General features: G+C 42.1%; 1 protein-coding gene across 2 annotated transcripts; it reads right to left on the bottom strand.

Annotated features, from left to right (window-relative positions):
- Positions 1-27,574: 27,574 nt before the first annotated feature.
- On the bottom strand, positions 27,575-60,394 carry LOC129708765 (E3 ubiquitin-protein ligase TRIM69-like). Of its 2 annotated transcripts, XM_055654721.1 has the most exons (17): positions 60,348-60,394; positions 59,272-59,307; positions 57,494-57,520; positions 56,699-56,734; positions 53,803-53,820; positions 49,179-50,142; positions 46,947-46,976; positions 46,445-46,480; positions 45,669-45,695; positions 44,376-44,402; positions 43,999-44,025; positions 41,209-41,244; positions 38,436-38,462; positions 37,702-37,728; positions 33,488-33,511; positions 32,832-32,858; positions 27,575-29,957 (listed from the first exon to the last, which is right to left on the bottom strand). In XM_055654721.1, exons 6-17 carry the CDS (start codon positions 49,255-49,257, stop codon positions 29,437-29,439), a joined length of 888 nt encoding a protein of 295 aa, XP_055510696.1. In that variant the 5' UTR covers positions 49,258-50,142; positions 53,803-53,820; positions 56,699-56,734; positions 57,494-57,520; positions 59,272-59,307; positions 60,348-60,394; the 3' UTR covers positions 27,575-29,436. The 2 variants fall into 2 exon arrangements, with proteins under 2 accessions (XP_055510696.1, XP_055510697.1); XM_055654722.1 differs by lacking the exons at positions 53,803-53,820; positions 56,699-56,734; positions 57,494-57,520; positions 59,272-59,307; positions 60,348-60,394 and having other exon boundaries at positions 49,179-50,217.
- Between the last annotated feature and the right edge of the window lie 11,695 nt (positions 60,395-72,089).

Below are 72,089 nucleotides of genomic sequence, written 5' to 3'. Positions count from 1 at the left end.
TTCAATTTCACATAAAAACATTCGTTAACTTGAATGATTGGAATGACATCAGACATAATTTTTAACCCATTATGAATATTTAATCGCAGTACGAGCTTCATTTTTCGTACTTTTTTGCCGCGCTATTCGATCACATTTAAAATACACCATTTCCATCCAGAAATAGCAAATCAAAAAAAGCGCTGCATTATGCCAGTGATGAAATTACTGAATATTCATCTTATTTCATGCATACGAGCAAAATTCAAACATTGGTTTGCCATTGAAAGCCACTGGATATTATTGATTGAATTTATCAACGTAGTTTAATCTACAGCTATAGGATATGAAGATGCCCAAAAATATATTGACGTTTGAATATCTTTACGTGTATTTAGTTTGAATATAGATATTTATATATGTTGGAAGCATAAAAAAACATTTTATTATGACCAAGTTCCTCGCTGCTATAATAAACTCCAATGCCAATTTTGTGCAATCAATTACACATTCACAATTTACTAATTTACTAATTTCACTGGGTTTTATTTTTGATTTAGAAAGCCAATGCTAATATTAAACTGCAGAAAGCATATTTGCTACAAGAATATTTGAACGAATCTATTCCAATAATATTGCATATATGCATCATATCACGGACATGTTTGTGTATCTCCCTAACTATCACTAGGTGGATCATTTATTCATGCACCGGATGTTTGCGCTAACCAAATGTATCATAACACCACGATCATTCAGTGGGTATATCTCATGGTCAATTAATCTACTAAATCGTATTATTTTGAACCTTATCAGAAGAAAGGCTGACCAATAAAGAAAAGGGTAAGTTGTAAACAAGATGGTGCCATAACTTATGGTTCTAATTTCCCAAGAAATGGTGAAATTTAAAGAAATCATATGAAAGAATCACTCCACCTACTATCATTCACCAATAGTCTTTTTGAAAAGGACAGACGGGATTGTTCCAGAACCACATTTGTCAGATAACCAGCAATGAGTCAGCGATGAAAAATCCTCCCGAAGGATATCGTACCAAACCGTCAACTATATTTTCTTCAAATGCTGCTTCAGAAGCTGAAGTATTACAACAATATGTGTTTTGCACCAGATGAGGCATTTGTTGTTAGTTCTGTCTCCGTTATATGATATCGATCGTGCTTGACAGAACATATTTGGCACAATCGACCCAATTAACCCTCCTCCAAACACTAGTCCATCGTACTTACTGCAGTGCAGCCCCTATAATCAGAGACATATGCCAACTTTCAAACTAAGGGGAAACGTTAATAAGGCACGTGTTCGCATACAAAGATTATATAACACACACAAATGCACGCGCACAGGCAAACCTGCAGACGGTCGTGAACGGACGCACATGGACGTGCACGTACTCTCTCTCGTCTCTCTCTCTCTCTCTCTCTCTCTCTCTCTATCTCTCTCTCTCTCTCTCTCTCTCTCTCTCTCTCTCTCTCTCTCTCTCTCCCCCCCCCCCCCCCCCCCCCCCCCCCCCCACACACACACACACACACTTTGATACAACCGCTTTCATATAAAGGCAGGTCAGATGAACTAGCATGACGGCAGTAATGTGGAATGGCCAAGGGTCAAAATCAAGAAGTCATTTGGAATCACATGGTTCATGTGAATCAGAAACAAATGAGCCAGTTATTACGTGCACTACGTCATAGCCGCTGCCTCGCAGTGCCAAACAACGGAGTTCGCATGTTGCACGCATGTTGTCCGTGTGCATTTCCTCTGGGTCATCAAGTTTCTCCCTTAATTTCAAAGTCGTGCAGGTTTGCAGGTTAAGTGGCCCCTGTAAAATTGCGTCGTCTTGTGCAGAGAGTGGATAAGAATGCGTGAAAACATAGAAGTAGTGCTCACGGGTGATCTGTGGTTAGCGTGGGCTAAGTAGCCCAAAGGGGATATTCACATGATATGTCTCTGAACTAAACTAAGCTAACATTAAATTAAAACAAATAAAATAAAGTAAAATATATAAAGTATAATAAATGAAAACAAAAACAATCAACTGTTAATTAACCGGTGTACTATTTGCATTTAATTAAATCTGAATTTGCCAAGGATCGTAAATTTCACTTCGTGGGATCAAACGTCCCTTTAAATAATAAAATAAAATGTGACGCCTTCATGGCTTGGTTGCCATCGAGCGTACTGGGAATGGCAAAATTATCTTAGAAACATTAATGGAACAAGAAAAAATACTGGAAAGTCCATCTGACATCAGGAAACATAGCAGAAGCGATGGCAACATATTTGGAATTGTATCATGCTTATTAAAGTTATCGCACTTCTACTTAAGGGTATTCGACATGAATAATGCTAGATGTCCTAAATTTCATTTCGCTCGCAATACGTAACACAATTTATACTCCACAAACACAGAATCCAAAAGCCGGAAAATAGCTGGTGAGTAAATTAATTGCTTTTGCAATGTGGAGGAAATTCACAATGGCATCACATACACCACACGAGTTAAAATAAAGAGGCAGTGGTTTGCGGGGTGGGGGCGTGAGGAAGGGGGGGGGGGGGGGCGTGTGTGGGGGTTGTGAGAATCGTGCGACCCGAGTAAACCAGAGTAGTTGATCAGCAATTTGGATGAAATGTATGAAGGTAGAGATCAGCATCGGTAAGGCACAGGGCGAGGTGAAAAGAATATTGTCACGCTGATGGGCTGACATGTGTTTCTTTCAAAACACCTTGGTATTCGCGATCTCTCGGTTGCCAAACATTTTACAACCCCACCTTTCCTATACCCATACTGACCTTTCATTCCTGGTCTTCGTCCACAGTCTGAGCGAGGTCACGCGCAAGTTGGAATAACAGAATCACATATTTCGCTTCGGCATCTAAACCCTAGCGATGTGAACTTTGATTTCTCTAATGAAAGCACACTGAATTTCTGAATGGAAAATGTGGAATGAATATCGATTAACATGATTGAAACGTTTGCTGGGTATCAGATAGAATGTGTGCTGTCACGATTGTATGAGAATAAGCTATTCATTGACAATTTAGCCGAATGACCAACTTCGAGGTTGTCATACCAAAGTCGTGTCAAATTATTTGTGTAACATATTCTCACACGCCCTCTGTATTTCATAGATGAACAGCTAAGACAAAAGAATATTGGTGAGAACCTCGCTTATTTATTTGCGGTGCTTTTCCAGGGATCACCTATTATTGATTATCCACCGTTTGATTGTGACATTGGTATTAATACGTGTACAGACATCAATTATTGTATTGGCAATTTTCCGATCCACCACTCTATCGTCATCTAATAGGCCATTTAATTATATAGCATTTCATAATTGTATCTGTAAAATATTCATGTCAATGTTAATTATCTTTGACTATGTCTGAATAGTATGTCAAATTATATTATATTCAGGCATGTACACCAGCGATGTAGTAACATGTGCAGGTATATAGCATCAAGGGGAAGATGATCAAATTCAATTTCGCTTATTGTGCTAAGCTGATTAATATTCCAAAGTATTGGACAGTTCTATACGAAGCACACACGCACTCGTAATTTAATAATTATATCCCAGTCGGTGCTGTACTTGTTTCACTTGGCTCTTCACTTCACCACAGCGTTAACCTGGTCGAGATGATGCGGGAATAATCGGCGATAGAACACGTAAAAGTTTGAAAAGCCAACGGATATCATTGCAGGTATAGAAACATAGAAACGTAGAAAGATAGATAATAGGTGCAGGAGTAGGCCTTTTGGTCCTTCAAGCCAGCACCTCCATTCAATATGATCATTACTGATCATCCAAAGCCGTTCCTGCTTTCCCCCCCATATTCCTTGATTCCGTTAGTCCTAAGAGATAAATCTAACCCTCTCTTTTGAAAACGTCCAGTGAATTGGCCTCCACTGCCTTTGGTGGCAGAGAATTCCACAGATTTACAACTCTCTGGGTGAAAAACGGGTTTCCTCATCTCAGTCAAAAATGGTCTACCCCTTATTCTAAAACTGTGACCCTTGGTTCTGGACTCCCCAACATAGAATCCATAAATCTAGCCTGTACGATCCCTTATTAATTGTAAATGTTCATAAAAAATCCCCTCATCCTTCTAAATTTCAAGCCGCAGTCGATCCATTCTTCATCATATGTCAGTCCCGCCATCCCTGGAAAATAACTTGGTGAACCCACGCTGCATTGCCTCAATAGCAAGAACATATTTCCTCAAACTGGCACACCAAACCTGCACACAATACTCTTAGTGCGGTTTCACCAGGGCTCTGTACAAATGCAGTAGGGCCTTTTTTCTGCGATACTCAAATCCTCCCGCTATGAAGGCCAATACGCCATTTGGTTTAATCACAGCCTGCTGTATTTGCATGCATACTTTCAGCGATCGATGAAAATGGACACCCACGTCTCGTTGCACCTCCCCTTCTCCTAATCAAGCACCATTCAGATAGGAAATCTGCTTTCTTTTCCTTGACATCAAAGTGGATAACCTCACACAGAAACATAAAACATAGGTGCAGGAGTAGGCCATTCGGCCCTTCGATCCCGCACTGCCATTCAATATGATCACTGCCGATTATCCAAAATCAGTACGCTGTTCCTGCATTTCCCCATATCCCTTGATTAAATCTACCTCTCTCTTTTGAAAATGTCCGGTAAATTGGCCTCTACCGCCTTCCGTGGCAGATAAATCCACAGATTTACAACTCTCTGGATGAAATCGTTTTCCTCATCTCAGTCCAAAATGACCTACCCTTATTCTAAAACTGGGACTTGGTTCCGTACTCCCCCAACATGGGGAACGTGTTCCCTGCATCTAGCCTGTTCAATCTCTTAAGAATGTTATATGTTTTTATAAGATACCCTTTCATCCTTCAAAACTCCAGTGAATACAAGCTCAGTGGACCCATCATTTAATTATACGTCAGTCCCACCATACCGGGATTAACCTGGTGAACCTACCTACGCTGCACTCCTTTAATAGCAAGACCAAAAGTGCACACAATACACCAGGTGCTGTCTCATCAGGGCCTGTACAAATGTAGTAGGACCTCCTTTTTCCTAAACTCAAATGTTCGCGCTGTGAAGGCCAGCATGTCATTAGTTTTATTCACAACCTGCTGAACCTGCATGCTTACTTTCGGTGACTGATGTACAAGGACATCGAGTTCAAATTGCACCTCCCCTTTTCCTAATTTGACACAATTAAAATAATAATCTGCCGTCCCGTTCTTGCCACCATAGTTGATACCCTCCCATTGCAAATACACCTGTTTCTAACTGTAAAGGACCTACATTTGTCTTTACTAATCTTTTGCTCTTCACAAATCTAAAGAAGCTTTTGCAGTCAGTGTTTTAATAAACCCCGCTAGTGGTGTGTGATGCTCTATTTGCCGCCTCTTAATTAAACGCTTTGTCCTCCTCTGATGAATTCTAAATTTCTCCCAGTCCTACGTTTCCCTGCTTCCTCTGGGCAATGTATATGTGTCTTCCTTGGATTTTACACTATCCTTAATATCCCTTGTTAGCCACGGTTGAGTCGTCTTCCCTGTTTTATTTTTTCGGCCAAACTGTGATGAACATTTTTTGTTTTTCATCAATGCGATTATTAAATCTTTGCAATCTCCACCGTCAAGCATTTGCCTGTCTATCCAAGCCAATTGCCGAGCCATTCCGTCAATGTCTCCTTAATTTAAGTACGGGAACCTGGTCTCAGAATTAACCGTGTCACTCTCCAAACTAATGCAGAATTCCACCACATCATGTTCACTGTTGCTGCAGCGGTTTGCACAACAGGATTGCCAACTAATCTTCCCTCAGGAAACGTTACCTCGTCCAGGATGTCCTACCCTCTCCGTTGGATCCATTACATATTATACGCATAGAAAATAGGTGCAGGAGGAGGCCATTTGACCCTTCGAGCCAATACCGCCATTCATTGTGATCATGGCTGATCTTTCCCCAATCAATAACCCGTGCCAGCCTCCTCCCCATATCCCTTGACTCCATTAGCCTCTAGAGCTCTTTCTAGCTCTCTCTTTACTGCTATCCATCCAGTGACTTGGCTTCCACTGCCCTCTGTGGCAGGGAATTCCACAAATGCGGCCCCAACACCGAGCCTTGCGGCACTACGTTCGCCACAGTCCGCCATTCCGAAAATGACCCGTTCACTCCTACTCTTTGCGTCGTGTCCACCGACCAAGTTTCTCTCCATTCAACACGCTACGAAAATACAATGTGCTCTAATTTTAGTAACCAGTCTCCCGTGCGGGACTTTATCAAAGGATTTCTGAAAGTCTAGATACATTACATCGACTGGCAGCACTTCATCCATTTTACTTGTCATATCCTGAAAAAAATCCAGAAGAATGATTCCCTTTCATAAATCCATGTTGACTTGGACTAATCATTTTACTGCTATCACAATGCTCCATTATTACCGCTTTAATAATTGACTCCAGCATCTTTCTCACAACAGAAGTCAGGGTAACTGGTCTGTAATTCCCTGTTCTCACCCTCGCTCGTTTCTTGAAAAGTGGGATAACGTTAGATATCCTCCAATCCACAAGCACTGATCCTGAATCTATTGAACATTGGAAAATAATCACCAATGCATCCACTATATTCTAGAGCCACCCCCCTGAGGACCCTGGGATGCAGATCATCAGGCCCAAATGTTTTATTATCCTCCAGTCCCATTAACCTACCCAATATTAATTCTCGCCGAATGAAAATGTCTTTCAGTTCCTCTACCCCCTTAGATCCTATGTCCTCCAGTACATCTGGGACATTGTTTGTGTCTTCCTTAGTGAAGACAGATCCGAAGTACCTGTTCAACTATTCTGCCCTTTCCTTGTTACCCATAATAATTTCACCCATGCCGGCCATCAAGGGAACCACATTTGACTTTGCTACTCTTTTTCCCCTAACATATCTAAAGAAGCTTTTAGTGTCGTTCTTTATATTCCTGACGAGCTTCCCTTCGTACTTCATCTTTTCAGCCCGTATTGCCCGTTTTGTTTCCTACTGTTGTCCTATGGACGTTGCCCAACCCTCTGGCTTACAGCTACTCTTTGCAGTGTTATACATCTTTTATTTTAGTTTTATTCTATCCATAACTTCTCTTGTAACCCACGATTGCCTCCTACTCCCCTTAGAATCGTTCTTCCTTTTTGGAATGAAATGATCATGCGTCTTCCGGATTATGCCCAGAAATTCCTACCATTGCTGTTCCGCCGTCATTCCCGCTCGGATCCCTTTCCAGTCTACCTTGGCCAGCTCCTCTCTCATGTCTTCATAGTCCCCTCTGTTCAACTGCATCACTGACATTTTCGAATTAACCTTCTCCTTCTCAAATTGCAGATTAAAACTAATCATATCAGGATGACTACCTCCTAGCGGTTCCTTTACCTCGAGTTTTGTTATCATATCTGGTCCATTGGCAACACTAAATCCAGAATGGCCTTTTCTCTGGTCAGTTCCATTACAAGCTGCTCTAAGAATCCTTCACAGAGGCACTCTACAAACTCTCTTTTTGGGGATCCTGAACTAACCAGATTTTCCTTGTCTAATTTCATATTGAAACCCTCCATCACCACAGTGGCATTCCTTTTGTTACATGCTAGTTTTAACTCCTGCTGCAACATACCCCTACATCCGGGCTACTATTTGGGGGGTCTGTAGATAACACCAATTGGGGTCTTCTTGCCGTTACAATTCCTCAGCTCAATCCACAGTGACTCCACCTCATCCGTCCTATGTCTTCCCTCGCAAGGGACTGAATTCCATCCCTCACCAGGAGAGCTACAACCCCCCATCTGCCCACCTGCCTGTCCTATCTATACCCTGAATATTAAGATCCCAGGCCCGATCCTCCTACAGCCTCGTCTCAGTAATCCCCGCAATGTCATATCTACCAACCTCTAACAGAGCCACAAGCTCATCCACCATACTTCTTACACTTCGCGCATTCATATAAAATACGTTTAATTCCTTTCGCATCTCACATATCACATCGATCCCTATTGCACTTGACCATACACTCCTATTCCTTGGTGGACTTTCTTCCCCGTTAATTCTGGTTTCATTAACTATCCCTTTACTCTATTTCCCTTTAACTCCGTCCTTGACCATCCCATTTGACCCCCCTCCCCCCATTCAGTTTAAAACTACCCGTATAGCAGGGCAAACCTTCCTGCCAGAATGCTGCCCCCCCCACATGTTAAGATGCAATCCGTCACTTTTGTACAGTTCCCCATTACTCCAAAACAGATCCCAGTGGTCTAAGGATCCGGATCCCTGCCCCCTGCATCAGTTCCTCAGCCACACTTTCACGTACTGTATCTCCCTGTTCATGCTCTTGCCAGCACGAGGAACTAGAAACAAACCGGAGATAACGATTCCGGGGATCCTGCTTTTCAGCATTATTTCGAGCTCTCTAAAGTCACACTTCAGAATATTCATCCCCTTCTTTCGGAAATCGTTTGTGCCGACATTCATTACCACTTCCGGCTGTTCACCTTCGCCCCTTGAAGATTTTCTGCACTTTGTCAGTGACATCCTGGATCCTGGCACTAGGGAGGCAGCGCACCATCCTCCATTCCCGTCTGTTGCCGCAGAAACCCCGGTCCGTACCTCTCACAATGGAGTTGCCAACTACCATGGCGTTGCCTGACATCGGCATCTTTGGTTTTGGCTCAACAGCCCTTTTTGCTTCGGAAGCCAGTTCGCTGCTCCCCGTCCTCACGGTTTCTAAGTGGGTGAACCTGTTCTCAAGAGTTACAACACCCGAGGACCTTTGCAATCCATGTTTCCCTCCCTTTTTCACAGTCACCTAACTTCTTTCTTCCAGTACCTCAGGTGTAACAATCTTACTGTAAGGCTTGTCGAGGAACGACTCAGATTCTCGGACGAACCCGAGGTCATCCACTTGCTTCTCCAGTTCTCCAACACGGTCCTCGAGGAGCTGTACCTGGATACACTCCTCACGTTTGTAGCAGCCAGAGGCACCAGCAGTGTACTCGACATCCCACATCCCGCAAGCATCACACTGAAACAGTTTGCTTGACATTTCCTTCTTTCGTCTCTCCCTCTCCAGTGTTTGGTGTGGCACCCTCCCTCAGCCTCCTCGCCGCAGACACGCAGCCAAAGACTAGCACGTTTCTCACAGGGCATTTCCCCCAACAGGGTCGCACCCTTTGAGCAAGTCTTGCTTATATCAGATGCTAAATTGCCTAATTGTCCAATTTACCAATTTTCCAATCTAATTGATCCGCCAATCCCCACACTCACTCCTAACCTTCCTTCCTCTGATGAGCGTGTAAGTATGTGCTTTGCCGACCTGCACTCAAAGACTGCTGAAGTGCTCTTTCTCCTCTTTTTTAAACTCATCGGTCGTTCTCACTGCTGCTTTGTCCGACCTGCTCTCAAAGATATCCTAATGGACCTGTGCAAATATGTCTCATCCCAACTCCTAACACGAAAATTAGTTGATGCATAGATGTTCCTCTTGTTAAGGAAGAAGTAGGATTTCTCGCTTTTAATTTCCCAATGGTAAGTATAATTTAAACTCAGCATTTCAAATGGTCCATGCAGCACGTCACAATATTTCGCAAAGAAAATAATACACAAGCATGGCTTGATAAATGGTAGGTCATTCAGTATCTCCTTCATACTATGCAATATCATCTATGCTTTCATCGACGAACTCACTCTTAATGTCCAATAGCATTCCATTTACCAGTCTCGCAAACTCCGCATACTTGGGTGGTCGATAATAAGCGGTCTACTCGAAGAGACATATATCGAACTTAACTACTAGAAAAGGTGAAACAATGAATCCGCCCCTTGCAAAAAAAAAGTACCATATACAGTTTCCGTATGTACGAGATGGATCTGTTTCGATATGTTCGGATAAGTTCGGATAGGTTCAGATAAGAACCAAATAAAACATCATGGGCCCCGAGGGACCAGATTCCGGAGAGCATCGGCCACTTGATTAGTTATGCCCCTTCATCTACTCAAGGACGGCGCATTATAGAGCCTATACAAAATGATCCATATCCCACTGGCGTCGGACAATTATATCGCCAAGGACTAATCCGCACCGAACAAATACACAATCTCAGAGTGTCAATGACAAGTTGGAACCATATCGATTTCCTCAAGTATCATTGAGGCTATTGCTTTGTTCCGTGTAAAATATGCCTCAGGCATTGTTCGAATTTGTCATTGTTTCCGTACTTTCAGATCAGCAAATCCTAAAAGAAATGGTGGAAGATACAGGTTGGTAAAGATGGAAAATACAAAATAAGTTAACCAATGGAACAGATCAGCAATTTGAAATGAATGACCCGAATCTGTGGTAGGAAAATATGCGTTCATCACTCTAATCAGCAACACATCTTTGTTTTCCCCTTGCTTTCCATTTATGTCTATTTTCCCATTCTGCCTCGTGCAGTGTTTGAAAATGGCTATGGCACTATCGATCTGGGTTTGATGTTGTTCTTGATTCTCTTTGGGTTCATCATTTCGTCAACATCGTACGCTCAAATTATGTGGATTCATATTATGATTACTTGCTTTTGGCATCGGTACGGTCAGGTAAGTGGTATCTTGGATGGGGAAGAATGCCGTTGCATTAAACGATGGCCAAATTGACAACAATATGAAACTAAAATAAATATCAAACCAAATATTACATTTTATGAGGAGCAGAATGAAGGTGTTTTGCACTTCACCAATAAAATAGTTGCTTATCGCAGCCCAATACACACAATAATGCCAGCAGCATGTTCCAACTGGACATTCATTGAACACGTTATGAAGTTCCCTGCTCATACATCACGAAGACTGAATTCAAGTTTTAGAGTGCATAACTGTGACCAATTTGTATTTGTCCTCGATTAAGTAGGGCTGCACGGTGGCACAGCGGTCGAGTTCTCTGAGGCACGTGTTCGCTCCCGACTACATGTGCTGTGTATACGAAATTTGTATGTTCCCCCTTGACCGCGTGGTTTTTCTCTGAGATCTACGATTTCCTCCCTAACGCCAAAGACCCAGAGATTTGTCAGTTATTGGCTTTGCATGAATGCAAACTGTCACTATTGTGTGCAGTGTAGTGTTAATGTGCGGGGATTGCTGATCGGTGCGCACTCGGCGGGTCAAAGGGTGTATTTCCGTGATGTTTCTCTGAACTAAACTATAGTGATTTATTCTGTGCTACTTACTTGTTAAGACAAATTATTATACATATTAAAACGTTGAAATAATATATACAGTAGGTGAGCTCGGGGCATAACACATTTTCAGCTAAAGTTGCTATAGAGGTTTTGCAATGAAACTTGATGCTACAGAGGCAGGGTAATGCAATATAGAAAAAAATAACAGCACTGTCATTAAAAAAATCCTATCCTGCCGGTTAACGAACACATCAAGGTTAGACGTCGAAAAGATTAGTCAATAAGAATTCCTGTACGTATGAATACGGCATTAGAATACGGCACTGTGCGATGAAAAATACCACGGATGCACGTAATGCGATTTATTATTAAGCACAACTTAGAATTTTAGCATGAGAACTTCATTGTAAATTCCAACTTCTTACAAATTACTTTCAAGGTTCCATCGGGCTTCAATAACGATTGAAGGGAAGTGACGAATCACGAAGCTCCATGCATTATCGCCAGATCATTACGACCTGTAATGTTATGCGGATTTGCATCTCAGTTGTTACGGCAACAAGCTAAACATGGAACATTTGAGGCTGAAGCAGGCCAATCGACTTTCGAACATTTTTTCACCATTGATGTGACGAAATTTAACTTTGTATTGCAAAAACACATTTCAACGGTCTACCCTTGCCTCTGTTCCGTAGATCGACATAATTCCACGACGCTGAATTTCACCTGCTTTAGCTGCATTTAGTTAAAAACATATATATATATCATTATTTTAACGTTAAAATGGTAAGTTACATCCGATGAGTGATTGTTTTCTTCAGACACCCCGACTGTAATATATATCCACAGGTATACAGCTCATTGAACCTTAACAGAAAATTAATTTATATGCTCCAACACATGGCCTTGTACTGCCACTGGTGATGGCGATTTATCCCCTGTGTCCCCGAATACGTTTTCCATATTTGATAGGTGCACGGTGAGAGATACTTGCGCATGAATGGAAACGGGCCATAAAACCCATATTTCTAAATTATAAATATCATGGCAGTCTTTTTGTGCGATATGACCTGTCCTGTTTCTTAATATTAGCAGTTGCCTCGGATATGATTTGTATGTAACGCATAAAATGTCGCCCATGTGATCGCTACTTTAATAACAACTGAATCATTCCATCAAATGTATATTTTTATTGGTGCTAAAATAATTGCGACAGGGTAATATCTGTTTAACATTAATTATAGATACGTTTTGTATATCTTGTACGTACGATATGAATGTATAGCAAATGACCTATTTGTATTCAACAAAAACATACATTCTTCTTTATTACAGAGCTCGCTATAGTCCGGCAAAAATACAGTAATATATTTACTTAAAAACATTATTATTATGCTTTGCCAACGGAGCCGTCATTACCCCCGCCCCCACCAATGCTTAGAGAATGCACAAATCATTTGCGCTTCTTTACAAAGGATATGTGGAGTGGTGATTGAAAATCGGAAGCCTAATCCTATGTACGTTTCCCAGCTGAAGACAGGAAGGAAAGAAATGTATGTTTGTGTATACAAGAGTGAACCAGGAATTTGGTCTGTGCGGCAATTTTGACGGTTGAAGATTCGTCACATGAATAATAGATCGGTGGCATCGTTGAACTGCCTGCCAGTTATATATTGTGCACTGTGCATCCAGAACACATTGGGGAAATGAAAGGTTTACCTAATAAACCAGACCAAATCTGAGCGAGGAAAATGAGCGATTACAATACTCAACGGGAATGTTGACACAAATTACATGATTTTCAAGGTTGTTTATTTTTCTACTCTCTCTATTCCGGCATTTTAAAAAAATGGTGTTGCATCGATAGCAGAGGTTACCAGTATTTCAATATTAGGGCCATTACAATGCTAATCGGTCATTGTGTAACATTCGCTTGTAAATGTTTTCGTCACCGCCATGGCAATCATAATTGCACAAATGTAATTGTGGGTATTATATACTATACAGCTGAATTTTCATCGGCTATGCACGCTTATTTATTTCTAATTGAGTATGTTAACAGTGACATTTTTGTCATCGTTGGCTTTGTTTCCTTTTGATTTCTGTCATACTAATAGACCTTGCGAACACAAAGGTTGTAGGTACGTTTTATGCAAATTCAGTAAAGAATATAATATACTATTAATTTCCTCCCACAAAAAAATTGCACCGTTTGTTAAGTAACATCGAAGCGTTCTTTGAACGTATTTAGCAATTTGAAAATAAACCTATCCAATTATTCTAATTCATCCAAATCATTGATGTATATTGTAAATAGTTGCGGTCCCAGCACCGAGCCTTGCGGTGCCCCTCTAGTCACTGCATGCCATTCTGAAAGGGATCCGTTAGTCCCCACTCTTTGTTTCCTGTCTACCAAACACTTCTCTATCCATGTCAGCACTCTACCCCAAAACCATGTGCCCTAATTTTGCCCACTAATCTCATATGTGGGCCATTATCAAATGCTTTCTGAAAGTCCAGGTACACTACATACACTGGCTCTCCGTCGTCCATTTTCCTAGTCACATCTTCAAGCAATTCCAGAAGATTAGTCAAGCATGATTTTCCCTTCGTAAATCCATGCTGACTCGGACCGATCCTGATACTGCTATCAAAATGTTCGGGTATCTCATCGTTTATAATTGACTCCAGCCTCTTCCCCACCACCGATGTCAGGCTAACTGGTCTATAATTCCCTTTAAACTGGCATACGTGCAAAAAAATACTCCGGTTTTATCATTTTCGTTTCTATTTCTCAATCGTGCATTCAGTGAAAGCCATGGCAGAAAAAAAACACAGATACAGTGCTCGCCTATCTATAGCAGGTTACAGATGAGCATGTTCCCACTGAGCAACATTTTAAATGTTTTTATTCCCGTGCCAAAGGGCACATTGTCGCTGGAATGCCTTCCATTCTAAGTAATGTATAGGTAAATAACATGCACGGTTCTGCTCATGACCATATTGTATTTTGTTGTCGCACGTTTTGAACATGACATCGAAAGTGGTCTGCTGACATCAAAATGTCGCTATATTTCTCTCTGACATATAAATTGTTGATGGTGCACATGTAAGTTGAACATGCGTTTGAATAGACTTGTAATTAAACGTTCAATCGCGCAACATAATGGTAAATATTCCGCCGCGACAGAACTCGAAAGAAAGCTACGAGATGCAGGTTAGCTCTCATATAATTAACACATATTCTTACCACGGATGAGAGAGAGGGGGTAGACATATATTTCTCACTTGCCGTGATTGCAAACATATATTCATAATTCATTTCATCCACATGATCAATATAGGTTGGACGCATAGGTAACAAATTATTGCCAGTCTTTCGTGGTTATCTGTGTGAAAATGAGTGTCGATCCAGTTCATTTCAACTATATCAACAGTGTATCTTTATTTTTCTTCAATTAAATGCATTGGGACTTATCTGTCAGATGTTTATGCTTTGACAAATATGTTGTGTTTGACTTATTGTAATGATAACTCTGACAACGAATAATTTAGATCTGTCGTTTAGATGCAGGGTTCCAGAGCATAATTATCTTTTGATTTTTCATGCAATTTCTGTACCAATCGCAACGCAGAGTTAGACACAAATTACACAGTGAATAGACAATATACAATATACAATATACAATAGGTGCATCAGAAGGCCATTCGGCCCTTCGAGCCAGCACCGCCATTCAATGCTCTCCCAGCACCGAGGCTTGCGGTACCCCACTAGACTGCCTCCCTACTCTTTGTTTCCTGTCTGCCAACCAATGTTATATCCATGTCAGCACTCTACCCCCAATAACATCTGCCCTAATTTTGCCCACTAATCTCCTATGTGGGACCTTATCAATTTTTTTCTGAAAGTCCAGGTACACTACATCCACTGGCTATCCCTTGTCCATTTTCCTAGTTGCATCCTCAAAACATTCCAGAAGGTTATTCAAGCATGATTTCCTCTTCGTAAATACATGCTGACTCGGACCGATCCTGTTACTGCTATCCAAATGTGCGGCTATTTCATCTTTTACAATTGACTCAAACATCATCCCCACCACCGATGTCAGGCTAACTGGTCTATAATTCCCTGTTTTCTCTATCCCGCTTTTTTAAAAAGTGGGATACCATTAATACTTTTTCAATGCAAACTTCCATGTCGAGCGTAGTTGAACTTTGACATCAGACTTTTATAAATGTTTCAAGCATAAAGGAAATGATTTAATTTATATAGACATATTCAAGTCGTCAAAGTTGTTTATTGTGATGTGTCCCAGGTAGGACAATGAAATTCCTGCTTGCCGCAGCACAACAGAATATTGTAGGCATAAATACAGAACAGATCAATGTGTCCATATACCATAGAATATATATATATGTATATATGTGTGGGTATATATATATATATATATATATATATATATATATATATATATATACATACACTGAACCTGGATGTTGCAGCCTCTGGTCGATAGTCATTGAGGCACGTCACCTTGCTCTTCTTGGGCACCGGTATTATTGATGCCATTCACAAACCATTATTATTCACAACCATTATCACCAATATACGTGAAACGTTTCCGATCAGTAAAAGCAAGTTCAACTGAAATAATCCTATTTTTCGAAGGGAAATATATTCAATACAAGCCCAAACTACACCGATGTTTTCAATATGGTTCCGTTAAATGAAGTGAATCCTAATCCAGCGAATCCAAAACTGACCTGCGTGTAACTGCACACTATTCTTGAGATATATTTTTTTATGGCCTGATCATGTTCTTCGTTCGGGTTCAAGGTGAAACATGCTGTTTAAAAATGAATCTATACCGACCTAACTCTATATAGGCTCTCGTAGTTTACAGGACCGGTATTGTTCTCCTGAATTGAGAGAACCTTAAAAATATTCCAATGTTTTCTCAAAATCACCCTCCTGGTGTGCCCAAATATATTACATCGATCATATTGTTGAGTCGATCTCAACAGACGACCACTTTAAATAGAATCACGACTAAACCGTAACATACGTGCAGTATGCTCAGCCACATATCACAATCACGTTTTTTTTATATCCAGGCGAAATACATGAGACACAACGTTCAGTTTATTTTCTACTCAATTTCCTGCGTGCAACGATATGCAATTCCATTTTAATATAACCATCGTATGTATGTGTGTGTGATTGTGTGTGTGTGTGTGTGTGTTTGTGTGTGCGTATGCACGTGTTTAAACGATGCTTCTATTCAAATATATATGTGTGTACGTAGGTGTGCGTGTGGGTGTTCTGTATGTGTATGCGTGTATGCGCGTGTGTGTGTGTGAATATATATCTCTACATGTGTGTGTTTAGCAATATTGATATAATAGAAGTATCACACAAATCAGAGTAAGTCAAACAAAATCATTGGCGACTATTCTCACTATGCTTTCTGTCTGCCATGTCTTTCAAATTTACTGAGGGAAGTGCGATATCTGGCTTTAAGAAATAATCATAAAGAAATATTTGTTTTAGTAAATGTCCATGTGGTATCAACATAAGTGGTACATCATTCGTTGTGTCTTTCCACAATAACGACCAGGCTGGCAAGCAATCAGGAAAAGTAAAGGTATAGTTTGAATATTAAACAGTTCATTGTTTGTAAACATACGCTAGTTTCATCCTACGTTTCTTGGTGTGACATGAATCGGGATGTGAGCGAACCACACTCGATTATTGGCCATACGTCTGGTGATAGGATATAATCAATTGGGGCATGCCACCATCTTCAGAGATATCTGCAGCCAAACCACCGATGATGAGAGCTGCGAAAGGACAGATGGGTATTGGGGGGGGGGGGGGGGGGGGGGGGGGGGGGGGTGGGCATCTTCCTCTGCGGTGAGTGTGTAACCCCCAGGACAACATTTTCCAACGTTACAGATCACTTTGTCGTTGAATGATGAGGTACATGACTGAGAGACAAAACTTAAAATAACACACATTTTTCAATAATTCAAATGGCAACCTTTCATAGGTCAGATTGTTTCTGCAGTTTAAGGCATTCATATTTATTCCAAATTGTCAACAATTTAAACAAATTATCAACACCTTTTATTACATTATCTCACGAACCGAAGAACATAAACAGCACTCAAAACTACATTTTTGCGAATGCCATCCCCTATATCGAATCAAACGCGCGTTTGCCAATCCATTACAAATTGACTAAATGATTAATCTACGGATCTTTGTTCGAAAGAAAGTGTTATGCATGTCGGCTGGACGTCATTAGAGCTCTAATTTTGTTAAATCTTATTTACAGTTCAAGTATTCTTTGACCCTGAAAAATCTGATACGCAATTCACTGTCTCAAGAAACAGGACGAGCAGTAAATGGGAAGATGTTATTCCAACTCTACATCAAAAGACGAAATATTCGGGTACCTACTCTATGTGGGCCAGTAATGGGATCGATTCTGGAAAGAACTATTGGGAAGTGATGGTAAGCCGTGGCACGGTGTGGAGCATAGGAGTATCCAATAGCCATTTATCGTTGAGTAGATGGAGTCGGCCTTCACCCAGCAGAGGCCAATGGACTCTCATGCTGTGGAACATCAAGGGTTCTGCTGAAAAGCTGAGGACACTGGGAACAACAATCCAGTGTGTTCAACTAAACAAGATAGGAATCTACCTAGATATCGATGACGGCCGTGTATCATTTTACAACCCATATGACGGTTCTCATCTGCACACATTCACAGCCAAATTCACGTCGAGATTATTTCCTGTATTCAAGTTCTGGCTCAGCACTTTGGGAAACGGCTCCATCACTATCATGTAATTAAGGCACTTGGGGAGCATATCGAGGCTGGATTTCCAATTCTCATTCACGTTAACTGGTTTCATATAATATATATATCTGCAGAACTGCAGAGGTCCTTCTGCAGTTGTACAGAGCCCTAGTGAGACCACGCCTGGAGTATTGTGTACAGTTTTGGTCCCCTAATTGGAGGAAGGACATTCTTGCTATTGAATGAGTGCAGCATAGGTTTGCAATGTTAATTCCCGGGATGTCATATGCTGAGAGAATGGAGCAGCTGGGCTTGTACACTCTCGAGTTTAGAAGGATTGGAGGGGATCTCATTGAAACATGTTGGATTTACAAGAGTTAAGACACGCTAGAGTAAACATGTTCCCGATGTTGGGGGAGTCCAGAACCAGGGGCCACAGTTTAAGCGTAATGAGTTAGTCATTTAGAACGGAGACGAGGAAGCACGTTTTCTCACAGAGAGTGGTGAGTTTGGAATTATCTGCCTCAGAGGGCGGTGGAGGCGGGATCTCTGGATGATTTCAAGAGAGTGTCAGATAGGGATCTTAAATAGAACGGAGTCAGGGGATATGGGGAGAAGGCAATAACTGGGTATTGATTGGGGATGATCAGCTATGATTACATTGAATCGCGGTGCTGGCACGAAGGGCCAAATGGCCTACTCCTGCAGCTATTGTCTATTGTCTAGTGTCTAGCACGCAAGTCACCACCCGGACCCGCCTCGCTCGTTCACGCACATGACGAGATTACTGTCATTGCATTTCTGCATAATTTGTTCAATCTATTTCGCATTGTATATGTGCCATGTATTACCTGTTACTGGAGATTTACATTTTCGCTAAAAATGAATGTTCAAAATGTTTTCTCAGTCGCAGGATATGTTTCTCTATTCCAGATAATCTTCTTTCATTTATTTCTTGTGAAACGATATATGCCAATATTGCTGCTGCTGCATATAATTTATTCTGCTGCTGCATATGCACCAACATATATTGTCAAAAATAATTTTAATTTCAATTTTCGTCTATCGACATTCCATTTTAAAATTGTTCCATCACAATTAGATTAGATTAGATTAGATTAGATTCGTTTATTGTCATTCAGACCTTTCGGTCTGAACGAAATTCTGTTTCCCTGCAGTCATACATATAATTTACAAAAACATGACAAAACACATAGTCAACACAAATTTAACAACCACCACAGTGAGTTCACCAAACACCTCCTCACTGTGGTGGAAGGCAAAATCTTAAAGTCTCTGGCTCTTCCCTCTTTGTTCTCACTCTGCGCCGAGGCGACGGTTCAAACTCCGCGGGTGGTCGCTGCCTCGCCACAGCTCAGAGGCCGAGTCAGGTCTCCGCCGCCGCCGCCTCCGCCACAGCCTCGGGGCCGAGTCAGGTCTCCGCTGCTGCTGCCGCTGCTGCCGCCGCCGCTACAGCTTCGGTGCCGAGTCCGGTCTTCGCTGCCGCTGCCGCCGCTACAGCTTCAGGGCCGAGTCAGGTCTCCGCCGCTGCTGCCGCCGCTACAGCTCCGTTGCCGCCAGCTCCGCCATTAGGCCTCGGCGCAGACGGAGACGGGGGATACGACCGAAGAAAAAGTCGCATCCCCCGAAGGAAGAGGCCAAAGCATGTTTCTCCCACCCCGCCCACATACATACACAACTTAATAAAACAAAAATTAACTAAAACATGGCAAAAAACAAAACGAAAGAAAAAAAAAACAGACGGACTGCAGGTGGGCCGCAGCTGTTAAGCCAGCGCCGCCATCTTTAATCACAAATGGTTTCTCTGGCTTTACATTAGCGCAAGGAATGATAAATTTGTAAGAATATCGTCACGCAGGCAATGTGCAAGTTCAGTACTTGTTGTTCAAAGCAAAGCTAGTCAAAGTTAAAATCCAATGGTGGCTTCTGCTCTTGGGGGGGGGGGGGGGGGGGGGGGGGGGGGGGGGGGGGGGTCAAATCTCTGCTACTTAAAAGCGTTTATATTCCCCGACTTTTTCTGGTTTCGAGTCAGATAATCTGGTGACTTTGTATTTTCCATTACAGTCAATTTTATCGTTACGGGTGGAATGATATGGTATGAAAAAGAAGAGGATTCGATTTATTCTGGTTATTTGTCGTTATGTTTGTCAATCTTGCTTCATAGAAACAGAAACATAGAAAATAGGTGCAGGAGGAGGCCATTCATTCCTTCGAGCCAGCACCACCATTCATTGTGATCATGGCTGATCGTCCCCAATCAATAACCCATGCCTGCCTTTTCCCATATCCGTTGACTCCACACTAGCCCCTAGAGCTTTATCTAACTATCTTTTAAATCCATCCCGTGATTCGGACTCCACTGCCCTCTGTGGCAGGAAATTCCACAAATTCACGACTCTCTGGGTGAAAAAAATGTTTTCTCACCTCAGTCTTAAATGGCCTAATCTATAAATCTAGGACTGTGGCCCCTGGTTCTGGACTCGCCCATTATTGGGAACAAATGTCCTGCATCTAGCTTATCGAGTCCTTTTATAATTGTATATGTTTCTATAAGCTACCGCCCCCCCGCCCCCCCCCCCCCCCCCCCCCCCTTATCCTTCTAAACTCCATGCAAGCCTAGTCTCTTCAATCTTTCCTCATTGTCCCGCCATCCCAGGGATCAATCGCGTGATCCTACGCTGCACTGTGTCAAGCACAAGGATGTCCTTCCTCAATTTAGGAGACCAAAACTGTACCCAACACTCAAGATGTGAACTTACCAGAGCCCTGTACAACTGCAGAAGAACATCTTTACTCCTATACTGAAATCCTCTTGTTATGAAGGCCAACATTCCATTAGCTTTCTTCACTGCGTGCGGCACGCCAACTTTCAGTGACTGGTGTACAAGGCCACCCAGGACGCGCTACACCTCCTCTTTGCCTAACCTAACCCCATGCAGATAATAATCTTGTTTTTGCCGCCAAATTGGATAACCTCACGTTTATCTATATTATACTGCATCCGCCACGCATCTGTCCTCGCACTCAACCTGCCCAGGTCACCCTGCAACCTCCTCAATCCTCTTCATAATTCACACTGCCTACCAGCTTTATGTCATCCGCAAACCTGCTAGTGTTGCTCCTAATTCTCTCTTCCAATTCATTAATATGTGTGGTAAACAGTTGCGGCCCCAACACTGAGCCTTGCGGAACTCCACTCGCCACTGCCTGCCAGACCGAAAAGGACCAGTGTTTCCTGTCTGTCAACCAATTTTCTATCCATGCACCCTACCACCAATACCATGTGCTCTGAATTTAGTCACTATTTTCCCGTGCGCGATCTTATCAAAGGCTTTAGGATTGGACAACCTATTTATTCTCGGATACAGAAAATATCCGAATTGATAACTGGGAATGCTAACATATATTACTCGATTGGTACTATTAAATAAATCACGTAGGCCGCCCTTTTTATATTGTGGATGATTGAACGAAAGTAAATGTTATATTCTTATCAAATCGCGACTATTGGATATAATTTCAATTTCAAGGTAAATCATAATTCTGAATTTTTATTTAACCTGCTTTTGCCTTTCAATTATATCAATCAGATGCCTTATGGTCTCACCACAAATAATTGATCACACATCGAGTCTGGGGCTTGGTCAAACATGTCATATTCCGTCATTGCACTCTGGATATGAGTTTTAATGTACTTCGGTGCATGTTACAGATAAAGTTCCGTTGTACCACTAAAGGTGTCTCCTGATTTAATGCAACATAACTCTTTCACATTTTGCTTTCACTAAATTTTGCAACAATACCTTTAACAAAAAGAAACAAATTATGTTTCCATTGCCACTACCAATCAAAGTGATCGTAACCTGTAAATCTGTGCGATCGCTAGATTGCTTTAGTATCTATGAAATTGTAAGCGATCGAGGAGCTAATTATGAAAACAAATACTAAAATACGCAGAGAGATTCCGTTACTTTAATAAATGTAATGTTCAAAGAAATATCGAGATATGAAATTCATATGCAGCTACGAATATATTTAATTTTCAAATGCTGCGAAATGGATTAAGTCTCATAAGATATCAAGCAACTTCGTTTATTCTGTAAGTTCTGCTTCTGAACCATAGCCCTCTTAAATTGCTAAATATCGTTGAAGCAATAATACAAAAGTTTGCTTCCACTCAACAGTTCTAAGCGGGTCAGCGGTATATACAAAACAAAAATCAAGCTGAAAACGAATTAGCGTAAGAGCAACACTCACAAAACAGATAATCTGTGGGTTGCAAAATAAATTCATGATCAATTGGTGATTATGTAAAGATATTGGATACTTCGGCGATGCAGTTACTGATCGTCATGACATTTTCACTGTGAACACAGTTATGCGTCCAGATGGTAACGTTCACCATTTCCATTGTATTGTTCTCTGTAATGTGCAAGCTCTATCTTTTTTTGCAATAAAATCTTAAAATAAATAAATACGAGTCTTGTTGAAGTAAATATAAAATCTGAGTAAAACTTTCAGCAAGGTGGATGCAAACTGACTCGAAAAGTAACATCAAGATTTTCAGCAATTGTTGCCCAATATTGCCTGAAACGTAATTGCCTGCGAGATAAAGTTTCAAAATTAATTCAAAAGTTGTGAGAGGAATGCTACGAATTGTAAGTTTATTAAGATACATTCAGGATTGCGTTATGCAAATGGTTACCATCTCGATTTGTATGTTACAGAAGTAAGATTTAGAAGCTGCATTATGAGGAAAAATAAAGCACTTTCTTCAATACACTACGAATGTACACAAAAGCACAATTCCGCGTATATTTTAGGGAACATTTCCGATTATAAAAACGTTTCACACGGGCCACGATTTGCAAGACTGCAGTGGTAAATACAATGAAATACAATGAAAACGGATCTCATAAACACTTGGAGGGTTAAAATTCAGATTCAGATTCAATTTTAATTGTCATTGTCAGTGTACAGTACAGAGACAACGAAATGCATTTAGAATCTCCCTTTTCATCAGAAGAGCGCTACATAGCAAACGATTTGAATAAATAATAATATTTGTGGGGACATGTGGGGGGGGGGGGATTTTATCTGACTCGTTTTTATGATTTGGCAGTCACCCGAGGTACGTTGTTGAGTAGCGTGACAGCCGCCGGAAAGAAGCTGTTCCCTCGACCCACTACTGATTCGGCAACCACCTGCAGAGACCTGTAGCGCCTCCCGGATGGTAGGAGGGTAAACAGTCCCATGGTTGGGGTGAGACCAGCAGTCCTTGGCGATTCTGAGCGCCCTCCGCAGACAGCGCTTGCTTTGGACAGACTCAATGGATGGGGAGCGAGGAACCGGTGATGCGTTGGGCAATTTTCACCACCCTCTGCAATGCCTTCCAGTCGGAGACAGAGCAGTTGCCATACCATACTGTGATGCAGTTGGTAAGGATGCTCTCGATGGTGCAGCGGTAGAAGTTCACCAGGATCTGAGGAGACAGATGATGGGACAATCATTTCCAATACGTAGATGCTAAGAAGACTATGCTTGTGATTAATGATTTATAACATTTGTAAAGAAGGATATCTAACGAAGAATAAAAATTGGATGATGGGCCTACGTTTTGGTATAAATTGTTTTGGGTCTCTTTCCCTTTATTACAGAAAAGTCAATTAACGGACATGACGTTGCCAGGGGGCGGGATTTGTCAGCGATTGGTCATGGCCCCGCGTCCATCACATCACTGTGGAGGGATGAACATTGTCCCACACCTCCGCTCCACCCCTCCCACAACCCGCGGAGGGTGACTGTGGGAGAGTGGGGGCTGTCCCGAGGGATGCGCACCTTCGGCCGCACAATACATGGTGCTTGGGTTCAGGTTGCCGAGTCACCTATGGCTTGTGTGGGAAAATGAGTCCCACCCTCCCCTCTCCCCCTTGTCTCCCCTCCCCCTCTCTTCCTTCGCTGTGTCTCCCTTCTCTCTCTGCCCCTCTCTCCCCTCACCTCTCTCTCACTTCTCTCTCTCCCTTCTCTCTCTCCCCCCTCTCTCTCTTCCTCTCTCACTCTCCCCCTCCTCTCTCGCTCCCCCCCTATCTGTCCTCTCTCTCTCTCTCCCCTCTCTCTTTCTCCCCCCCCCCCCCCCCCCCCCCCCCCCCCTTCTCTCCCTCCCTCTTCTCTCTCTCCTCCGTCTCCACCGGTGGGAGGTTGGGGTCATTTTCCCACACAAGCCATAGGAATGGGCGGTGTTTCGGGTCGACATTCTTCCGACTCAGTCTTCAGATGTGAAGAATGGTCTCGCCATGAAACGTTACCCATTCCTTCTCTCCAGAGATGCTGCCTGTTCTGCTGTGCTACTCCAGCTTCGGTTAAAAATAGTTTACAGATTATCTGGTGTTTTATGCATGGGAGCTTGTGTGCATTCCGCAAGCAACCAGACGGTAATAAATAAAACCTGCTTCTTGCTGTCTATGGTGGGGGGGGGGGGGGGGGGGGAGTTAGAGGAGATAAAAATTGCTCGTTGTCATGCACACTTGTCATCGGCCCGCCAGGGAATGTGTGTTTCCCCCCATGTTTTGAAAACGATTTACAATTCCCCAAGCCGTCTGCCCCCCGGGGCCGGGGGTGTGGCTGGATCACCCGCTGTCGGTGTCAGGGTTCGGGGGTCGGAGGGGGAGGGGGTAATCACCCTGGCGTGGGGGGTGGTGTCCTATGAGGGTGCAGCGCGGTCAGTGACTCTGGGTGGGCGGAGGGACCAGCCTGTCCCACATCTCCGCTCCATTCGACCCACAGCCCGTCACAGTGTGGCCGCACGGGGGAGATGAGGCGGAGGGTGGTTGTGGGAGAGTGGAAGCCGTCCCGAAGGATGCGCACCTTCGGCCGTTTTTCAACTTGGTGCTTGGGTTCAGATTGCCCAGTCACCTATGGGTTGTGTGCGAAAATGACCCCCACCCTCCCGCCGGTGCAGACGGAGGAGAGAGAGAAGCGAAACTTGAATGACCAAATTTTCGTCAAAAATAAGTTAAAAGGACGTCATTCAAGGTTGCAGAGCATTAGATAAGACAGGGGATATCACAAAATGTAAAACAAACTCAAGGGGCTCGTCGGATTCATGAAAATCTCAAAGTGTTTTGTACCTACGTTAAAAACAAAAGGGTAACCAGAGGAGGAGAGAGAGAGAGGAGAAGAGAGAGAAGGGGAAGAGAGGGAAGGGAGAGAGAGGGGGAAGATGGGAGGGGAGAGAGAGAAAGGGGGGAGAGAGAGATAATGGAGACAGAGAAGGGGGGGAGAAGGGAACGAGTAACGGGGGAGAGAGAGAAGATCGGAGAGAAAGGAGGAGACGGGAGGGTGAGGGTCATCTTCCCACACAAGCCATAGGTGACTGGGCAATCTGAACCAAGCACCAAATTGTAAGCGGCCGAAAGTGCGCATCCCTCGGAACAGCCCCCACTCTCCCACGGCCACGTTCCGCGGGCTGTGGGTCGGTTGGAGCGGAGCTGTGGGACATTCTTCATCTCACCACAATGATGTGATGGATACGGCAGTCTGGACCAATCGCTGACAATCCCGACCCCCGGCAACCTCATGTCCGTTATTTACCTTTCAATTAGTTGGCTTTTAGGCGTCTGGCCCTTTCGGTTAGTTTCCATTTAGGCGTCCAACCTTTTCGGTTAGTTGGCGTTTCGGCTTTGTTTCCATTCGGTTACTTGGCGTTTCGGCTTCGTTTCCATTCGGTTATTTGGATTCCACTTCTTTGCTTCGGCTTCACGTCCATCAGCGCCACGTCCGCACACGAGTGAACACAAACTACATAAATTGACAGATGCGTTTGAAGAGGGTGCAGTTGGAACTATGCGGGAAGGTAATAACTTGGAATAATTCAAACTGCAACACAATTAGGCAGGTGGTCGGGAGAGAACACTGTGAGCATTTGTTATTGAGTTAGCCCAATTGTGACTTTTAGGAATCGTTTACAGATCGATCGAACCGGCAAGTTGATCGAACCACCAACCGAGAGATAAGGATTGTTAAGTAAGCGAAATGTGAATGACCAAATTTTCGTCAAAAATAAGTTAAAGGGACGTCATTCAAGGTTGCAGAGCATTAGATATGACAGGGGATATAAAAAAATGAAAAACAAACTCAAGGGGCTCGTCGGCTTTATGAAAATCTCACAGTTTTTTGTACCTACGTTGAAAACAAAAGGGTGACCAGAATGAAGGCAAGAACACGAAGATCGACACAAAAAGTTGGAGTAAATCATTCGCCCCGTTCTTATTTAATATGACTGACGGAACTCTTGCTATCCTATTTTATGTTATTGGCTAGCTTACCCTCGTTTTTCATCTTTTCTCCGCGTAGTCCACTTTTAGTTAATTTCTGTTGTTTTTAAAAAAAAAGCTTCCCTATCCTCTGACTTCCCACTAATCGTTGCAATATTATATGGCATCCGTTTTTAGTTTTGTAATGTCCTTGACTTCCTTTGTCAGCCACGATCGCCTCATTCTTCCTCTTTGGAACGAAAGTCTCCTGCATCCTCTGAATTTTTCCCAGAAATCCCTATCATTGCTGTTCCACCGCCAATCCTGCTGGGTTCCCTTTCCGATCAAGTTTGGCCAGCGAGTCCCTCGTGCGTCTTTAATCACCTTTGCTCGGGTGTAATACCAACACATCCGACATTATCTTCTCCCTCTGAAATTGCAGGTTAAATCTTATCATGTTGTGGTCGCTACCCCCCAGTGGTTCATTGAATTCACTTATCAAATCTAGTTCAATAAACAACACTGAATCCAGAATTGCCTTTTCCCTGGTAGGTTTCACTAAAGGCTGCTCCAAGAAACCATCTCGGAGGCACCCCACAAATTAATTTCCTTGAGGTCCAGTACGAACCTGATTTTCCCAGTATACCTGCATATTGAAACCAGCATTGACCACCGTGACATTGCCTTACTTACGTGCTATTTCTATCTCATGGTGAAACTTGTACCTGTATCCTGATTGGGGGCCTGTAAATCACCCTCAGTGGGGTCTATTGATATTTTCAATTTCTCAGCTCTACCCGCAGGGAATATACATCTTCTGATCCTGTATCACCCTTTACAAAGGACCGAATTTCATTCGATACCAGCAGCTATCCCACCCTTCTGCTCACTCTTCTGTCTTTGTGCTCCCAGCGCCGATCCTCGTGCAGCTACGTCTCTGTTATTTCCATGTCATTATACCTATGAATTTCCAACTGTGATAAAAGCTCATGAACTTTGTTTATTATACTATTTGCATTCAAATACAACGCCTTTAATACGCAACACACCTGCTCTCCTCTCACACCGGTCCCGATTAGAACCGAACTTACTCTCTTATCCCTTCTGAAACTTTCCGTCCTATTACTTCTGGAGACTTCTGAAAGTTTCCTGCACTCTCTTTCCCATTAACTCTACCCTTACACTTTCAAATGTGTGTTCCTCCTCCACCGGCACTATTTAATTTAAAGTTCTATCTGCGTCCCTGGTTATACGGATTGCCAAGAGTCTGGTACCAACAGGGTTTAAGTGGAGTCCGTCCCGTCGGAACAGTCCACTCCTTTCCCAATACTGGTGCCAATGTCGCACATATTCAAATCCATTCCTTCTACCCCATTCTTTGAGCCACGCTTTCATCTCTCGAACCCTCTCAAACCTATGCTAATTTGCATGTAGCTGAGGTAGCAATCCACATATTATTACCCACTTGGTTCTGCTTTTCAAGTATGTGCGCAGTTGTTCAAATTTCATTAGCAGAACCCCTTTCCTCGTTCTACCTACGTCATTGGTACCCACGTGAACCACGACGGCCGGATCTTTCCCTTCTTACTCAAGTTCATCTGGAGATCAGACGAGATGCCCTGAACCCGCGAACTAGGCATGCAACACAGCCTTCGACTAACTCGAACCTCGTCAAAGAGAAAAGTACCAACGTCCCTAACTACACTATCGCCAAAGACTATATTTTGATGAAGGAGAACTCAAAGAGCAAAGTAGACTTTGATAAAATTCATTGAATGAAATACATAAGAAAAACAAATGATTGTATTCATTGAAAATATTGAAGATATACCGGCTCAATATCTTTCCATGATTTAAACAAAAGACGTTGACAATTCCTAGACTACAAATGGACTTCAAAAACATATAGTCACGAGCAAGACAAAATTGAAGTTTGGGCTTGCTAACAACGAAGATAAAAATGGGGATACCCTAGATCCACACATAAATATATAGGCATGCTGCTTCATGACGAAAACTTGAGGAATTATAATTAAATGGGCTAAACATTTTCTATTGCTGTGGGGGCTGCTGTGATTTATTTATACATCAAACAAAAAAAATATGGAATCGTTGACAAGTAGCAAGTGAACGGCCCAAACTTACAAACGCCCCCGTCGCGAGCCTGGAAACTGCAAGTTTTCCGAGCTAATTCTGCTACCACCATAATGGATTGGTTATGGCTGCCACTGATTGTCGCCCGTAACGGACGATGATAGTGATGTCGACATTTGAAGCATGGAAGACGGGCAGAAAAGAAGAGGGAGCAAATGGAAACAGACGTGGCATTGCAAGTGAAACAAGGCGCTCCAAATTTGGAAGACTTGAACAAATTGGATGAAAAGAGTAAAATATATCATAAAGAAAAACAAATCGACATACTCATTCCAAATTTGTATCGAGAGATTTGGATATTGCAAGGCCTTGGTTAATTCTTCTGTAGCAAGCATGTCTCCAAGTAGGCGATGACAGTTTGACGAATCTTGTTTACAATATATGCATTTTGTGTATCAATAACTTGTTTGGTGAACTGCATAAGTATATCTGCTGAATAATTGCCAAGTAGAAATTCATGCTGAGGTCGTTTTAAGCATCACGGTATATATTGTATTTGCTCCTATACAATAAAGGACAAACCGTATTCGAGACATTAAAAACACCACGAATAATCTGCAATAACCATGGGAAACTAGGAATAATGAAACTGAGATTAGTATATTCATTTAACACTGTGTATAAACCACGCATGATGCACTAAACGGCGCTAAACGGAAGTCTACAGAACGTATGTGTCAGCTTCATGTGTGTAGTGAATTCAGTTCAATGGGGGACTTCCGTACGACATCAGTAAATTGAGACACATCAAACAAGGAACAATAATAAACGGAGTAGAAATTCAAAGAAGCAATTTTATTTTGTCAGCTAAATTTTTGCAGTTAATGTAGCTTTGCTGCACAGACAAACACAAGGAATTCCTTGCCATTCGTTAAGCAAAATAACACAGGAACATTGCTGGAATACTTGAGTGCATAGATGTTAGTAGTCTGTAGAAGATTGTCATGTTAATACCTCGTGGGATATGCAAATGCTGTTCGACTAAACATATCGAATATTTTTTGGAAAAATGCGTTTACACGATAGAAATATAGCTGCTAGCTTCAGTGCTCACCCAGAGCTTAAAGACAGGAAATACCTTATCAGTGAATTTACAAGAAAATGTGTGCAAGTGGGCACCATCATTGGAATTGTAGAAGGACAATCGCCCACCTTCGAAATCTAGGTAGATTCCGATATTACTTAACGGAATCATCAATGTTGATGTTCCGAATGTCCTCATCTGCGCGGCCGAATCGTCAATGTTCCACAACATCAACATCCAGCAGCCTTCGCTTGGCGAAAGCCGCGTCCATCTGTTCATGGGCACTTGACGTTCTGACACTCCCACGCTCCACACTGAACCGAGGCTCACTGATACCTCCCAATATTTTTTCCCGGACAGAATGCCATCACTGGCCCAGATTGACCAATTATCAGAATTTTTCATCTTCTTGTCTGAGGGCGACGTCGTTTTCCATTCCGACGTACCAGTTGTCCAGTTTTTCGAAAATATGAACTGTGGATCGGATGATTCTGGGTTCATTTTCACCGGCACTAGGAATGCAAGTTCGGAGAGAGTAATTAAAATCATCGTTAAATACGTTTACTATTGTTTCGTTAACATAACAATCTGTTTGTTATATGAAATAGAAAGTGTCAATTGCACCCAGGTACATTCCCTCCCGGTATATGTAAGCTTATCTCATCCTGTCAACATTTATGCCTTCATTGAATGTAAGATGCATACTTCAAGGACATTTTCATTCAGTTTACGTGGTCGATTTGCTTTAATGTTCTCTATACGAAACACCCATTTGAGTTATTGAGAAACAGTGATATATTTACGATATATGAGGAAGACAAGACAAAAATATAATCCTTAAAGGGACTTCGATGAAAAATTAGCTTGGACCGTAGGTTCCTTTTAGTATATTTCTGGCCATTTATGCGTTGCGCCACGGAAATTTTGCGAGATACTAAAATAAGGCCTGAAAAGTAGAACATCAACAGAGCGCTCCATTCCATCCCTCTCATCTTCCATACCCTTTTTGTCCATAAAAGCCAAAGCTCATGGCATAAAACAGTAGTGGATAAAAACAGGATGACTAATTGAGACGGGAAGGGGTCCCGAAAGAAACGTTGTACCCACTGATAAAATTCCTCTCAGAGGCCTTGGACTCGCATACGTGGAAGGGAATGTGTGAGAATAGCAGGGCGAGAAACATAAATGTGGCCAGTGGCTCTGATATTTATGTCTGTCGTGAACTGCGATTCAGGTAGACATAGAAAACCCAGAGGTATATTTCTGGAAGTCTTATTATCGGAACAGCCAGAACATAGCCAGATTATCTGGGGAAATAGATTGGCGTCCGTACACGAGTGCCAACATGTGGAAGTAGATTCTATTGTTATCAAGTTTTACTGCTACTTTTCAATACGTGGCCGGTTTTCATATGCTAACTCGGGTTTGGGTGTTCTCCATAAATAATTTCTGATTTCCACTGATTCGTCGCAAGGCCAGGTCATGATAAAAGTGACATTTCACATTTAAGTACGAAACCAGTTCAAAGTAGGAAACATTTGGGCAAGTAAATAATCCGTGAAGCGGGGGGCGTAATAATCATAGATCATGATGTATCTCTACATGATCTATGTAGTTGATGCACAAACAACTCAGGTTTATAATCATATTGAAAAAGCATTCACAACATGGCGCTTCGGAATCGGCCTGCCTAATTCCAGAAAACACATTTATCAAGTCTTCAATAATATAAAAGGGAAATTATGGTTTGTCGTGCAGGAAGAAAATGTTTATCTTTATTGTAGTTGTTATAATATGCTTAATTGATATTTCGTTTTTAAATGTGCTATTAGAACGAACAAGTTGCAGTGCATTCCTTTAATTATTCGCTAGACTCAAATAATGTCTGTAATGACATTAACATAAATGACCCAAATTCCATAACGTTGCAGTTGTTTCCATTTCTGAAAAACAATTGACCGTCCAGCATAAATGCAGAAATATATACCAAACTTTTCAACACCTCGGCAGCTTTAGCCGTGATTATGTTTGTCCTGTTCATGTGCACCGGATAATAACGCGTCATTTAGAATAGAGACATTTGGTCAAATTGAGCGCGGTCCATTGGGGCGAACGAAGATGATTGCGGCTTTCGGTTGGGTTTGGCGGTGCTCACAGTTTACCTTTGTGTTATTTGGCTGTCATTTTTCTTCCCAAAACGAGATCATATTGGGATCCAGTTTTAGGAATATAGAAACATACAAAATAGGTGCAGGAGTAGGCCATTCGGCCCTTCGAGTCTGCACCGCCATTCGATATGATCATGGCTGATCATCCAACTCAGTATCCCATCCCTGCCTTCTCTCCATACCCCCTGATCCCTTTAGCCACAAGGGCCACATCTAACGCCCTCTTAAATATAGCCAATGAACTGGCCTCAACTACCTTCTGTGGCAGAGAATTCCACAGATTCACCACTCTATGTGTAAAAAATGATTTTCTCATCTCGGTCCTAAAATACTTCCTTCTTATCCTTAATCTGTGACCCCTAGTGCTGGACTTCCCCAACATCGGGAATAATCTTCCTGCATCTAGCCTGTCCAAGACCTTAAGAATTTTGAAAGTTTCTATCAGATCCCCCCTCAATCTTCTGAATTCTAGCGTGTACAAGCCAAGTCTACCCAGTCTTTCTTCATTTGAAAGTCCTGCCATCCCAGGAATCAGTCTGGTGAACCTTCGCTGTACTCCATCTATGGCAAGAATGTCTTTCCTCAGATTGGGAGACTAAAACTGTACACAATACTCCAGGTGCGGTCTCACCAAGACCCTATACAACTACAGTAGAACATCCCTGCTCTTATACTCAAATCCTTTTGCTATGAATGCTAACATACCATTTGCTTTCTTCACTGCCTGCTGCACCTGCATCCCTACTTTCAATGACTGGTGTACCATGACACCCAGGGCTCGTTGCATCTCCTCTTTTCCTAATCGGCCACCATTCCTAATCGGTCACCATTTCCTAATCGGCCAACACCATTTGTGTTTGCTTCATGGTTATCTAACTTTACGGGTGTCATACCATTTCCATTTACAAATATGGAAGATGGTTGAATGTCCATTGTTCATCATGCATTCGAACTGTAACTTGATGATAACTGTGCTATCCTGTGGATTTCGAGGAACACGTGACTTCAAATCGCATTCTGGGTCATCACCCAGCCTGCAGTGACTTTTGCTTCAATGTTGTGTTCAAATGTAACCTTGTGTACGTTTGGACTGTGAAGCAGTTGATATTCAATTTAATGACATGAAGGTATATAAATAAGCACCTGCTTCTGCGGTGTGTCGGCACGTCCACATTTGTGTTGGGGAGGGAATACAGAGCGAATATATCTCATTCTTACCTTTATTGTTCTTGATGGTGTCCCAATCTAAATAAAACCATATTTAATTATTTTAAAACAAATAATGTGTGTCTGGCACTTTACGGCTAAGATAGAAATAACAAATTCCATATAAAAACAAGAAAGATTAATGACTGAAACGAGGAATTGAAAGTAATAATTTTGGTGTACTTTAGTCCAAAAGCCAAACCACGAAAGGGGGGTCGGCTCACTGTATGTTTCATAATGCCATTGATCTCTTGGATGTACATGGTGTCACTCACTCTTGTTCATTCAAATAAAAGTAGCACTTTTGGAGAATGCCCAAGTTAAAAAAGGAAATGGTCGACCATTTAGCCTGCCGGCAAGGCGAAGGAACTTGCACTGCATTGCTTGGTAAGGCATATGCAGAGCTCTCAGTGACTGGATCATCACAAATGATGAAAACAGCAATGTTCGCGGCATGCAGTCAGGTCGCTAGTTAGATGCTTTTACTGTGCCCATTGTGATAAAAATGCAGTGCATTCATTCTGCCTTAATTATCTGCCACAAGTACCGTGTGTGATATTAAAGGGAAGTTGCGTCGTCGTCAAGATTATGGGAGGAAGCAATACATTTGACATATTTTGTAAGTTAAACGAATCGAAATGTTGCCGTTTGATTGTATTGCTACTTACCTGATGCCTGCAAACTGTGATCAGCTAATGGAATGAAATGGAACCGAATTGTAAAATCAAACAATTTATCTTTTAACTTTTTTCGTTTTAGTTTGGAGATACAGCGCAGAAACAGGCCCTTCGGCCCACCGAGTCCACATCGACCAACGATGCCTGCAAACCCTACACACGCTAGCGACAATTTTACACTGAAAACCAAGCCATTTAACCTAGCTTTTAAGTGTGGGAGGAAACCGAAGATCTCAGAGAAAACCCACAAAGGTTACGGGGAGAACATACAAACTGCGAAAAGACGACATCCTTAGTCAGGATCGAATTTGGGTCTCTGGCGCTGCAAGGCAGTAGCTCTACCGCTACTCTATCGTGCCGGTCGGTTAATGTTTATCCGATAGATAACATATGCAGATCACCTTGGAAAACGTTGAATCTATTGTAAATACGCTGAATGGATTAAACCCCAGATTCACCGACATTATGCAACTCAAACACTGCACTCCATGCGGTGACCGGATTGCGGTAGTTAGGTCCGAAGGTTGGGGTCCAGGAGTTGGTTGCCATATAGATTGCTCTGGAGGGAGGGTTTCGTGTCCTGGTTAGGCCTCGATATCTTGTCGCAGTATCTTTCAGACACAAAGGTTAACCCTGCTTCATGTGACTGTGCCATACAATTTAGGATTTCTCACATCACGGGATGTACCGTACGGCTTCTGAATGCGAGATTAGAGCGGAGGGTTCTGCTTTCCAACAAACAAATCATGAACTCGGATATAGCTGCCTTGAGAACCTATTCGTCACTATGCTGAAATGTTATAACTATAAACTCAGAGGAATTCACGTTGGCAGTCCTGACAGCAGTTTGTTTCCTACCAACTGAGCGTATCATGGTTAAAACATTCTCATCACTTGCCTTGAAGCGAAATGCATTAACGGCATATTCATAATAACCAGAAGCATCACCCAGACCAAACTCAATGTTGTGCAACTAACATATAATCAGCATGCGCATGTGCCACCTGAGGCCCAAGCACCGTAGGTTATTTGTACATAACCAATAAAGTCGCCTACACTCGCCACTCGACACTCGCCACTAGCCACTAAAATCGCCACTCAATTTCTCTGCAAATAACAAATAATCTTTTTCGTTCATGATTAAAAAAAACAGTCGCTTTCGTCACCTTTCTTAGCGAAGTAGACTAAATATCTTACGTTGCCGCGTGATAACTGTGTTTTGTATAGACATAATTCCTTTATTCGTGTCGACCTTCCTGATCTCTGTATTAAATACTGCTCAGTCTGCAGCACCGTTATCCCGCCTATACAGTCTTGATCACCCTTCCGTGTAAAGCAGTGATTTGTTCGTAGCTCTGTCAGTTTTCCGTGAGATTGACTATTTACATTTTTTTAACCAAACAATGGCCAATATATTACGTAGAACTCTTTAATGTGCTAAACTCCTTAGAAATAAGTTTCACACATGTACTATATGACGATCTGAGAAAATATATCCGATTGCCTTCAGAGGTGAGGTTATCCAACCGACAGCAAGCTACGCATGTTATTAACAAAATGGGAGAGTTTTTTGAAACGGAAGAAATTCTATGTATGATATCAAGGATCCATGTTACAAATATCCGACAATATGCGCCTACACAAGGCAATGACTGTACATCGGACTTTGCGTGCAGAAGTAGCTATTCAGCAGAAATATATTTAATTATAAATGTTTATTGAATTAGACGCACATCTTGATGACTATCGATGCGATCGTAAAATGTGATTGAAGCATAGAAACGTAAAAAATAGGCGCAGGAGGACATCATTTGTGCCTGCGAGCCAGCACCACCATTCATTGTGATTATAGCTGATCATCAACAATCAGTGACCCGTGCCTGGCTTCTCCGCATTTGCCTTGATTCCGCTAGTCCTTCGAGCTCTATATCACTCTCTTGTAAATTGATCTCTACCGCCTTCTGTGATAGAGAATTCCACAAATTCACAACTCTCTGGATGAAAACTTTTTTTTTCTCATCTAAGTGGGCTCTCCTTTATTCTTAGACTGTGCCCCCCCCCCCCCCCCCCCCCCGGTTCTGGACCCCCTCAATATTGGGAACATTTTTCCTGCATCTAGCTTGCCCAGTCCTTTTCTAACTTTATACGTTTCTATAAGATCCTCTCTCATCCTTCTACATTCCAGTGAATACAATCCCAGTCTTTCCAAACTATCCTCGTATGACAGTCCCGCCATCGCGGGGATTAACCTCGTGACCCTACGCTGCACTGCCTCAATAGCAAGGATGTATTTCTTCAAATTAGGAAACCAAAATACACACACAATACTCCAGATGTGGTCTCACCGGGGCCCTGTACAACTGCAGAAGGACCTCTTTCCTCCTATAGTGTTATTTTTAATTCCATCATATAAATCATTAATATATATTGTAAATAGCTGCGGCCACAGCAACGAATCTTCCGGCACTCCACTCGCCACTGCCTGCAATTCAGTCAGGAACCCGCCTATCCCTACACTTTGGTTTCTCTCTGCCAAATAATTATCTATCCATGTCAATACCCTACCCCCAATATCTTATGCTCAAATTTTGCCAACTAATCTCTTGTGTGGGACTTTATCAAGTGTTCTGGAAGCCCAGATACTCTACATTCACTCTCCTTTCTTCATCCATTTTACATCACATCCTCAAAAATTTCTAGAAAATTAGTCAAAACGGATTCCCCCTTCAATTATTTACTTACCCCGTGCAGTTAATGAACGTAAAAAATGCCATTGTCAAACAGTTAAGTTGAAAGTAAATAATAATGTTATATCAATATAATAATTCAGCGGCATGGGCGGAATAATATTGGGAAAATAATATAGTGATGCGAATACTGCACTGATCGGTCTCACAAATAGGATCAAAGTATTCAATTTCACCATCATGCCCAGGTTAATCGCAGAATATCATTGTTGCAAACGAATGGACGTTGTCATTCTGTCTCTTTTTATTCCTTATTTTATATCCATCTGTGTGTCCCCTGTGAACTGTAAATAGATGTCCCCACTATCATGTGTCCGCAGAAATTGTTGTAGAGTTGGCGGTTTGAGAATATTCAGAATCTCTCATGGACACAAGGGGTATATACAGGAAAGAAAGGTCTCGTTCAAATCCTTCGAATTGTGATGTCTTCTGCGGTTACGTTCTTTAAGCCAACGAAGTACATTTGATAGGGAAGCAGGCTTCATGGCGTTGCATAATATCTTCCCCCGTGATAGTCCCTGACGATGAAGTGTTCAAGGCTAAAGGACGTTCTTTCGGAATTTGCCTTAGTTGAGAGATGAAGCAAGGGGTGTGTGAGTTGCATTGACTGACAGCAAGTTAAAACAAATATTTACAACCAGTTACTGAAACATTCCTCGTTTACCGCAGTCACTTTGTTTATCAACAGGAAATGCGGCCTGCCCGTCTTCTGTAAAATAACACTGTAAGTGTGAGCCGTAGTTAGCATTGTGTTTTTGCAGCAATCCATCTGATATTACGTTCATCTCATTTTGAACATCGGCTGTTGATTAAGTCGTCCAGGCAATACTTAATCCACGCTCTAGTTCATTCATTTACAGACATAATATTTCTGAAGCTGGTGTAGAACAGATGGCTTTCTTTTTTAGAAGCTGCATTTTCATGGCCATGGATTTGATAATGCAAATGCAATTCAATGTCAAAGTGGTTGTAATCGTTTCTCCTGGCGAGGATGGTCATTGTCTTGCCCAGATACCATCTGGAAGTTTATAGCGTCTGCAACTATTTTCCAGACAATGTTGTGAAGAGCTCTATTATGGAGTAAAGGACGTTTTTGCAGATGCAGGTCCGTAGTTCCGAGAACACAACCGAAATGAAAACTATTAATTATGCCGTAGTCCTCCACCATACACAATCAACTTTCACTGCTAAACTGAAAACATTGGAAAACATCCCCCCCCCCCCCCCCCCCCCCCCCCCCCCCCCATTCCCCCCATTCCCCCCCCCCCCCCCCCCCCCCCCCCCCCCACCCCCCCCCCCCCCCCCCCCCCCCCCCGAGAGGTTTACCTCAATAATTAGCTGAATGATGAATTGGTACACGTTACAGGTAATACGGTTGACATCGACGACGATGTCGCTGATAATTGCAATCATCCTGCAGATGATGACTGGTGTAATTTATCTAAAATGACAACTTACTGCATTGACCTTTGAGGTCTTCTAGTTCTGGGGACACACGAAATATTTCAAAATGAAGGGGGGAAATCAGTTGCGGAAGGAAATTACAACGACGTGTTTTTCAATTGAAATGGGCAATAAAACAGTTATTAAGTTGAATTAGCTAAAGTTAACCTGTTGATGTGTTAACGACTGTTTCGAGAAGATATTGCTTTGCCGGCCATTATTTTTAACCAATTTCTGTACATATTTCAGAAACTAATTTGCTGCACAAACGTATGCACGATTTGAGCTATACGTTTTATTTTCGAAATGCTTGCTCAACCTTGAAACACTTTTCGCTCGCCATAATGTATTTCAATTCTCGATTCATGCGATATATCCACGTTTCAAATCCAGTACATATTCAAGGATATTGTTCAGTTTCGTGCAAACAGTGCCCAATGTCTTTTGTAAAGATATCTGCAGTCATTTCAGAACCCCTTTTATAATACAACCTACCTTAAAGCTAGGGCTCTTGCTACATCTGAGTTTCACTACAAATCATTGATATGTTTTATATAAATGTTATATTCTGCAAAGACTATTCAACAATTTTTTGCTCGAAACCATATTTCTGATGGATACTGACGGTATTCCAAACTATATATGTAATTTTGTTAAAAAGGCAGCAGCCAGAAATATCGCGACTGGGCCAATCCTAGATATATTTTATAGATGACTAAATATAACACAGACTGATTTTACCATCTTACCAATGTTTTTCTTCCTCAGCATTTCCTCTGGAAATACAAACACATTTGTCAGGATTGCTTCCGACATATTGATGCAACATTTACGAAGAAAACATTGGCGGATATAACCGCCAATGTTTGCGAAAGTTGGAGGTAGTTGAGGAAGATACTATCACAATGTTTAAGAAATATTTAGACTGGTACCTGCATAGGTTTATATGGGTACGGGCCAAACCCTGACAGGTGGGACTACTGTAGATGGGGCATTTTGGCCGGTGTGGGCAGGTTTGACACAAGGGCCTATTTTCACTTAATACGACTATGACCAAATAGTGGGCGCCAAGAGGCGAGGTGCAGATAATGAGACAGGTGTCCCAGTTAATGTGTACCATATCCCCTTATGCCCACTATCCCCGTGTATATGCTGGTGCACTGTCTATGAATGGTGTTGCCAAGTGAAACGTGAAGACATAAAGAGGACATAAAAGTCGGTGTGGGTCAATCATGATTGGAACGTATGAAGAGACTTCAAAACTAATGAAAGATTTTGAACCAAAATTTAGTCAATCCCATTCCTGCCCACATATACTTCTCAATCTGCTGAAATCCACCATCAGATTATTTGTTGTTTCAGATTCCATGATTTACACTCCCTTTATTCTCCATCGGGTCCAGAAGAGTTTTATGAGAATGAACCCAGGAAATAGTGAGGTAACATATGATGGGCATTTGACTGTGTTCAGCCTTTCCTCACTTGAGTTTAGAAGGATGAGGGGAACCTCAATGAAACTTATCGCATAGTGAAAGATTTGGATAGATTGGATGTGCAGAATTCCACCACTGGGAGAGTGAAGGACCAGAGGTCACAGTTTTAGAATGAAAGGATGTTCCCTTCGGAATGATACGAGGTGGAATTTATTTAGCTAGAGGGTGGTAAGTCTATATAATTCATTGCCACAGACGGCTGTAGAGGCCACATCAATGAGAATTTTTCAAGCAGAGAATGAGAGGTTATTGATCAGTAAATGTGTTAGGGGTTGTGGGGGGAGCGGGGAGCAGGAGAATGGGGTATGGAGGGAAACATGGATCAGTCGTGATTTCATGACGCAGTAGTCTTGATGGGCCGAATGGCCTAATTCTTCTCCTATCAATTATGAATTTATGAACACTGTTATCGTGATGTTTTAATGTTACATTGATTTATTTAAATAACTGATTCTTTAATAAGCGCTGCTTTAATCGTGAATGCTTTGGTGAGGCAAATTAATCATTTCCCTCTTGGTAATATTGTCCACTAACATGGCCAGATTTTAATGTTTCTAAAGTACTCAAGCTTGCCATGATCTATCTATATTACTAAAAGTCTAATCTTGACTGCTTTTGGCCCACTGTGCTGCGATTTCCGAGAGAACGTCGCCACCGACGGCCGTCATTTTTGGTCACTTCGCTCAGAGCCCCCTTCCGCCTTCCGGGACCAGAGGATTTTTCCCATCGATGAAAAATAAGAGAGATATAAATGTTTTTTTTTAAATCCCCGCTCTCTCTGCTGCTCCCGCTGGCGACAGGGGGGGGGGGGGGGGGGGGATATAAAGCCCGGAAGTGTAGTACCTCACTCAGTCTCTGCCAGACCCAGAAAGCGAGCGGATCACGGCTCTCTGAGCTGCGAGTAACAATGAACGCACGTCTACTCCACGGTGAGTCCCCGCGATGCGGCTGTAAAGTGGCTGCAGCCCAATTGTTTGCCTCGCCTTTTTTTTTTTAGTTTGTGTTCACAAAATGAATTTTGGTTGTCAGGTGGCTGCAGCCTAATTGTTTGCCTCGTCTTTTTTTAACAAGTTTGTGTTCACAAAATGAATTTTGGGTGTCAGATGGCTGCAGCCCAATTGGTTGCCCAAATGGTGGAGAGGTGGAATATTGCGTTGGTGACCAGCCCTCCCGTATGATGCTGGGACCTAACAGGTCCCACTTAGTCTAGTAAATAACTAAAAGTCTAATCTTGACAAGTTCCTGTCTGTGCTCTATATTGATTTTGGAAAAAAACGCTAGCAAAAATCGTTATAATTTTAGCCATCTTACTCAGTCTTGCGTCGCTGAGGCAACACCGAATATTTTTCCGTTTGATGGAATATCAAAAAGGTTTTGATGTTTAAAAACTCTTAAGAACAGCTGATTTGTCCTCTCGCCTGTCAATCACCATGATGAAGGCTGCGCCCCTCCGGGGTGGGGGGGGGGGGGGGGGGGGGGGTGTTGGCATGAGTATGAAGCCCAAATGGTATGAAATTGCATTTGAATTTGGTGGCCAGCACTCTGCTAGAAATAGTTTGACATTGCATTTGAATTTGGTGGCCTGCGCTCTGCTTGGCGTTCTCGTGACAGCTTCCTGTTCAATGTATTAATTTCTCACCATCTCCTGGCTTCTCATAGATTGATCCAGTCCTCTCTTCAGGGCCCTATTCCAAAAGCACATCATCTTTAATGGAACTCGATCGCCAGATTTTCGACGTTGTTTGTTCTCTATCTCTTCAAAAATTATTACGATAGTACCTTCGCTGGAAAATGGAATAATCCAGATTGCGCTTGATATTGCGCGTAATTCATAGGTTGCTGTGTGGTTTTCTTGCAACTCGACACTGATTTTCACATTATTTGCAACTATTCAACGGTTTATCAATTACATTCAGAACGGATATTCGGGCTGCCGAATAAATAACGGATATGGCAGTGGCACTCATCTGCGAAGGAAATATATATAGGGAAAGAACAATGTTGAAAGTTAGGTTGATTACTTTCTCACCTTTCATTTGCAGATCCTCTCTTAAAGAATCCAGTTCTGCAAATGCAAAGGATATGTGATAATTGTGCAGTTCCAAGCAAGGTGATTACACACCCGCACGTTTTCCTTGCGATCAACCTTACATCACTAAATTATTATCTTATAAAATTAAAATATATCTAAGGGGATAAATAAGGCATAAATAAAAGGGGAGTGTTAGCAGTTACGTTACAGGCGAAGTTAACCACGCGGCTAACTTTTTTTTAAAAACGGAGATTTTATATTGATTCCATGAGATCACACTTCCACGGTGAATACGAGAGAGTATTCTGAGGGATATGACATACAGGCATTTAGACGAACAAGAGCTGATTATGGATAGTCAGCATCCGATTGAGTTTTTTGAAGGCGTGATCAAAACGCCGACGACGGCAGAGCTGTTGAAGTTGTCATGTGGATGACTTCAGCAAAGCATTCGGCAAGGTTCCGCATGATATGCTGCTCTGGAAGGTTATATCGCATGGGATCCAAGGAGAGATAGCTGAATGGATAGGAAATTGGCTTCATGGAAGGAAGCAAAAGTTTGATGGTGGAAGGTTGTTTCTCGGACTGGAGGCCCGTGATAGTGGTGTGTATCAGGTTTCCGTGCTGGGTTCGTTACTGATTGTCATCTATATCAATTAATTGGATGACAGCGTACACGAGAAGATTATCAACTTTACAGATGATTCAAACGTGCGTGGTATGCAGATAGTGAATACGGGTGTACACAATAATGTGCAAGCTATTAATTGATTGGCCAGGCTGGCTGACGAATTTTGATGCCATTTATTGCCGAGAAATTGGAGGTGTTGCATTTTGAAAAGTCAAACATGTGCAGGAACTACAAAGTGAATGGTAGGGCTCTGGGGAGTGTTGCAGAGCAGAGGGGTCTAGGAGTACAGGTGCATGACCCCTTGAAGGTGGAGCCGCGGGTAGATGCGGTGGGCAAAAAGGCATTTGGCCCGTTGGCCTGCATCTGTCACAGTATTGAGTATAGAAGATGAGAGTCGGGTCGCAGTCGTATAACACGCTAGTGAGGCCGATTTACATTATTATGTTCAGTTCTGCGCACGGTTGTAGACATATGTTGTCAAGCTGGTAAGGGTACAGAGAAGATTTATAAACATGTTGCCAGGGCTAAATGGCCCAAGCTATGGGGAGAGCTTGAGTAGACTGAGACTCCAGTCCATGGAGCGCAGGAGGATGAGGGGTGATCTTACTGAGGTGTAAAAAATCTCAATCGGGCTGATGCAAGGAGTTTCTTGTCCAGTATAGGTGAATCGATGACCAAAGGGTATTGACTTAAGGTGAAGGGGAAACGATTTAATAGAAATATGAGGGGTAACTTTCTCACACAAAGGGTGCTGGGTGCATGGAACACCCTTCCAGAAGAGATAGTAGTTGAAGCGGGGATTATCCCAAAATTTACGAAACAGATAAACATTTACATGGATAGGACAGATTTGGAGGGATGTGGACCAAACGCGGACAGGTGGGACTAGTATAGCTGGGACATGTTGTGCGATGTGGGCAAGTAGGACCGCATGTCCTGTTTCCACACCGTGTGATCTGTGAGAGCATAAGCGATCTGTCGTATGCTTGAATCAAGTACATTATCTTCTTATACGCAGGGTCAAAAATATATTTTAAGAACTGTCTGGTCAGATAGCCTAAAAATGAATACAGTTTTCCATGTGAAGTGTTTGGAATGGTGTCGGAAGACGCTAATTAATACATAGCGCTGTGTCCATATGTATGCTTTGAGCTTTATTGGCTAAAGGAGACGTGCTACAGATACGTGCATTATGTTGCAAGTGAATGGTTGTCGTCACTTTATACTTATCATGGAAACAGAAACATGCTAGGGCAGATACACCGCCATGCATTATGTGATGCAAGTTACACCAGCATGGTTGTCGTCACTTTATACTTATCATGGGGGCCGAAACTCGCCCAACATTGGGAACATGTTTTCCAGTCTGTCCAGTCTTCTCTATAATTTTATATGTTTCTACCTAGAGTCTATCTCTCTCTTAAATCATCAGCCTACTCATTCAACCTGTCCAGGCCACGCTGCAACCTCCTAAAAGCCACTTCACAGTTCACACTGCAACCTCCTAACAGCCACTTCACAGTTCACACTGCCACCCAGCTGTGTGTCATCCGCAAACTTGCAAGTGTTGCTCCTTATTCCATTTATCTATATTATACTGCATCTGCCACGCACCTGCAATTCAACCTCATTAATATATGTGTGTTGCTCCTTATTCCATCTTGCAAATCATTAATATATGTGGTAAACAGTTGCAGCCCCAACACCGAGCCGTGCGGCATTGTACTCGCTACTGCCTGCCATTCTAAAAATGACCAGTTCCCTCTTACTCTTTGCTTCCTGTCTGCCAATCAATTTTCTATCCACGTCAACACCCTACCCCCAATACCATGTGCTATAACTTTAGTCACCACTCACGTGCGGGACATCAAATGTATCGAGTTATGAAGTGAGGAAAAAAATGGGAAACTATTAAGGCAGCATTCAAACATGTGCTGCAAATATGGTTTTATTAGATAATATTCTTCAGTTGCAATCCATTAACTTGCAATCCATATATTCTTGACTCGCATTTCACAGAATGCCTTCACTCATCGAATAGATGGCCAATTATAGCAAAATAGGAGATTCCGCTGTTATTACTGAAAGAGCCACAGTGAAAATCTATCCATTCGATGTCTCATTTGGCGTTGTAATGTAGCGTTTCAGTACTTTACCTGCGTTTTTTTCACGAAGCTCTTCATCTGCAAGATGAAATTGGAGGAGCGTCTAAGTTTTGACAAAAAAGATTAGATGGCACGTGATCAAGTCATAAGGGCGGGCATGTCAGAATGCTCAGGGCCGTATCATATTCTGCAGCGGCATTTTTGTTTTATTGAACATATTTCTATATGTATTTCTCACGAATGTTCCCTCTTGTTCAAAAAACACATATTTATTGTCAGTCATCTGCGCATTTGAGAATATACATGATTACGATGGACTGTGATTAATATAAATCGCGCTTTAATAAACGGGTAATGGGCAGCACGAGTAATTGGCTTCATCTATGAGGGAATAAACAACAATTCAATGGTTTGAGCCTGGTTCTCACCGTCAAAGATGCAACTCTGTCCAAGACCTGAAGAGAAATGACGCATATGAAAGCATTTATTCCTTATAATTGCTAGCGTTTTTTGAATGAGTAGCATTGTTTTGGGACATAGAAGGATTCGTTAGGACGGGTGCAACATTGTACCGCCTCGTCTGCAAATACTATCACATTCGATCTAATTTGATTTGCTGTATACTGTCTCATTTTATCTTAGAGCAGTGGAGGGGGGGGGGGGGGGGGGGCACGGAATACATAGAAAATAGCGCGATACATTCAGTCGTGTACTACGCATTATGTTAAGCAAATACAGAATGAAAATATTCAAAGTCGCATTGGGTAAACCACGACGTGGCAAGGGTTAATTTGCAAATAATAATTAGCTAAGGCTATTTGAATTGCTGTTTAAACGACTGAGAACAAACTGTCCACAGCTTCCCAGCAAAATACTTTGTACCTGAATCAGCCATCTTGTAAGTCATACCTTGTGCTAATCCCCATAGAATAACGTCTCCGATAGAGGAATGATGTGTCGCTCGTCCCCTCGGAACCAACTAACTAACTGTAGTTTAACTTTCGATTGATTACATTCAATTGTCAGAATTTATTGGGCCTGGTGCAACTTTCTATTTGTAAATACACATATCATAATGTATTGGCATATTGCTGTTAACTAACGTTGCCACCATTCCGGTTGATCAGAATACATTATCTAATAAAGTGCAGTAAATAATATTGAAATAATAAAGAAAGTACTTTAATGAATTTAAAGTTATTGTATAACAAGTATTTTTACACTACACTGAAGCACTCGATATAAATGATTGACTTCATAACAGTTTTAATTCTTGGTCAATCATAAACTGAACTTCCATTATTGTGCTACTTGGTTAAAAATAAATACGTGTGGCATCAGGCCTTCACGCCATTTGCTCAAAGGTTACCGAATCAGCGAGATGCAGGGCAGATAAGGTGCTTATCGCAGATATATTGTTGTTTTAATTAAACTATTATATTATACACATCGGAAATCACTTGTGAGCAATAATGTGTCTGTTGAATAAAACTGAAAAAAATAGCATGTTTGTATTGTTCCTGTCAATCCTCCAGAATTTGTTGCTATTTGCCTGTATAAAATGTGCCATGGACCATTACAAATATAACGAACTTTGCTAAAATGAGTCGCAATAGCTTCTGTCCGAGGAGCCAATTATCACGTAAAAAATAAAGCACATCATTGACATTAGGCAGTTATTTATCTTATTTCGAACAACATCCAGCTTGCATGATTGTTACCTCTTCTGCCAGTTCTGGATGCTGTTTCTAAGAGGATGTAAAGGAACATAATCATTCCCCAAAACCAGTGGTTTTATGAATCGAAGTTTCCGCACATTCATAAATATGTCCTGATATCTTTAGTTCATGCTTGTTGTCCACTGCGCATTCCAAATTGAATAAATCTATCAAACAGAATGGACTGCATCAATTTGCATCCGCTGCTGTGGTGCTCAGCATACACAAAATGTTCAGATTATTTGCCATCGCTATTGCACCAATCTTTGAGATCCACTGACACTAGGTGGGTTGTTTGCTATATGAAAAATACCAGAACAAATCATCATATAAAAACAATAATAATAATAATAATAATAATAATAATAATAATAATAATAATAATAATATTAATACTTATTAATGATTATTATATTATTATTATTATTAGATGATCTGATGATGATTATTATTATTATTATTATTATTTTTATTATTATTATTATTATTATTATTATTATTATTATTATTATTATTATTATTATTATTATTATTATTATTATTATTATTATTAATATTACTATTCAGATTATTCGATGCAGCCGTATTTCTATCATCATCGCCAACTTCAGCATTATCCTAGTTTTCCGAGATTCCGCATATACCAAACATATTATATGTTATGTCAAAATGTTGTCAACACCTTACCCATCCGAAAAACAACGTATTACGTTCGCTAGATCCTTCTTGCTTATATACATTCCGTAAAATTGCGGATATTTCTGTGCAATTCCACTTACCCAACTGTTGAAGCTTTTGCAACAGTTCAGTGATTTCTGAAACAAAAATGTTATATATTTGCCTGTCGGTCACAATTTTCTTCCCTTATTTAAAATTTCAGAATATTCAGTCGGGTGTGCAGATTAGGCTATAAATTACCAAAACGAAACCGCGAATATTCGATACATTATTCACGAAATAATTGTCTTTCGCGCCATAAAACAGGATTATGGCTGGCTTTGTTTAATGTATAGTATGTACGTTTATACAGCATACAGGACAACATATCTCCACAGCAAGTACGCTAATAATGCCATGCAACACATCGGACGAACAAGTATTGAATAATGCATGCAGTATATTGTACACGTTTAATTGCATAACTTATTGTTGGAACTGTCATTTGTTGAATAGAAGTAAGTTACAAGAACATTACACTCTATTAGCCTTGGGAATAAAAGCCAGAATTCAAGTCATAATCGTAAGCAGTATCGCCACTAAATGCAGGTTGTATTATCTTACCTGTATCCTTGTTTTTCAATTCGTCGTCTACTGTAATTGAACACCATACTTTCACCAAATATATGAATCTAACAAATTCTGGAAACATTACCTCACTAAAAGAGGTGTGATGTTCGGACCATATCATTATATCAACACTTTGTCCGACAGCCACCAGTAATTAATAAGGAGATGCACATGAACTATTATTTCCCGCCTGTGGTCTGGACGATCAATAAAGTATTCGGAGGCATGCCAGTGTACAAACGCGAGGGCACATTCGGTCAAATTAGTTTGATTTACGTAGGTTCATTAGCACAAAACCAAACATTTGGCCCAAGTACATCTTGGGTATATTCCTTGTTTCCCTTTATTTCATTAATCTCAACAGAATCCATAAACAAAAAAAGTATCAAGATTTGCCATTCGTGTGGTCATACTGCGACTTCAGAATAACTGATGAGACTGAAGTCCGACAAATCCCCGGGTCCTGATTGTCTGTATCCCAGGGAAGCTAATGAGGTGGCTCTAGAACACGTGGACGCATTGGTGATCATTTTCCAATGATCTATAGATTCAGGATCAGTTCCTGTGCATTCGAGGGTTGCTAATGCTATTTCACTTTTCAAGCAAGGAGCAAGATAGAAAGCAGGGAATTATATAGATCAGTTGATCCTGACATCGGTGGTGGGAAAGATGCCGGAGACAATTATAAAATATGAAATAGCGGCACGTGTGGATAGCAGTAACAGGATCGGTCTGAGTCAGCATGGATTTACGAAGGGGAAATCCTCTAATCTTCTGAAATGTTTTGAGGACGTAACATGGAAAATGAACAAAGGAGAGCCAGTGGGTGTGCTGTGCCAGGATTTCAGGAAGGATTTGATGAGGTGCAACATAGGAGATTAATGGGCAAAATAGAGCACATTGTATAGGGGGTCGGGTAATGATATGGATAGAACATTGGCTGGCAGACAGGAAACAAATATTATGGATCAACGGGCCCCTTTCAGAGTGGCAGGCAGTGCCTAGTGGGGTACCGCACGTATCGGTGCTGGGACTGCAGCTATTTACAATATATATATTGGTGATTTAGATGAAGGGATTAAAAGTAACCTTAGCAATTTTTCAGATGACACAGGGCTGGGTGGTAGTGTAAACTGCGAGGAGGATGGTAGGATGCTGGGTGACTTGCACAGGTTGGATGAGTGAGCAGATGCACGGCAGATGGATCAATGTGAAGTTATCCATTTTGGTGGCAAGAACAGGAAGGCAGATGAGTATCTCAATGGTATCAACTTAGGAAAAGGGGGAGTGCAATGAGACCTGTGCGTCCTTGTACATTCGTCATTGAAAGTAAGCATGCAGGTAGAGCAGGTAGTGCAGAAAATTAATGGTATTTGAGCCTTCATAACGAGAAGATTTGAGTATAGGAGCAAAGAGGCCCTTCTGCAGTTATGCAGGGCCCTGTTGAGACCAAACCTGGAGTATTGTGTGCAGTTTTGGTTTCCAAATTTAAGGAAGAATATTCTTGTTATTCAGGGAGTGCAGCGTAGCTTCACGAGATTAATTCCCGCGATGGCGGGACTGTCAAATGTTGAAAGAATGGAGCGACTGGGTTTGTATACACTGGAATTTAGGATGAGAGGGATTCTTATTGAAACACATAAGATTATTAAGCGATTGGACACGATAGCGGCAGGAAACGTGGCCGCTGTGTTTGTGGAGTCCATAACTGTTTACGATAAAGGGGTAGATCATTTAGAACGGAGATGAGGAAAAACATGTTCACCCAGAGAGTTGTGAATCTGTGTAATTCTCCGCCATGGAAGGTAGTGAGGGCCAATTCTCTTGATGCTTTGAAGAGAGAGTTAGATAGAGCTCACAAAGATAGCAGTCAGTGGATATGGGGAGAAGGAAGGAGCGGGGTAACTATTGTGAATGATCAGCCATGATCATGGTGAATGGCAGTGCTGGCACTCAGGGCCATATGGCCTACTCCTGCACCTATTGTCTATTGTCTATAAGACGATGGGAAATGTATTTTATCTGTGCTGTTGCATTAGGTTAAACACAGTAAAATAATACTTAAGTAGTTGCTGCACATTAGGTATGACTGAAAAGAAAATATCAATATATCATACGAGATGATATGCTCAAAAGTTATTCACAAGAGTCCCAGTGGCTTGTTAAAATGCATTAGAATGGAATAAATCGCATGGTTATTGCGGTCAGACTTGATATACTGCTTACCATTATTTGTTCGTCTTACTTTCTCTTCTGCTGGAAGATAACCGAGCACAGCAATGACGAGCATGAGAGCAAAGTTCATTGATAACAACCTCCATGCTATCCAATGTACCAAGGAGCCAATTTATTTGTCTTGTTTCGTATATATGTTCCGTGCATGACAATGTGGCTAATACAGATTCTAGATCAAATTAGATTTAGATATCACTTTCGTAGAACGTTGTCAATCAGACTACCAGCATGTCCTCGCTTTTGCAGTTGGTTATTATTTTAATTTTCAAATCAATTAAAGTAATTTCTCCTCTGTACCGCATGTTGGGATCTTCGAATGAAAGTTGAACACTATAAATGTGCAACACATCTTCTGACAAGGTGCAAAAATACAATTATTGCTGAAAGTTTACATCACGTCTCCAAAACCCACACGTTATATCTAACGTTTAACATAGATCTTGTATTTGCGACTTCCATAGTTTTGTTTAATTTAGAGACGTTTTTATCCGTAAACAATCAACATCCTCTTGCAGCAGCCGCAGATGTCCATTATGATAAAAATGATCCCCAATTGATGTTATTTTTTTTCTCAGCCACCTTATCCATATTCAACAATTTTAGAGCATACCATATTTTCGGCGGGAATGAACAATATTCGAATATAAATATTAACTTTGTTTCTCTCCACAAAGGCTACATACACAGCGTACTTGTATTTCAAATGACAACAACCTATGATTTCCCAGCTTCCAGGGGATTAAACCATGGCGCATTTCTGTACCTTTCGCTATGTAACTATTCATTTTGGGATATGTCCTCTGTGGCAATGCCTGATCGTCTGTACCATTTGAATTATGTAATACTTCAAAGCAGCTTGTAATCTTTCACTCGAAGCTTCCCCGCATATTAGGATTTCTGAACTTACTATTTGACCATTCAGTCTCACCTGGCGTATTTTCTCTCATCTCCTCTTCTGCAAAAAATCAGAACGAAGACCAATGATAACTAAATCTCTCTCTCTCTCTCTCTCTCTCTCTCTCTCTCTCTCTCTCTCCTCTCTCTCTCTCTCTCTCTCTCTCTCTCTCTCTCTCTCTCTCTCTCTCTCTCTCCGTCTCTCCTCCCTCTCTCTCTCTCTCTCTCTCTCACGCTCCGTCTCTCTCCCTCTCTCGCTTTCTCTCTCTCTCTCTCTCTCTCACTCTCAAACACACACGCGCACACAAACACTCACGGAAACGCGTGCGCGCATGTATACGCATCTCCGGGCTCACTTTACCAGTGGTGCTATGGAAGTTTCCTCAACGCCGGTTCTCACTCCCCAGATCTGCTCATAGACCGAAACTGCACTTCATCCTGCAACGTAGCTCCGTCTTCCATCCGCTTTTTCATCTACCGAACCTCTACGAATTATCGCAAATTCACGCGCTTCCCGTCCGGGATCTCACCGACCCAACATGATCTAAACCAGAACTTCCCATGGCCGGAGGTTCTACGGCCTCGTACTGGACCGACGCCTGGATGGCAGGACTCATATGCTGAGAGAATGGACCGGCTGGGCTTGTACACTCTGGAGTTTAAAAGGATGAGAGGTATCTTATAGAAACATATAAGATTGTGAAGGATTTGGACACGCTTGAGACAGGGAACATGTTCCCGATTTAAGGGAGTCCTGAACCAGGGGACACACTTTAAGGATAAGTGGTAAGCCATTAAGAACGGAGACAAGGGAACACATTTTCTCACAGAGAATTGTGAGTCTGTGGAATTCGCAGCCTCAGAGGTGGAGGCCGGTTCTCTGGATACCAAGAGAGAGAGCTAGATGAGGCGCTTAAAGATAGCGGAGTCAGGGGATATGGGGCGAAGGCAGGAACGGGGTACTAATTGGCGATGATCAGCCACGATCACATTGAATGGCGGTGCTAGCTCGAAGGGCCGAATGCACCTATTGTCTACTGTCTATAACTTCGCCGACTCTCTCCCCAGGCTGAAGCCATCGGCAACGCCGACCCTTATCGTTTGTTAGTCCGGCCACAGACCGGGCCATCGCCAAATCACTGTCTGCCCGGCCGCTTCGAGACCGAAATACTTGTTTGAATGTTTTTATCTGCACTCCCAACGTCAGCGTGCCCCGGCCACTCACTAAGCCTTCATAACCGCATTCAGGTCGCTGGCAAACCGTTGTAGCACGTTTACCTGCATTACACTGTAAATCCTGTCGTTTACTTTCGTTATGCGTGAACACGTTCAGAACATTTCTAGGAAGTTGCACCGTCATCATCTTTCATGGATGTGAATTAAATGTAAGTGTGATTGGCGAGTCACAGCAAAGAAAATGCGAATCACAGTGTGCAGTCAGAAACACATTTATGACATGATCCATAGCTACAAGTCAATAGACAATAGGCAATAGTCAATATACAATAGGTGCAGGATTAGGCCATTCGGCCCTTCGAGCCAGCACCGCCATTCAATGTGCTCATGGCTAATCATCCCCAACCAGTACCCCATTCATGCCTTCTCCCCATATCCCCTGACTCCGATATTTTTAAGATGCCTACCTACCTCTCTCTTGGAAGCATCCAGAGAACCTGCCTCCACCGTCCGCTGAGGCAGAGTATTCCACAGACTCATCACTCTCTGTGAGAAAAAGTTTGTCCTCGTCTCCGTTCTAAATGGCTTCCTCCTTATTCTTAAGCTGGGGCCCCTGGTTCTGGACTGTCCCAACATGGGGAACATGTTTCCTGCATCTAGCGTGTCGAAACCCTTAACAATCTTATATGTTTCAATGAGATCTCCTCTCAACCTTCAAAACTCCCAAGTGTACAAGCCCAGCTGCTCCATTCTGTCAGCATATGAAATTCCAGCCATCCCGGGAATTAACCTTGTAAACCTACGCTGCACTCCCTCAATAGCAAGAATATCGCTGCTTAAACCACTACTTCACAACATCCCATCAATTATATACTTCCATTTAAAAGCAATTTTCTATTCAGCTTATTGCGATTTACTCCCGAAATACAAGTAAGGAGAATGCCCTTCATTTACACGCACCATCATTTTGGCACGTTCTCCGGGATTCTGCATAAACGGGATTAGAATTCCAAAGGTAAATAAAAAAATAATTGTAAAAATAATACTATTAAAAGCAGAAGGATCCGTTATAACTCCCCAAAATAATAGACACACTACAACAAATATGAGCCGTAGAAATTCTACAACATCTGAATGTTTGTGGCGTCCTGTATACCTGCATGTTAAACTTGCTGTTCAGTAATCTTTGCTATGTTTCTTCACTAAGTTTAAACGTCAGTTTTCATGTGGATGTTTTTTCCCACAGCTGTCGTAAAATACGGCCGAAGCCATGACTGCAATCGTGAGAGTGCATCAATCGAAATTGTTTAAATAAATATGTAGGTATATGATGTTGTTGTATCTGATTGGCAATATTCAGTAGTTTATACGTTTCGGTTTAATTGTTTTCAAATGCCAGACGTTCCAGAGTACAAAGTACTCAGTGTAAACTCCACTACTGCTGTTAATAATAATAACCGGAAAAATAATTTCCAGATATATAGATATCTGATTGGTTATCCGAGCTAATGCAGAAAGTGACCTACGTCGGACTTCATTCACGTGGCACGGACAGAGTACATCTCGACGAACAAAGGTAAATATTGCACAGACGATAATGATATACACGAATAGGTGTTGGAATAGCATTGTTACCATTTATATCAGGAGGAGTGGTATACCAGAACAGAGACGTTATGCTGAGGCTCTATAAGGCGCCGGTCAGGCCGCATTTGGAGTACTATGAGAAAATCTGGGCCCCATATCTGAGGAAGAATGTGCTAGTTCCGGAGAGTTTCCAGAGGATGTTTACAAGAATGATTCCAGGTATGAGTGCGTTTGACAGAACTGGGCCTCCACTCGTTGGAGTTTAGAAGGGTGAGGGGGAACCAAATTGAAAGTTTCATAATAATAGATAGCGAGGATGTGTAAAGGATGTACCCACTGGTGTGAGAGTCGAGGACCAACGGTAATAGCCTCAGAATTAAAGGGTGCTCGGTTAGAAATGAGGTGAGGAGGACGTTTTTTTTTCATTCAGGGGGTAATTAAGCTAAGGAATTCATTGCCACACAGGGCTGTGGAGGCCAAGATGGTGGACATTTTTAAGACAGAAAGAGACACATTTTTGACTAGAAAATGTGTAAGGTGTTAAGGGGACGTGGCGGGTAAATGGGGTTAGTAGGCAGAGATCAGTCATGATTGAATGCCGGCCTCGGTGGACAGAATGGCCTAATTCTACTCATATAACTTGTGGCTATTAATTGAGTCTGCTCAAACCTGCGGTGCCATGAAATAGTCAATGTTTGTGCAATTTTTCTTAAATTATGAATTGAATTGTTTTACATGGAGAAAACACGCAAAGGGATGAGTATAATTATGCGCCTGTAGGCTGAAGACCGAATTCAGGTCGTAATCCAGATAATAGGTGATGGTAGGGATACAGTATGTTAACGAGAGCACCGAATTCTACTACAATAGTGGGAAGGTGGATGCTGCAAATCAGAGACTGATGGGCCAACATTGCATTTATATTTATATACCATATTACCGTTTCTTTTACTCTCACCTTTACGTTGGAGATCCGCTGGTGATGTAAATATATAATATTTGGTATTGAATGTCGAACAGAAACTTTGAAAAACACATTTTTATATTTCACAGCACTGGATGGTCTGCGTCTTAAAGATTATTTCATTCGCAACTATCCCGGTGAAATGAAGTCAACAATTCGACTGGAAAGAACGGAGCTTCTGCATTGGGAATCTGCATTTTCATTTGATGTCGACTTTGTTGCGTTAAGATGCACATATTAGTGAATCACGTCATTTATCCAAACGATTGTTTAAGAAGGAACTGCAGATGCTGGAAAATCGAAGGTACACACAAAAGCTGGAGAAACTCAGCAGATGCAGCAGCATCTATGGAGCGAAGAAAATAGGCAACGTTTCGGGCCGAAAGATTCAGATTCAGATTCAGATTCAGATTCAATTTTAATTGTCATTGTCAGGGTACAGTACAGAGACAACGAAATGCATTTAGCATCTCCCTTGAGACTGAATCGGGGGGGGGGGGGGGGGGGGGGGGGGGGGGGGGGGGGATTGGGGAGGGTTTAGAAGAAAGAAGCTGTTCCTCGAAAACGGAGAGAGAGTAGCGCCTCCCGGAAGGAGGGTAAAAACAGTCCATGGGGGGTGAGAGCAGAGGGAGGCGCCCTACAGCGCTTGCTTTGGACAGGAGGGAGGGGAGCGTGGAACCGGTGATGCGTTGGGAAATTGTCACCACCCGCTGCAATGCCTTCCGGTCGGGAGACAGAGCAGTTGCCATACCATACTGTGATGCAGTTGGTAAGGATGCTCTCGATGGTGCAGCGGTAGAAGTTCACCAGGATCTGAGGAGACAGATGGACCTTCTTCAGTCTCCTCAGGAAGAAGAGACGCTGATGAGCCTTCTTGATCAGCAGTTCCTCTTAAAAGAGAGGTCATCGGAGATGTTGACTCCCAGGAACCTGAAGCTAGAACGGGCGTTCCACCTCCGTCCCGTTAATGTGGATGGGGGTGTGCGTGCCGCCTCTGGACTTCCTGAAGTCTACAATGAGCTCCTTGGTCTTCTTGGAGTTAAGGGCCAGGTTGTTGTCAGCGCACCATGCTGCTAAGTGCTGGACCTCCTCCCTGTAGGCCAGCTCATCGTTGTTGCTGATGAGACCAATCACCGTTGTATCATCTGCATACTTGATGATGGTGTTAGTACCATGTACAGGTGTGCAGTCATAGGTGAAGAGGGAGTAGAGGAGGGGGCTCAGCACACAGCCCTGAGGAACGCCGGTGTTTCAGGGTGAGGGTTGAAGAGGTGTGCTTGTCAAACCTCACAGACTGGGGTCTGTTGGTTAGAAAGTCCAGTATCCAGTTGCAGAGGGAGGGGTCGATGCCCAGGTTACCGAGTTTGGTGATCAGTTTTGATGGAATAATGGTGTTGAATGCTGAGCTGTAATCGATGAACAGCATTCTTACATAAGTGTCTCTGTTGTCAAGGTGGGAGAGGGCGGAGTGAAGTGCCGTTGAGATGGCATCCTCCGTACTCCTGTTCTTGCGGTAGGCAAACTGATAGGGATCCAGTGTGGGGGGTAGGCAGCTTTTGAGGTGTGCCAGGACCAGCCTCTCGAAGCACTTGGTGATGATGGGGGTAAGTGCAACTGGGCGGAAGTCGTTGAGGCTTGCCGCAGTGGAAGTGGAGTGCCGCAGTAGAGTGGAAACCTTCATCAGACTGATCGGGGGGTGGGGGGATTAGGGGATGGAGGAGGAGACAACAGGAGGGATGAGGAAGCGGAGGAGACAGCAAGGACTAACAAAATTGGGAGAATTCAATGTTCATGCCCCCAAGATGCAGACTCCCCAAGCGGAATATGAGGAGCTGTTCCTCCAAACGATCCTCGTTGTGTGTAAATAACCGTCATATCTGCAAACTTACTAACCATGTCCTAAACATTTGATGATCGTTGATGTAAACCACAAACAACAATGTGCCCAGCGCCGATCCCGAGGGCACACGATAAGGCACATGCTTCCAGTGCGACAGTCCAACTCTCACGATCAGCCTCTTCTATAAAGCGAATGTTGTCTCTTTGCAGCTAGCTGTCCCCGGATGAAATATGATCTAACGGTCCAGGTGATCTGACCATGCAAATCCTTATCAAAAGCCTCACTAAAGTCCATGTTGAGAACGTCAACTTGTTTGTCCTCTTCAGAATTCTTGGTTACTTAAAAAAAAAAAATTACAACGGAATACTCACTTTCCTATAGACTGAAAAAAAACGACCCATGAAGCCCATGGGAACGTAACTGATTCACCTTTGCGTTACGAATGATATCAACGTTTCCTTTATGCTATAGTTGCTGTTAATCCTACAATGGGTTACCTTATCGGAATATCTGAGTGGTTTATGGTCTATTTAAATGTAAGCTGTTACATCATCAAATTGTCCAATGGCGCCATAACAGTTGAGGGAAATCATTTGCAATTGCGGTATTGAAGAAAAAAGCAACGTCGATTACTTCCTGTACTCCGGTTCCACTTACTTATTGAAAATGCGTTCAAAAATTATGACCAATGCCGCGCCGATTACCGATTTACTTCCCTTGTAGTCCGGCATGCATGCACCCCCCCCCCCTCCCCCCACCCCCATCACGGCGGTCTCCCCATGCCGAGTCCTCCATTTCCAATTGTTTTCTCCCGCTCCCCCCCACGGCGGCCCCTCCACGACGTGTCCCCATTGTTCTTCCCCTTCCCTCACGGCAGACCCCCCACACTAGATCCTCCATCGTCCATTGATCTACCCCACCTCACGGCGGTTCCCCCACGCCGGGCCCCTATGCTCGTCCCCTTCCTTCACGGCAGACTCGCACGCCGGGTCCTCCTTTGTAAGGACATTAATTTATTAGTTATGCAGAAATATAAAACTTAATTTGTACCGGCATCGTTTACTTCCATTTGCAGCGATTCGATTTCTATTAACAAATCAAATGGAAAGAAAATATGCATGTCAACGCTGCCCCGAGGTATATTATCGTAACACATACCGAAATAATCCCAGCGGCATGCAACAATTCCACATATTGTCACGCCCCCCTGTTTCGCCACAACAGCTAGTATAGATACCGAGTAATAATAGGAATGTGTCCGTTCCCAGCCACCCAAATAATCTAATCGTTCCTTTCATCATCTTTAATGAGACATTAGACACATGTAGCCCTGGTGAAGCCACTCCTGGTGTATTGTGTGCAGTTTTGGTCTCCAAATTTGAGGAAGGACATTCTTGCGATTGAGGGAGTGCTGGGTAGGTTCACGAGCATAATCTCCGGGATGGCGGGCCTGCCATATGTTGAAAGACTGGGGCGGCTAGGTTTGATTACATTGTAATTTAGTAGTATGAGAGCGGATCATTGAAACATTTAAGATTATTAAGGGTTGGACACACTGGAGGCAGGAAACATGTTTCCGATGTTGGGGGAGTCCTGTACCAGAGGCCATAGTTTGTGAATAAAGGGAAGGCCATTTAGAACGGAGATGAGGAAAAACATTTTCACCCAGAGAGTTGTGAATCTGTGAATTTTTCTGCCTCAGAAGGCAGTGGAGGACGATTTTCGGGATGCGTTCAAGAGAGAGTTAGATAAAGCACTTAAAGTTACCGGAGTCAAGGGATATGTGGAGAATTATTACAATTTCACTTGAAAAATGCAGATTGCAAATATGTTTAAGTTGCATACGTAATTGAAGCTTTCTATTTTCTTCTTCTGTAATGATATGAGAGAATAAATTGTATTTACTCAATAATGTCAAAAGTTACGTCGAATTCAAACAAATGGAACCAACTCACAGTTGATGTATAATGCAGGTGCGCATATATGGAATTCTTACGTGTTTGTTAATAGTTGCAACCTCAGAGGAAATGTAAGATATTGGGGCCATAGTGCGTCTGCCGTTGTCTGTCCACAGTATAGTTGAGAGGAACCGTAAATTTCATTCGCTGTACCTACATGTACGAAGTACTCGGTTACTTTAAAACATCATTGGAATAATATACTCAAACAACTTAGTGAGGGGGTTTATATCATGCACACTGTACATTTGAAAATTAAATCCAATTTCATTCAACCAAATATTGCAGATCTTTTCCCATATTAATTGGCACCCACAGTGGTACGCTTCATCGTCTAATCTAAACAGAGCACCGAGTTATCTTTAAAACCTGCAATATATAGTTTGGTAACACGCACTTCATTCAACACCCGGAGGTTTATATGCCAAAGCATTCGGCCTGTGCATGAAGATGGATTTATATATCGATTAACTTATCGATCATTATACGACAAACTGCAACTCTGTGACAGCAAGGGACATAATGCTACGATAATGTGTTTTACAATTTATATTCATATGTAAGAAGTTTGGACCGAAGTATATTTATTAATTTCTCGTCCCTGTCCCTGGGGTAATATAAATAATTGGTTAACATTTTGACTATTGATGACGACGAAGTAGGACATTCTAAAAATTAAAGAAAGATGCACAGTTCGCATAATCAAGAGGTTTCATACCTGTTTTGTCATCATGACATAAAAAGGTCAAGATATTGAAATAATCGTAAGGATTATTTGTAGAGACAAGAAATAGATGTACAAGACATGTGGAAGATGGAACTGGAGACGCTGGTTTAAACGGAAGGAAGACATCCCGCCCATATAATAGTCCTCACGACCCCCTCCTCTCTGAACACCCATCATCCCCCCCACCACATGTCGGTTCGGCCTTTGACCACTCCACGACCCTCATCTGACCCCAAACCCCACACATATCGTGGCTTCACCATCCCCTCTGACCTTCCCCTCACCGATGCGGCACTGTCTGTCGCTCGTAATGGCCGCCTCGCTAATAGTCTGTCTCGTCCCTTCTCTGTTTTTTACTATTTTATATATGTCTTAAACATATGTTTTAATGCTTTTTGGTATGTTTTATGTGGGGGATAAGGGATCAGGGGGAAATTATTTCAGTCACTTACCTCGACGGAATTTGAGATTTTTTTCGTGTTGCATCTCCGTGACCCATGCGGCCTACAACGAGATGTGGTGCGGACTTTCCTGGAGACAGGCCCGGAGCTTCAAACCGAGGGCGCGGCGCGGACTTAGCATCGCGGAGCGGGCGATCCTTTGTCGTGGAACGACAGCTCCGGCCGCGGGGCCTGTGGACTTTAACACCGTGAAGCCGCGGTTTCCAGTAAGAAGAGGCCGACTCAGGAGCTCCATTCCGCGGAGTGCTTTGATCCGTCCCAACGCGGGAATTTTGATCATCCCTACGCGAGTGTTTGAGCATCGGACCGTCGGCAGCGGCAATGCGGATGGTTCGGCCCCGACCATAGGTGATCAAAGGAAGACGATAACTGGAGGAATACATCAGTCGAGGCATCATTTGTGGAGTGAATGGACAAACAGTTGGGTAGGGACCTAGATTCTGTTTAAGAAGGAGTATTATCTTAGCGTTTACCCACCTTGCTGCGACATCTTTGCCCTCAGTTTATCCACCTCTGTAAAGTAAGTTAAGGAAATTCAATAATTTAGATTAACGACCATTCATATATGCTTTTATTAGGAAAGATCAGAAATTTACTCCCATATTCCATATTTCCATTCCACGTAGATGAATGGAAATATCGCCAAACCAGCCCATATCCATTCTCGTTTCATAGACATGTGTAGCATATTCCTACTGGGTTCAACTTTAGCTATGCTTTCTCGCATGCCAATTGGACTACAAAAGTCTGTTCTCACCGAATGATAACGCACCGACTGTGGTGTGGCGGCGCCTAATGGCAGGAACTCGAATGCAATCCGTCAGTATTTGTTTTTATCTTTGTCACGTTAAATGTATGTTTTGATTCTAGTTTTATTATTTTTTAGCTGCGGGTATGTGTGGGGTTGGGTGGGGAAACCGTTTAATCTTTTCCCTGTTCGGGGATCCGACTTTTCCCTGTCGGGTCTCCGATGTGTTTAGGCCGAACATCGTGAAGTCAGCGGCTTCGCGATGGCGCAGGAAGAGGCGGACCGTCCCGGGGCGTGACAGGAGAAGAGACCAATCCGCACGGCGTTGACTGGCAGAAAAGGAGATCGATCTGCGCACACTCGGTTGTTACGATTTTTCATTCACGCTAAATTTTACATTATACTACCGGTCTAAACCAAACTTGTTGCACTCGCAGCACAGGAGAACGCTTAGTGAGTTGACGAAAAATCGTATCGCTACCGTGTAGCGTTTTTGCGCATGTAGAAGAACTACACAAACCGTAAGTGCACAAGATCAGATTTATGGACAGGTGGACAGATGGACAGATGGATAGATAGACAGATAGATGATAATGGCGCATAGAATGTCATGACAAGCATTTTGTGATTCATGCAACAGAGCACATCTAGATCCCTCTAAAATTCCCTCAATTGCACAATAATGTTCATTTCGATTCCTCTTACCGAACTGCATGACTTCACACATCGCTGCATTACACTCAGTTGCTAAGTTCATGTTATAACATTGAAACAATGATCACAGTTTGATGCATTGAATTAATACCTCCATCGTTAGGGCTGAGTAGTTTTTCTAATGGGAGAAGCAGACAGAAGAAACAATGATAACATTATGCAATGTTAGAATTATTTTTTCAAATTGGCGATTTTCTCAAATTGGCTATTTTTTCAACTCAATGTAAACATATTTTTACACACAGGTTTTTCCCCAGGAGCGATTCGCGGTTCTACGCTGGGTTCATTTTTTTATGAATAGCATGAAATATGATTTTAGAAACCCTGAACTAATTATGGGAACATTGAGTGGGGTCGGGGCTCTGCCGATGCTGGAAATATAAACCAGTATGAGAATTTGCGGGAAACGCACATCTCACCAGGCCACATTATGTTAAAGATAAACATTCACTCTGTTTTCAGAGATAAGTTACCCCTAGATCCCTCCTGCAGATATCCGAGCATATTGTATCCCCTATGTTCTCCAAAGGTCATCAACCTGAAACGTGTGTTCTGTTTCCCACCGCGATAACGGTCTGATACGCAGAAGAGTTCCAGAGCTTCATGATATTCTTCGAAATTAAGCACATGTGAACAGTCACAGTCCAAAGCAGCGCTGTGTGTCGCAGCCAATCTTGCCTGCTTTAAATTATGTCATGCTGGAAGGAAGGTCATAAGAAAAGCTTCTGATGAATTTGAACCACATTCATAATCGCATGCGACGAGGTACGATAGTTGGGCTCACCAATATCCGATATTTTTGATAGTGTGTTGTATTTATCCACTGTTAGTGCAAAAGTTGATGTGCTAAGTTGGAATATTTTTCCACACGGGTCTACCTGATCCGTGCCTATGCTGCTTACGCATTCAATTATTTATTTGATCAGCCTAGCTAAAACGAACTATCCCTCTTCTGCAATCTGTAAACGATTAATGACAATTATTTTGCACTTTCGAATTCACATTGAATGCCATGTTTTTAATCAATTCGTGGTGGATTTATAGTTATGATGTTTATTGTCATTTTATTTAATCTCCGCTTGTCGAAAATCCCCTTTCTGTTGAGCCAACACATTCTTTCTATAACGTCCCATTTTTCCGCGATGATCCTTGAACATATACTGCATGATTCGTTTATGTGACGCTATGGTGCTTGTTCCTGTTGTTGTGATATAAGTACACTGCTGCTGAATAAAAGTATAAGACCATTTCAACAATGGTTGGGGAAGTCCAACTTTCAGACAAGGAGCAAATATAGAGAAAAACAAACCCCTTTAACGTGTGCATTAACTCAAACGGGAGAATTAAATGAGCTACTTACCACATTCTGTAATATTCGTTTTCAGTGCCTCAATTTCTGGTCGGAGAGTAGCAAGAAAAATATAGATAGTTTAACTGTTAAAGGATATCTCAGTGGAAGACGGAATGAAAAGGGATCGGTGGCGTCATAAATGCATCCAGCATGGAAACAGGTTGGTGTGAACCAGCGGCCAGCCATTTATACTAACCATCCATTAATTATATCTTTACTCGTTGCACATGCTCATCGACGACACTCAAGGCACTCATGAAACATTCCGGAGTAATGTAACGGGCAATCTATTTACCAAACTACATATCTTTAAGGTCAGGTAGGAAACTCCAGCAACGGGAAGAACGCCGCGAAGTTAAAGGGATGATATGTAAATTAAACACAGCGAATAAGCGATATCAAATTTGAAACCGGTTCTCTGGAGTTCCCAGACTGTTCCTCTCCCAGTTGTGCCACACAACAGACATGTGCAGCTGTGTCTGCTGACGAGTCGCAGAATGATCAACTGAAATGAATTGCCAACACCAAGTATTATCGATGAATTCATCAGTCTGTTGTCAAATGCTGTAAACGAACAGTTGCCATTATAACTCCCATATTCTCCTTCAGGGCCAAGATAAACAATTTGCATGCATCTATAATAATTGCCCATTCCCAGGATTACCTTTTGCCTCCGTCTGAAATATGTCCCAAAGAATAAGCATATCATAAAATACGGCGTGGATTGTAATGAGGATGTATGCATCCCCCACACCACCACACACCGCCCTCCCCAACCCCGTAGAGGTGCACGACTTCCTGCTCGGACCAGGTTCGATTTTTCTTTCAGTAATCAACTTTAAAATAATTATGAACACTTTCTATTTCGCTGGAGGTCAATGGATGCACACTTTGTCAGTGAGGGCCGATGACATAAATTGCTTATTAGGCTTTGATTGGTTTTTAAGTCGACGTCAAATAACACGTATTAATGAAGGAAACAAATATATCCCGCTGAAGATTGCAGAACCAAACACTCCCCTATGAATGTCCTAAAATAACATAACAATTAAATAGATCAATGATAGTCATTCTCTGAAAAATACCTTTATTTTTTGCGATTTCTTTTTGCTCTAACAATATCAAAATTACAGCTTTTTAAATCACATACAAATTAATAAAACAGCTAAAGCCGCTGCTCATTTGTTCTTCTCCTTCACATGCTATCTGATGAAGGATGACTGCATTTAGAAACTACCTTGGTCATTGTCTTTCCGAAGATTGTAAGTAATCCTGATTAGGACGCTCTACCATTGACGCGTCGAAGCTCCTTACAAAATTTACGTTCGAAAATTCCAACGTCAAGAAATGAAAACCAAAATATCAACTAGATAAATGATGTGTGCTTTTTTAATGTCTATACACATTGTCAGATGAAAAGAAAAACAAAGGAGAATATTGATAACGTTCGGCAGATAAGGCACTCAAACGTAATTGCATCGCGTGAACATTTAATGTCGAGAACCTTTTCTGAATGTTATAAGCCGAAATGTCATCGATCTGGAACGATTTTCATTTTTCAGTAGTGACATTTGTTTGTCTGGCCATTCGTTTTTTTTTTCACTGCAAAATTTAAGCGGTACTTTTGTGAAGTCGTTTACTCACCATAATCATGAATACTGTGCTGTATCTTTGACATTTCTTAGAACAGGAAGTTAAACGTGATAAAAAAAATGTGACCTTTCGATAGCGTGATTACAATCCATGACGCCAACGGGCCAAATACACATGTTCCAGCAATACAATGAATTGTGCGTGCATAATTCCATATAATTCAACACCCAAACATGTCACTGCATGATATATAAAAGTATTTTCTTCGACATCTGGGGTTAATAGTATAAGGGATAACAACACATGTTATCAATACGTGCACTTTTAAGGAACTGTCCAAATTGACACGGAACCAAATATAATCCAAAACGAAATTGCAGAGTTTCCAGTTTTGCTTCAACGGCATATTCTGTGATGGTATGTCAGGCCAGATTTGAAGACCTTGGAGCCCTAGATCATTTGGTCTGGGAATGTTTACTCAAAATATAATTAAAGCATTGTTTTATTAATAAATGATGAACAGTTTCAAATCCACTTAAATGACAGGTATGCCGATGCATATCAGCGCACAAAGTTACAATGTAATTTGTGTGGTTAATCACAAACTTACTTCAGGTAGCATTAATTAACGTGAGGGCGACGATAACGAACCAGAACGTGATTCCCGATGGAATTGCAGTAATGTAATCATATTAACATCGAACATAGGCGTTGTTATGAATACTATAGGAGTTGGTTTTATTCGCAATTCATTTAGCGTGATATTTTGTATATAAAAAAATTAATTTGCATTACTGCGGAGCAGTTACGTTGCACTAGAAAAAAATGCATAACATTATACGGCATGAAAGCGGGCCATTAGGCTACATTCGTTCATGTAGCCTCATGTTCAGATCGTCATTATCCCATTGCCCACACACACATATAAGAACCTCTATGTTGACATAATTTGCACATGGAAATACGTCTATCACGTAATGAGCTTCAGCCACCTTCCCTGTGAAGAAAGCCCAACTAACCTCTTCGCTAAATGACCCCAACTCCCAACCGCCTTAAACCTATGTGCACACATTTTAGCTACCTCTGATATCAAAAACATGTTTCTTGCACTCAACGCTGTTCGTATGTTTCACAACATTATAAAACCACAATCGGCTTTTTCCTTAACCTCCTCAACTAGCGAGCTCAGATCTAGTTTTTCAAATCTGTTTTCGTAACTGTGCAGGTCCATCCGGAAAATTATGCTGGTGAATATCCTCTGGAGCCGCAGACACATTCCATTGTTCCGAGACCAGAACTGCAAGCAATACTCCAGTTGGTCTGCACGGGACTCCATGTGACATGTTAGTCCATTAACAAAAATGGACAAACCCTTGACGTTCCATATAAACGTTCACATAGAAACTTTCTGTCATTGCGAACATGCTGATTTGCTTTTCCATATCCACATGCAAACAATTCGTGTATATTGCAAACAAATAGTGTACCAGGATCAATCCTGATTTGACGCAATGCATTATTGATACAGATACAAAAAAAAAGCACCCTAATCGATCATCCTTGGTCTCATTATCAAGCCAATTTTGGATCCAGATTATCAATCCATCATTTAATGTAGATTTTAGATGCCAATTTCCATTAAGTCCAAAACGAAGACGATCTGGTGTCCGCATTAATCATCCGTTTATTAGTGGGGGGGGGGGGGGGGGGGGGGGGGGAGGGGGGGGGTGGGGAGGGGGGAGGGGGGGGGGGGGGGTCATAATCGAGTACTTGATTAAATAAGTTACATGTCATAGACGGTGGATGTTGGCAATTCAACTATGAGACAATATGAGAAGTTGGTTGTGAGATTCCAGGAGAAGGTAGAAATGAAAGGGTTTAGATATGCAAAATGTTTTTCGGATCTTAGTACAGAAATCCAAAGGGTTGAGAAAATTTAGAGCTGTCGTTTGGAGGAAAGAGTGGCGATTGATAGTTTTCTAACAATAAGAAATACAACTAAAGTTGTGGTGAAAGCTGAAAGAAGGGGGCAAAAATTAACACGGGTAATCTCAGACTGCTGAATCTAAACCTAAAGCTAGGTTTATGGACGAATTTTCGGTCCGATATTGTTAATATTCTCTTGCTAGTCTTTTTGTGGGATATCACTTCTGAATCAATGTGATTGCATCTTTTTTGAGGAAGTAACATATTGTGTTCATCGTCTTGTTGATTTAAATCTTTTTATTTGAATTTCACAGCAATTTGCATACATACAATGATAACAGACAGTGACAGTCAAGGCATAATTGTGCAACAGTATGTAAGCGACCCTCAAAGCCCTTACCTTTAACCACCTTCAACCCACCCGAATCAGGTCGGAACCAAACGGGGACAAACAACACTCACATACAAACACATCCACACAAATATGGTAAGATAAACGAAACAAAAAGTACTAAAAAAAAAGAAAGAAAAGAAGAGGGGGTCACTAATAACAGTAAATAAGTAAGTAATTAAATAAATAAGTGTGGGGGGGGGGGGGGGGGGGGTTAAGGGGAGAGCAGCTGCAGTAGAGCAGAACAATGGTGGAGCGCACTCAGTCCTCTTCCGAGTCCGGGAAAAAGTTGAGAGAGTTAACAAGTTCCAAGTATCTAGGAATGTCTTGGTAGAGCCTTTGAGAGAGAATCTACGTTTTTCAAGCTTTAAATTGTAAAGCACCTTCTTAATCCAGCGGGCGTGTGTCGGGGGACAGGTAAGCCTCCAGTTAAGCAAGATCAGTCTCCGGGCTAACACGGTTGTAAAAGCTAGGACCCGTTTCACCGCAACAGAGAGTTTGGTGTTGGGAAGGGTACCGAAAATGGCTGACAGTGGGTTTGGAAGAATAGTCTGGCCATAGGCTCTGCTTATCAAGTCGAAAGCACTCCTCCAAAAGGCTGCTAGCTTAGGGCAAGACCAAAACATATAGCTATGGTTGGCAGTAGATTGATTACATCTGTTGCAAGTGTCCCTAACAGCGGGCTAAATTCTAGATAATCTTGCATTTGTGTAGTGGACTTTGTGAAGGAATTTGCATTAGATTAGGCCATGACGGGCACATATGGAGGAAGAATGGATCAAATCCAATGCAGAGTCCCATTGCTGGTCTGTTAGTTTCGTATTCAGCTGACCCTCCCACGCAGCTTTTAATGAGGTATGAGGTTTCAATATAACCGACCCTAACAAGTTGTACAAAACAGAGATGCATTTCTTCCGGTTGGGATCTAGAGCTAAGATGGTATCGGTCAGGGTTTTAGGGGGGGCGATTTGGGAAATGGGGGAATTTCTTCTTCACAAAATCCCTAATCTGGAAAAAACGAATAAGGTGGGAGTTTGGGAGGCTACAGTTGGACGAGACGAAAGTCCCCGCAAAAGACGAAAAGATGCCATCCTTGTATAGGTTTTTGATAATACTGATACCGTTGCTATGCCAGGTTTTGAATGCGTGGTCTGTACTTGAAGGTTTAAATATGTGGTTTTTAAGCAGCGGGGTCAAGATGTCGATGTTCCATGTGTACCCAGGTCGGTAGGTGGTCGCAATCATCACTCATTCAATACAGGAGTTTTTGCAAGTTAGCTGCCCAATAGTATCGCCTAAAGTCAGGAAGTGCCAAACCGCCGTCACTCTTAGGAGACTGCAGTATTGCCTTTCGGATTCTAGCCGGTTTGCTACCCCATAAAAATGTAGATATTGTCCTTTCTAATTTATCAAAAAAAGATTTAGTGATAAGTATAGGGACGTGCTGGGAAAGATACAGGAATGTGGGTAGGACGACCATCTTGACCAGATTTATCCGGCCCACGAGGGATAGCGGTAAAACTGACCAGCGGTCAAAATCTCTTTCACCTTTCTCAACCAGAGGCAGAAAGTTCGTGCGGAACATATCAGATAAGGGTGTTGTGATAAAGACGCCGACGTAGCGAAACCCGTCCTCTGCCCATTTGAATGAGCTTAAAGAGCGAGGGAGCTGCTTAGCCAATGAGTTAATCGGTAATAGCTCACTCTTTTGGTAGTTACGTTTATAACCAGAATACGCACCAAACCGTTCTAAAATATTCGTAATCACAGGGAGAGAGCTGACTGGGTCCGAGATGTACAGGAGCAGGTCATCCGCATACAATGAGACTGTATCAGTTGTGTCGAACCGTGTAATACCTTTAAAGCCCTTCTCTGAGTGTAACCAGACCGCCAAGGGTTCTATCGCGACAGCAAACAGGAGTGGTGATAACGGGCAACCCTGTCTGGTACCTCTCTGAAGGCGGAGGTCGGGCGACAGTGTGCCGTTTGTTTGTACTGCGGCCAGAGGGGACGAGTATAATAGACTGACCCAAAGAATAAAACTGTTACCGAGGCCAAACCTGTCCATCGCCTCATATAGGTGCCTCCACTCGACCCTGTCGAAAGCTTTTTCAGCGTCGAGGGAGACCACTAACTCCGGGGTCTCACTACTCGGTGAATGGATGATGTTAAGGAGACGCCTAGTATTGTGGGAAGACTGTCGGCCTGGTAGGAACCCTGTTTGGTCTAACGAGATAATAGAGGGCATCACTCGTTGAAGGGCTTTAGAGAGGATTTTGAGGTCCACATTCAGGAGTGAAATTGGTCTATAGCTACTACAAAGCAGGGGATCTTTCTCCTTTTTAAGAATTAGGGAGATAGTAGCCCACGACAAGGTGGGCGGTGGGCGACGATGTAAAAACGCCTCATTGTACATATCTCTCAGGACTGGTGCGAGGAGAGCAGAGACAGCTTTGTAATATTCTACAGTGAAGCCGTCAGGGCCGGGTGACTTTTCCGCTTTGCAGCGATGTGATGGCTGCTTGGACCTCAGCAACAGTTATGGGACCACCCAAGTCTCTCGTGGCTTCATCGTCAATTCGGGGATACGTCATACTACTGAGCATGTCACCTGCAGTGGGAGGACAATCGGAAACGTATAGTTCAGTGTAGAATTTAGCAAATGTTTCATTAATTCTAAGAGGATCAGTATGAATCTCCCCTAAGCATCGGGTCGTCTTGTTGATGTAGTTTACGTGGAGAAAAAGTTCCTCCTGGAATCATTGCATGAAACGCAATTTAATCTATGTAATTTAGCAACGCATACCGAAAGTCTGCCTGATTGCGGGAGGTAGATACGTGGCCGGGAATCGTTTGTATTGTGATTGACGTCTGCGACCAGATCTGTAAACTAGTCATTGGAATTGCGCATTATTGATCTATGCTATCTAAAGTGAGTAACTGGATATGAATGTAGGAGATATAATGATTATCGCGCAGATGGCGCGTAAGTGGCTGAGATTTTGCCAACTGGATAGGTTTTCCATTAGGCAATCGTGTTCTTTTGGTAGGATAATGGCAGTTGGAATTATAGCACGGGCACAATGAAACGATCAATTTTCAGATGACTAAAATGCTAAAGACATGCACAGAAGAAATGTTTTTATTCACAAAATATTGGACAAAAGGAGAAATATGCTCAGAGATAGATGCGGGCAGGAACACAAATAAATTGGACGGATACAATACAGATATGTTAGCTGTATTAGTTGAATGCAGCACATAAGCTACCAATAGAAAAGTGTATTTAACACGATATTCAAATACTACATTGGATCGCCGTTGGTTTACATCAACATTTTCGGCAAAATGAACATATATATATAGAAATAATGAAAGAAGGTGGGAGGTGGGGGGGAGGGGGGTGATTTTGCTTACCATGGTGCAAATACGTCGGAGGAGAAAGTTGATTGTTGTATAAAATATTACAATATTGAATATGGAAACGTCCAACACAGGATTGGCCAACAATGATTGTGATCAACAAGAAGCCAAGCTAAACGCCGCCTACTGGTCATCAACGAAAATGTTTCGAATGCTACACTTAGCGAGGCGTTCCAGGCCCCCAGCACAATCGGTTTTAAGCATATGCCCAGCACAACTCAAATGAACTGTTTTCATGTCAAGTCAATCAAGTCACTTTTATTTCTATAGCACATTTAAAAATCAACTTTCTATGACCAAAGTGCTTTATATTGGGCGAAGTACTAACGTTATACAACAGTGGTTCATAGATACATAAATACATACATATCGCCCTCCCTCAGAAGACGTCAAGCAAGGCTTGAAAGATGAGTTTTAATTCTCGACTTGAGTCGATGGAGGGGGCAGTTCTGATGGGAAGATGGATGATTTTCCATAGTCTAGGAGCTGCAACCGCAAAGGCGCGGTCGCCCCTGAGCGTATGCCTAGACCGCGGGATGGTCAGTAACCCCAAGTCGGCCGATCTGAGGGACCTGGAGGTGGTGTGGTGGGTAAGCAGACTTTTGATGTAGGTGGGGGCAAGCCTGTTAAGGGTTTTGTAAACATAAAAATGATCTTGAAATTTATTCGGAACGGCACAGGGAGCCAGTGGAGAGAGGCCAGAATCGGGGTGATGTGGTCCCATTTTCATGTCCCTCCGTATAGATATGCCTTCTAGTTTTGGACATTTCCACACGAGGAAAATGTTCTGTCAGTCTACCCTATTTATGCCATTTGAACTTCTGTCCATTATCCTCTGAGCTTCCAACGTTCCAGAGAAAATCCAAATGTCTTCCTGTAGCTGAAAGTCTGCAGTGAAGGCAGCGTTCTGGTAAACGTCCTATGTCCGTCTCAACGTCTTCCTGTAATGTGTACCAGAACTGGACGCAATACCCTAAATGCGGCCTCGCCTATACCCTAGAAATTTGCATCGAGACTTCCTGACTTTTGTATTCAACGCCATAAGTGGAAAATTAACCACATGCCTTCGTAACAACCCTATCAACGTATGCTGCCACCTTCAGATAACTATGAACGTGAGCTCCAAGATACAACTGCACATCCATGATGATGCGGGTCCTGTTAGTAACTGTATACTCTCTCCCTACATTCACTTCCCAATGAGCTACACCGCAAACCTGCTCCCGGTAACATCTATCTGCTATGTATCCGCAAATTTCTGCCGCCGAATTGTATCTCATTGTATCGTAAATTTGCTACCCATCCAATGTTGGTGTCGTCAGCAAACGTTCTAACCAATGTTTCTACATTTATGTCCAGGTGTACATCACAAACAGTAGAGTTGCCAGTATAGATCACTGCGGAACTCCAATGGCCCCGCTCATTACGTCGCTCTAACGATAATATCAACGTTTCAATGTAACGCTAACGTTTATGAATAAGATAGAACTTAATCCATACGCCCATTTCATCGTGGATTCCGTGCAACGCAATCCTCTAGATCTGTCTACAATTACGCACCTTATCAAAAAACTGTTGTCAACATTCAAGTATGCATTATCTAGCGTCATATGTTCATCAATCTCCTTCGGTACCTCCTCAGAAAACTCAACCGAGTCAACTAGACACGACCTGCCGCGTACAAACCCACGTTGGCTATCCCAACTTAACTCATACACTTATGCCCTTATACTCGCCTGTTTGAGTTATTTCATGCTCGCTTAATTTTGAACGTCGGCCAACATTGTTTTACATAATGTGGCAATAAATTGTTATGAATCAAGAAATACGATGACTATTATGTTTGTTCAATTATTAGTCATTAATTCTACAACTTATATTTAGCAGATGTTGTCAAAATACGTGTGGAGGAAAGTTATGTTTAATATATATTCTGCTGTATTTACATATAATTCCAAGTGTTCCCAGTGATATGTGCATGTGTATTCATTCCGATTTATAGGGACTTGTCCGATTACTGCATTAACTATCAACATTAATTTGGGCAGATAGCATCGTCACGGTGGTGGTGTGGATGTTGCTACTCAATTGTTGTTCCACACCGATTGGTCCTTGCAAATTTGCAATGATTTATGTAAGTGATCGGAACGTGAAGTGAACGAATAGATGATAACGCCAAATGAGTGATGAAATGATATGATTATTATTTCCCAAAATGAAATAACACGGTCATTCCAAAATTATCACGGTTTCAAAATATGTCAACGGCAGAATCACGTTAAACATGGCATACCATTATTCACGTTTACGATCCAAGTTCGTACAGAATCGTGGATCAAATAGGCGAATTACATAGTGAATAAATTTTTAAGGTGGCTGTTCAGGGCATAAGCAAGGTGGCATTGTGTCATAGATCGTTTTAAATCTTCAACAATGTTCTGCACTAAAAGCGCGATTAAATGATTCAGTGGAATTCATGTTAAATATTCAAAACCTACCTGAATCAATGTATGTAAATAGAGCCACGGTATATGACTGCAGATTTACTCTCCTCATTATTACCCAATTTCGAAGAAGTTTACCTTCAACAAATATAACTTCATTCTTTCTCAGTCTGACTAGAAATATGTGGCATGCAAATAGAATAAAAAGCACTAGAGGTAAGCAAAACAAATAACGACGTAGTCTTACCTTTTTCTTTATTCTTGAACACTCGATCTATATTGCGAGATGCCGCACGAGAGAGTTGATCAGTCAAAATACCGATGAGTATATAGTCAGTTTATAAATTTAATTTCCTTTTTTCATATTATTTTGGACTGATACATATTAGAATGACATTTTTGCAGCACTCAAACCTCGATTGACATTTTGGATAATGTGCATTTTAAGTCGGTGTTTTTCTGTTCGGTTGTGTCACATGTATCCATTCTTAGATAGAAAATAAATCAATTAAACATCCCTGCCAATCATGGTATCTTAGTGCCAATGTTGCTAGGTATTTATCCACCTCGACATGCAAGGTATCGTAATCTATCCTTGCGGCACTGCTCTCGTAATAATTATTCTCCTCCTCTTCTTCTTCTTCTTCTTCTTCTTCTTCTTCTTCTTCTTCTTCTTTCTTCTTCTTCTTCTTCTTCTTCTTCTTC

This window comes from Leucoraja erinacea, chromosome 24, assembly GCF_028641065.1.
Source record: "Leucoraja erinacea ecotype New England chromosome 24, Leri_hhj_1, whole genome shotgun sequence".
Classification (NCBI taxonomy): Eukaryota; Metazoa; Chordata; class Chondrichthyes; order Rajiformes; family Rajidae; genus Leucoraja; species Leucoraja erinaceus.
This window is presented reverse-complemented; position numbering and strand designations above follow the sequence as displayed.

Excerpts from the sequence above, each read along its gene's own strand:
- LOC129708765 (XM_055654721.1), bottom strand. The coding sequence starts at position 49,257 with ATGAACTTTGCTCTCATGCTCGTCATTGCTGTGCTCGGTTATCTTCCA. Across the intron at positions 46,481-46,946 it reads ATTGAAAAACAAGGATACAG|AAATCACTGAACTGTTGCAA; the intron begins GTAAGATAATAC and ends TTTTTGTTTCAG. Across the intron at positions 37,729-38,435 it reads GCTGAGGAAGAAAAACATTG|AACTAGAAGACCTCAAAGGT; the intron begins GTAAGATGGTAA and ends GTGTGTCCCCAG.